The sequence below is a fragment of the Beta vulgaris genome, chromosome 2 (genome assembly GCF_026745355.1).
Source record: "Beta vulgaris subsp. vulgaris cultivar EL10 chromosome 2, EL10.2, whole genome shotgun sequence".
Taxonomy (NCBI): Eukaryota; Viridiplantae; Streptophyta; class Magnoliopsida; order Caryophyllales; family Amaranthaceae; genus Beta; species Beta vulgaris.
The window spans coordinates 5709466-5781228 of record NC_079203.1 but is presented as its reverse complement, the minus strand read 5'-3'; the positions used below and the strand labels follow the sequence as shown (position 1 = coordinate 5781228).

The following is a 71763-nucleotide window of genomic DNA, read 5'->3' as shown; positions in this document are numbered from 1 at the left end:
TCTATCTGTAGAGTTAATAAGTCTAACTGAAAACTAAATTACTCTAACTGAACACTTAATAAGTCTAACTGAATCAGTCTAACTGAAGAGTAAATAAGTCTAACGGAAGAGTAAATAAGTCTAACTGAAGCGTAAATTAGTCTAACTGAAGAGTTAATAAGTCCAACTGAAAACTAAATTACTCTAACTGAACACTTAATAAGTCTAACTGAAAACTAAATAAGTCTAACTAAAATCTAAATAAGTCTAACTGAAAACTAAATAAGCCTAACTGAAAACTAAATAAGTCTATCTGAAGCACTATATAGACTAGCTGACAAAGGGAGAAGTCTATCTGAAAAACAAACAAGTCTATCTGAAGCACTATATAGACTAGCTGAAAAACGAACAAGTCTATCTGAAGCACTTTATATACTAGCTGAAAAACGAACAAGTCTATCTGAAGCACTTTATATACTAGCTGAAAAACGAACAAGTCTATCTGAAGCACTATATTGACTAACTGATAAAAGAAACAAGTCTAACTGAAGTAATGTAAATTTGCAATGAAAATTTTAAGTGTAATTGGAATAGAATGAAATGAAAGAATAATTATACTAAATGAAATAATAAGGACTAGCTGATAAAGCAACAAGTTTAAGTGAAGCACAATAATGAAGTTACTTTGAATGACTGTAGAGACTAGCTGAGAAACAAACAAGTCTAACTGAAGCACTATATAGACTATCTGAAAAACAAACAAGTCTAACTGAAGCACTATATAGACTAGCTGAAAAATAAACAAGTCTAACTGAAGCACTATATAGACTATCCGAAAAACAAACAAGTCTAACTTAAGCACTATGTAGACTAGCTGAAAAATAAACAAGGCTACTTGAAGCACAACAAATACTAGCTGAAAAATAAAGAAGTTACTTTGAAGGACTGTAAAGACTAACTGAAAAATAAACTAGTCTAACTGAAGCACAATCTATATAAGCTGAAATGCAAACAAGTCTAACTGAAGCACTATATAGACTATCTGAAACACAAAGAAGTCTAACTGAAGCACTATATAGACTACCTTAAAAATAATCTAGGCTATTGTTTCAGTTGATGGTGCTGCTTTTAGTTGATGTTGGTATTCTTTCAGTTGATCTTTGTATTTTTCAGTTGATGCTGTTTTTTTTTTCAGTTAGTTTTATTGTTTGATTAAACTTTCTTTCTTTCAGATGTGATAAATCCTTGTCTAAGAAGAAAGGCAAATCTGATTTATCACCAATCAAGTTTTCATTTTCAAGATCTAATCCCGATCAACAAAAAGACACATTTGATAGATCGTATGTTTTTTTCATTATTCTCCTTTTATATTATATGATTGTGTTTTTTTTTTATGTTTTAAAGTTATTTTTGTTCACTTTTGTTAGGAATTTCACTGAGCAAGAAATAAAGTCAATTAATCTACAAGTATTGTCAGACTATTCCCATTTAAATGAAGTGGTTAGTAATTTGAGTGATGAGCAAAAAAGAGACATTAGGGATATTGGGTTTGGGAGTCTCTTAGATATTAGGATAAAGAAGTTTTGTCCTAATCTGAATTTGGAGGTGTTGTTAAATTACAATGCATCTGGAATGATGTTTTCAACAAAGAATGGTAAACTGATTTTTAATAAGTTTACCATTAGTGATGTTTTGGGGTTACCTGTGTCAGATAGAGCAGTAGAGGTTATAGATGATGACGCCTTTAGGAGGAAAGGTAGTCAGATAGAGGCTGGAAGTGCCAGGAAGGATTGGCATAGGTTTCTTGGTATTTCTGATCCCAAGAAGGTATATATTGGTAGAAAAAATTGGGATGATTTGTTTAAGAAATATGAATCCGGGGATGATTTCAAGAAGTTATTTGTTATCTTTTCGTTGTCCAAGCTTCTATGTCCTATAGCTGATTTAGGGCCTGTGCTGAAATGTGCCAAGAGTTTAGAAGATGCATCTGCAATTTCAAGTTATGACTGGTGTGGATATATATTGAGAAGTCTTTGTGCTGCTGTTTTGGACTGTCATCAGTCTATTATGATTAAGAAGATTGAGCTTGGACAGAAGAAAGTATCATTCAAGCTTCGGGATGCGTCAGCGCTTTGACTCTTGCTGTTATTCACAACTTCAAGTGTCGTAATCTGGATTATTCAAATGTCAGTAAGCCATTTATCAGTTATTGGCAGGATGAGAAGGATTTGACTGATGTTGTGAAGCAGTTTGAGATCAACATGGATTTTATTCTGCCGGTGAAGCGTGAAAAATAGAAGGTTGAGTTTAAAACTCCCAGTGTTAGTGTTGCTAGTAGGAAGTCTGGTTCTCCTATAATTAAGGTGGTTGAGGGTCCATCACCTTCAATTAGGCAGCTTATCATGGATCTTCCTCATAGTTGATGACTGATGAGGAAATAGATGCTCTTGATGTTCCTGTGAGTTTCATTTATCTTATGTTTTTTTTTTTTACTCTTGAACTCTAAGTGAAGACTGTTGACCTCTAACTGAAATAATGTCAGTTCTAGCTGAAGAGCAAATAAGTCTAACTTAAAAGTAAAGAAGTGTAACATAGAAATAAAGAAGTCTAACTGAAACTATGTAACTGAAGAGTTAATAAGTCTAACTGAAAATTATATTAGTCTAACTGAAAACTTAATAAGTCTAACTTAGAAGTAAATAAGTCTAGCTGAGAAGTAAATACGTCTAACTGAAAATTAAAGAAGTCTAACTGAAGAGTACATAAGTCTAACTGATAACTAAAAAAGAGGAAGGTGGAAGTAAGTTCTTCTTATTGTATTGTTTTAGTTTGCTTAAATGAAAAAGTTAAATAGCTAACTGAAAGAATAAAAAGACCAACTGAAAAGTCTGATATTCTAACTGAAATAATATTAATACTAGCTGAATATCATATAAATACCAAATGAAACTTTTGGTATCTGGTGGAAAAATAGTTTTAGTTTGTCAATGAATTTATTCATTTCTGATTTTGTGTTTTTCAGTTATTGTGTATTTATTTATTTTTTTATTGTTTTTGTTTTTGAATGAAGATAATGAGAAAGAACCGAAGGAAGATGATAATAAGAAGACTGGCAATGCTGATGATGATTGTGGTCTTCAAGGAGATAAAGAGGAAGGAGGAAATAAGGAGTTGGATGCTGGGGTTCATGCAGAAGGAGAGAAAGGAGGAAGTAAGTTTCTTTCATGTTATTCCTAATTGAAAGAATTCAAAGACCAACTGAAAAATGTGATGCTCTAAAGGAAATAATATCTTATAAATAGCAACTGAAATACTGTTTTAGTTTGTAACAATATGAAAACGAACTGAAAAATAAATAGGAAGTAAGCACTATAAAGATTACTTGAACAATAATTGATGAAGTATTATAAAGTGTAGCTGAAAATGATTGTAATAGTATCAAATAAAAGAATAATTATACTAAATGAAATAAATTAAGGACCAACTGAAAAGAAAATAAGTCTAACTGAAAACTAAATAAGTCTAACTGAAAAGTATATCAACTGAAAACTAAATTAGTCTAACTGAATCAGTCTAACTTAAGAGCAAATACGTCTAACTGAAGAGGTAATAAGTCTAACTGAAAACTAAATAAGTCTAACTGAAAACTAAGTTAGTCTAACTGAAGAGTAAATAAGTCTAACTGAAGAGAAAATAAGTCTAACTGAAGTGTAAATAAGCCTAACTGAAGAGTTAATAAGTCTAACTGAAAACTAAATTACTCTAACTGAACACTTAATAAGTCTCACTTAATCAGTGTAACTGAAGAGTAAATAAGTCTAACGGAAGAGTAAATAAGTCTAACTGAAGTTATAAAGACTAGCTGAAAAATAAACAAGTCTAACTGAAGGACTATAAAGACTACCTGAACAATAAACAAGTCAAACTGAAAGAATATTCAGACCAACTGAAAATTTTGATACTCTAACTGAAATAGTCTTAATACCAACTGAATATCATATAAATATCAAATGGAACTTTTATTTTTTATTTATTTTTTATTTTTTTTTGTTGAATTAAGATGTTGAGAAAGAACAACCAAAGGAAGCTGATAGGAAGAGGAGGAATGCTGATGATGATCAAGTCAAAGGGGCTAAGGATAAGGATAAGTGTAAAATTTCTACACACGTCCCTACTCGCACCGCTGCTGGTATTGATATTGTTGATCTTCGTACTCCAACTCCTCCTCCTCCTCCTCCTGTTGTTGAAGCTGTTGAGAATGTATATAGCAGAAAGTCTTGGAGAGTTGATTCTTCTGCTAAAAGGAAAAACATTGCTGATTTCGACGCCCCTTCATTCCAACTATTAACTCCTAGTCCTGTTTTGAGGATCTTCCATACAGTGCAGAGAGTGGTGAGGGTGTTGGAAGTTCAATTCCAATCATCACTCCAGTAAATGTAAAATATCCTCGAGTAAGTATAGTTTTAGTTTCTGTTTTAATTTGTTTATTTTTCTGTTTCAGTTAGTGTATGTTTCTTGTCATTTAGTATATCTTTTATTTCAGTTAGTGTATGTTTGTTTGTTGTCAGTTAGTATCAGTTTATGTTTGAGTTAGTGTAAGTTTCATGTCAGTTAGTGTTTGTTTTTTGTCAGTTAGTATTATGTTATGTTTCAGTTAGTGTATCTTTCTTGTCAGTTAGTAATTGTTTAATTTTCATTTGGTTTATGTTTCTTGTCATTTAGTATCTGTTTCTATTTTCAGTTAGTGTATGTTTATCTTTCAGTTAGTATATCTGTCATCCTTTTTTAATATTTTAATTGAATGCAGGGTGATGGCTCTTATTCTGATCAATCATCATACAAATCCTACAAACCTCAGAAACAATCAAAGTCAGAAATCCCTTCAACACCTGAATTATTGAAGGGGTGGGACTATGACCCTACTTCAGAGAAAGTTGGGAAAGTTGTGAGGGTTAAGGAACCGGGTGATGATTATGACGATGAAGGTTTGGAGGACCTCATTGATAGGATTGCTGATCAAGGAGTTGGTTCATCTTCTGACAAGGGTAAAAAAGAAGAGGATGAGAAGGAAGCTGGTGATGTTTCATCTTCTACCCCTGGATTGCATGTTGTTCCTGTCAACAACCATGGCATAATATTGTGTCGAAGTTTGCAACATTATAATAGATATTTGAGTGATCTGTCTCCTGACCAGAGGTTGCTGGTTGATTATCTATTTTACAATGAGTATGAAGATGTTGCATATATGTCATTGGATACAGATTCTGAGGAAGTGAAGATGAAAAATGACATTATGCAAAGTGAACTAACAAGTGATCTCATTGTGGATTTTGATAATCCTCATAGCAACTATGCGGTTCAGTTGTACAAGTTCGACTTAATTAGCATGCCTCGTCAAGGTTGGCTGACAAGTGGAGTTATTGACGGATGCGCCTTCATGTTCAATAGGCAAGAAGAGGAATCACCTTCTGCAACAAGGAGATTCTGGTTTAATATTATGCCTTTTGTAAGTGTTGTTATTGCTTAGTTTTATATGTTTGTTTTCATTTGGTCATATTATTTTGTCAGTTGGTCATCTTCTGTTTTTCAGTTTGTCATGTTATGTTTTTCAGTTGGTCATATTATGTTTTCAGTCTAATAAAAAGTAAATAAGTGTAACTGACAACTAAATAAGTGTAACTGAAAACTTAATAAGTCTAGCTGAATAATAAATAAGTGTAACTGAAAAATAAAGAAGTCTAACTGAAAACTAAATGAGTCTAACTGAAAAGTAAATTACTCTAACTGAGAAGTAAATAAGTCTAACTGAAAACTTAATGAGTCTAACTGAAAACTTAATGAGTCTAACTGAAAACTTAATGAGTCTAACTGAAAACTTAATGAGTCTTACTGAAAACTTAATAAGTCTAACTGAAAACTAAATGAGTCTAACTGAAAAGTAAATTTGTCTAACTGAGAAGTAAATAAGTCTCACTGAAAACTTAATGAGTCTCACTGAGAACTTAATGAGTCTAACTGAAAACTTAATGAGTCTAACTGAAAACTTAATGAGTCTAACTGAAAACTAAATAAGTCTAACTGAAAAGTAAATAAATCTAACTGACATTTTAAAAAGTCTAACTGAAAACTAAACTTAATGTTTCAGTTTGTCATTATATCTATTTTCTTTTGTTGTAGAACTATATCAATTGGTTGTGTGCTGAGAAGGTAAAAAAGGTTCAGTTTGAGAGTGAGATTGCTGAAAATGAGATTATTTTGAAGAACCTGGAGGGCACTAGTCAGTATGATCAGAAGTTTAAGGAATGGGAAGAAAACAAGAAAAAGCTTATTACAAAAGATGATGATTTATTCTACAAGAAATGTAAGGAAGCTATTTCTTCATGGGTGAAATCATTTCCACGGAATGATATTCGAGAAGCTGAACTGGTTAGTTGTATTATTGTTAACCATTTTTTTATTTGTTCAGTTAGTGTAATTTTCTCTTTCAGTTAGTGTATGTTACTTGTCAGTTAGTCCTAGTTTATGTTTTCAGTTAGTGTATGTTTTTAGTTCAGCTAGTGTTTTTAGTATTTCATTTTGTTTTTTGTTCTCTGTCAGGTAGACTTATTGCTTTTGCATCTTATGTTTATCTTCCAGATTTTTGTTCCTGTTCACAAGGATGATCATTATACTGTCTTGGTGCTGAACAAGAAAGCAAAAAGGATTGAAAATATTGACAATCGTACAGACATGAAGGACATTGATAGATATAAGCATGAGGAATTTAACGGTCTTACATACTTTGTACGTACCTTTTTATGAGCATTTGTATTTTTTTTTTTGTTCCATTTTATTACTTGTTTTTTAATTGTTGTTTTTTTTTTGATCTTCAAATGCAGTGTCGTGCTTTTGATTCTTTTATGAAGAGACTATGAGATGTCGTGATTTTGATCGTCTCCACCATTGGCAAACATCAACTCTTTACTTCCCTTGGAGAAGCAAGGACAACAATTTTGATTGTGGTGTCTATGCAATCAAAACCATGGAGCTGTATGACGGTCAAAATACTAACCATGCTGCACTTGTTGACCTTAAAAGGGTATGATTACTTTATTGTTTTTAGGGAGTATTTTGCTTGTTACATTTCTGTTTTTGAAAGTTTTTTAATAGAAAAAGGTATGATAGCCAGTTAGTGAAGGACTTGAAAGACTAGCTGAAAAACAAAGATGTCTAACTGAAGCACTATAAAGACTAGCTGAGAAATAATGAAGTCTAACTGAAGCACTGTAAAGACTAGCTTAGAAATAAACAAGTCTAACTGAAACATAATAAATACTAGGTGAAAAACAATCAAGTCTAACTGAAACACAATCATTACTAGCTGAAAGCATTATAAGGACTACCTGAAAAACAATGAAGGACTATAAAGACTAGTTGATGTTGTTGTTTATTTTCAGTTAGTTTTATTTTGTAATTGTTACATTTTTGAACCTTTTTTAATAGTTTTGATTTTTTTATTTTTTAGGCAGCCACCAAAAACCTTGAGCGGTGTAGGCTTGCTCTTCGTCTTGTGGACCATCCTTTAAACAAACTGAGAGAGAAAGTGAAGCATGACTGTTATGTTTGGTCTGCAAAGAAACCTGAACTGATGGCAAGACAGAAGATAAGGAAGGATAAAGAGGCTGTTCTAGATAAATTAGCATTTAATCGATCAAAGAAGACGAATAGAAAAGAAGCACACATTTTACGGCGAAGGAGGGATCATGAGGCGAAAGTAGAAGATGTGTTGAATAATAATTTTGGAGACAAAGTGAAAATAGAGCAACTGTTGAAATTTCATTATTCTTAGGTGCCAAACTTTTTTTTATTATTATTATAATGTACAGTAGAAATAGAAACCATTGAATTTTGCAATGTACAGTACAAATAGCACAGAACTCATTTTACATTTTATATCTGTGTTCTTTAATGAATTGTACATTTACACTTACTTTGAATGGAATACATTTGTGTAAAAATGAAGTTGTTTGAAAATTAATTGGAAAAATACAAATACCAACTGAAAAATGAAAAATCTAACTCATAATAATAAGTGTATGACATATATTTGTAAATATAAATTTTAAGTCTAACTTATACACTGTAAATAGTAGCTGAAAAACAAACAAGTCTAACTGAAAAATAAACAAGTCTAACTGAAGCTCTATAAACACTAGCTGAAAAATAAAGAAGTCTAGCTGAAGCACAATTAATACTAGCTGAAAAATAAATAAGTCTGACTGAAGGAAATTTAACACTAGCTGAAAACTACACAAGTCTAACTGAAGCGTAATTAATAGAGCTGAAAATCAAATAAGTCTAACTGAAGCAGAAATATACACAAGTCTAATTGAAGTACAATTAATACAAGCTGAAAAATAAATAGTCTAACTGAAGCATCATTAAGACTAGCTGAAAAAGACACAAGTCTAACTGAAGCAGTATAAAGATAAGCTGAGAAATAAATAAGTCTAACTGAAGCATCATTAAGACTAGCTGAAAAAGACACAAGTCTAACTGAAGCAGTATAAAGATAAGCTGAGAAATAAATTAGTCTAACTGAAGCAAATTAACACTAGCTGAAAAATATACAAGTCTAACTGAAACTGAATTAATATAAGCTTAAAAGTAAACACGTCTAAGTGAAGCACTAGAAACACTAGCTGAAAAATAAACAAGTCTAACTGAAGGACAATAAATACTAATATTACTGAATTTCGAGTAGCTTAGGAATAAACAAGTGTAAATTTCAATACAATTACTGAGTGGAATACAATTGAAAACTAATATTATTTGAACACTATTCAACTTGAGGTACATTTGGGGTTTTTGTTCCATATTCGTTCGGATGCCTTGTCTTCATTTTACGCTTCTCAAAATGTCCTTTTACTCTCTTGTTTCCCTTTGGTGGTCTTCCTTTTGTCTTTATCACCTCAGGATTTTCAACTGTTTGTCTTCGTAGTTCTTCATCTTCGATTTCTTGTTGTTTTTGTTGATCAGTCTTGAAAACTTCTTTCACTGATTTGTATAATTCCTTCAACGACTTGTCACATAATGTTCTTGCATCCTCATTTGATTGACATATTGACACTAGGTTGTAGAAATTCTTGGTTATTGCATGTCTCCATGGTGTCCACAACTGTGCATTTTGGCTTTGGTCCTTGTCTGCTTTAATAAATGTTTCTTAGTCAATTAGTTCATTTGACTAACTAAATTTTTCAGATAGCTTATAAATTCTTTCAGGTGGTGTGTTAATTGTTTCAGTTAGTTAAGTGTTAAACCCCACACCCCCCAAAACCCCCACCACTAATATCCCCCCTCCCACACACAAACAAAACCCCCAATTAATGTTCTGGTAGTAACATTAATTTATCAGTTAGTTATAGTAATGTTTCAGCTGGAGCCTTTTTTTTTCAGTTCACTAATTAAATCTTTCAGGTGATCAGTTAATTGTTTCAGTTGGAGTCTTCAGTTTTTCAGTTAGTTGCTTTCATTTGTCAGTTAGTCATATTGATTTATTTCACTAACCTTGAACATTCTCCCATACTGCTGACTTTGCAAGTCTTGTCCATCTCTTAAGGATATATTGTTGTGGTATTTGAAATATGCTGAACATGTGCATGACCCTTATTATGTGAAAGCAAAGCATCCCCGTCTCTGTGAAGCATTGACATGAGCACACTAATTCTGTTGTGCCTCATCGTATGCTACTGTATGTGAATTGCTGAAATCTTCTTCTGGTGAGACTTCAAACAACTTCAGCTGTGAGTTTTCTGTTGCAAATGCTCGTAAAAATGATGCCATTGCCCACTCATACTCTGTTTCAAAGTCATTATACAGTGCTAGTGTGTATACATCAGCTGCATGTTTCAGAAGCTTTGATTTGGATTTGACGGCTTTGGGACGTTCAGTTCTGTTCCGGAAGTTGTCACTAGTTTCATTGCTTCTCCATCTTTTCACTGTTTGCTCAAATATATGATAGAATTCAAACAGGTTTGTTGTTGCTTTTGCATTGAATGATATTGCCTTATTTGTGACTTCACTTCTTTGTGATGATAAGATTCCAGCTGAAAACATATCCCTGTTTAATGCGGTGCACCACTTGTGTCTCTGATCATATACTTGCTCGAACCATTCCTTTTTCTCGTGTCCATACAATTCCATCATTTTCGCCCACAATTCTTCAAAGCCTGATTCATTTTGACACCCCATCAAACAGTTCTTGAACATGTTCTTGAAGTCTTCATTGGTCTTGAGGGATCCGAAGTGGCTTACAAAGTTCTTCTCTATATGCCAAAGGCAAAGCCTATGTCTTGTATTTGGGAAAACCTGTTTTAAGATAGTACATATTATGCTAGAAATCACTTTCATTTGAATGCTTGTGAATCTAATTTAAAAGGTAAAGAAATAATATGAACAGGTTTTTCTTGTTGTGTGTCCTTTTCTTTTTGTTCTGTTATTTTGTTTGTTGATTTTGAGCCTCCTTCCTTTGAGCAAACCAAGTAGAATTCGTATATTGAATTATCAATTCTCCTCCTCCTTAGAGTTTGTTTCCTAATACTAAATCCTAATGCTCTTGAGTGTGCTTGATACAAGTTGTAACCATCTTGTGATCTGTAACATGTCTCCCTATTAAACTGCTACTGATATTTCGTCATTGATGTACTTGAGATATTCATGTTCAGCTGTTGAGTTCACGTCAAAAAATTAGGACACTAACTTAAAGAACAAAAGCATTAACTGAAAATAAACAAGTGTAGCTGAGAATGATTGTAATAGTATCAAATGAAAGAATAATAATACTAAATGAAATAAATTAAGGACCAACTGAAAAGAAAATTAGTCTAACTGAAAACTAAATAAGTCTAACTTAAAACTGAATCAGTCTAACTGAAAACTAAATTAGTCTAACTGAATCTGTCTAACTGAAGAGCAAATAAGTCTAACTGAAAACTAAATAAGTCTAACTGAAGAGTTAATAAGTCTAACTGAAAACTAAATAAGTCTAACTGAAAACTAAATTAGTCTAATGAATCAGTCTAACTGAAGAGTAAATAAGTCTAACTGAAGAGAAATAAGTCTAACTGAAGTGTAAATAAGTCTAACTGAAGAGTTAATAAGTCTAACTGAAAATAAATTACTCTAACTGAACACTTAATAAGTCTAACTGAATCAGTCTAACTGAAGAGTAAATAAGTCTAACTGAAAACTAAATTACTCTAACTGAACACTTAATAAGTCTATCTGAATCAGTCTAAATGAAGAGTAAATAAGTCTAACGGAAGAGTAAATAAGTCTAACTGAAGCGTAAATAAGTTTAACTGAAGAGGTAATAAGTCCAACTGAAAACTAATTAAGTCTAACTGAAAACTATATTAACTGAAAACTAAAGTATTCTAACTAAACACTTAATAAGTCTAACTGAAAACTAAATAAGTCTAACTGAAAAAGAAGTTAATGAGTGAAAAATAGAGTTTTGTTGCAATGTAAAAGGTAATTTTATGCATACTAACTGATACAATCAAAATTATAACTGAAAATGAGTAAATGCAATTGAAAATTAATTTTAGACATACACCTGTTACTTTGTCTTGTATTCCAGCTGATTCTTCATGTAATTTCTTTCTTTTTTTTCTGATGTGATATCTGTGTTACGGTTTTCATTGTTTAGTTCAATTTGTAATGTGAGATCTCTGTGAGTATTCTCATTGCTCAGATCAATTTGTAACGAACTTGCGATTTGTGAATTCGAATCTTCGGTTGACATTCTTGTTCAATTTGTAACGAACTAGATTTCAGTAGTGGAACTAGATTTGTAGTGAGAAAGTGGATGTGTTGGATATGTTTTTGTTCTTGAACAATGGCGGATGAAGCGGATGAAGGGGATGAAAGTGTTTTTTTTGTTTTTTATTTTTATTTTTTCGGTCTTTATTTTTTCGGTCTTTAATAAGAACTCCGGCAATTTTTCAGGCGACAATAACTCCGTCAACTTTTCCGACTAATTTTCCGGCCACATTATTGCATTATTGATATTAATGAAATTTTATAATTCTTTTAATACACAAAATCGAACTATTGACTTTAAAAAAAGTGTCCAGACACCTAAATTAGGTGCCCGGACCTGTGGTCAGGCGCCTAAATTAGGCGCCCAACCACAGGTACAAATCGGAGCAATGATTCTATATATTAACATAGTGACTAAGGGCCTGTTCTCTTCGGCATAAAACAGCTGAACTGAACTGAACTGAACTTATTGGAGCTGAACTGAACTGAACTGAACTTATCGGAGCTGAACTTATCGGAGTTGAGCTGAACTGAACTGAACTGAATTGAATTGAATTGAATTGAATTGAATTGAATTGAATTGAATTAAATTAAATTAAATTGAATTAAATTGAATTAAATTGAATGTATAAATAATATTTTAAACAATAATAATATGAATATTAAATAATAATTATAATGATAAGTAATAATAATGAATAATAATAATAATAATAATAGTATTTTGGATATTTTTAAATGATAGTTATAAATATAATATTAATAATCATAAATTAATAATAATAATAATTGATAATAATGATAATTAATAATAATTATTTTATATTATTTGTATTAATATATTAATACTTGATGATGATATATAATAACAATAATATCTAAGAAGTAAATTAATATTACTATTTTAATAATTAGATTTAATAATATAAAAATATTTAGTAATAAAATAATGATTGGGTTGGACCGCGAAAATTACATCATAAAACTTCTTGACGCGATTTGATTGGTTTATGCGCTAAAAAAAGTGGGTTTATTTGTGCTTTGACCTAAACCATGTTCATCAAAATAATAATAGAATAATAAGATAAAGCTATAATAAACAAAATATATATAGAAAACAACAATAATAATATACTTAATAGTAATGATATATATTTATATAATAATAATAATGATAATAATAATAATAATAATAATAATAATAATAAGAGTAATTAGTAAAATAAATTATACCAACATAATAATAATAATATTCAACAAAATGATTATAAAAGAATGGAGCTGAACTGAATTGAACTGAACTGAACTTATTGTGCTGAACTGAACTGAAAATAAGTTGGGGAGAACAGGCCCTAAGAGTGTGAAACGAAGCAATCCACAAAAAATAATCCAACTAGCAGAAAGTGCAAACTTCTTCAACTTGAAAGGAAAATAACCACCAACAAACACCTAAGCGAATTATGATTACATAGTGATTCATATATTAACTTTCTAAAAAACTAATAGAAATTCTAAGATGGAATATTGTTTTCATAAAAGATACTTCAAGGACTAAAAGAGTTATTTACAAATAGTACAAGTCGAACAAGAAGGCAATCTAGTTTAGTTCATTTACTAATAAGTTTAACCTTATGTTGACAATGAAGTTAGTCCATTTTAACTCAATTACTTAATAAGCTTTAAACTAATTGTTTGAGTCTATTCATTAACTCAACGAACGAGTTTTGATCGAACTTGTTCACAAGTAGTTCTCAAAAGTATATATTAGCTCTATTGCAGCCCTACGTTCTAATAGATTCTCAATCTCCTATTCTCGCCAACAAAACATATTGGATGGACCATATTTACAATAATTTATTGTGCATCCAAACTGGTTTTACCATACAAAAACTAACTATATTAAAAACAACAACAATATCATACGAAAACCGACTATATCATACGAAAACTGACTATAGCAGAAAATTAACTATATCATACAAAAACTGACGAGGTAAAAAGTGATTATATCACTAACTATATCAAATGAAAACCGTCAATATCATAATGTATAATTTTCATTATACAATAAATTATGGTGAATTCGATCCATTCAATTTTTTTTTAATAGGGCCAGTCACTCGCTAATCACTATACTATAAAGGCTATGTTTAGTTCACCTGAAATTTTCTGATCTGAACTTCTCTGATCTGAACATATTTCTTTTGATCTGATATGATCTTATCTACAAGATCTTATCTTTTAGATTTTTCTCAATATATAAGAAAAAATAAAGTCATGTGGAGTCTTGTTTGATTCGTCTCAATGAGTACTTTATTAATATTCAATTATTATAACTTTTTACTAATATGTAATGGATAATATTTAATAATAATAATAATATTTAAATATAAGCATGATTTGATCTGATCTGATTTGAAATATGCAAAAATAAGGTAAACTGAACATAGCCAAAGTCTATAACGTCATCCCAATCGGCAATATCTATTCCCAAACTCTGAATCCCATACAGGCATACAACATAAGAAACACCCGCGGTTGGATTAGATGAGAAGAGAGTATAAAATGAGTACTAACTAATAACTTAATTCAAATAATATGGTCCCCGCTTGCGGGGTTTTAAGCTTTAAAATGTAAACACTCAAATAATATCCTCTGAAAATTCAGCAAAAAAAAGCAAGCTTTGATAATCAAATTTAATGGAGGCAGTGGTAGTTGATGCTGGTTCCAGTCTTCTCAAAGCTGGCTTCGCTATTCCTGATCAATCCCCACCTCTCGTACTTTCTACTTCCTCTTCTATTTCTATTTTTCTCTTCATTTTTTTTTATTTTATTTTCTGAGAAATGCCAATTATATTCTTCTTTGTTTTTATTTTACTCCGTCTTTTATTTTCTTTTTCATGGATAAGATTCTATCTATTTGTCTGTTGATTTTTCTAGTTGCATGTTGAAATTGTGCTGTAAATTTATATTAGTTATGTTGATTTATGTTAATCTATACTGTACTTGTTTACCTTTAGTTTTTTTTTATTTTTATTTTTTATTTTTTTTTTATGGGGTTGTTGGTTACTCTGATAGATAATTCAACTTTGTCAACTTCATCCTTGTAAGAGTTTATGGTGTTTCAGTGAAGATGGATGAAATCTTCTGTTTTGTACATAGATTATTGAACTTGGGTCTGACTCTGCTATTCTATGAAAATTTTCAATGATTTTGGCCCAAAATGAAGTGTCCAAGTGTCCGGGTCCACCTCCGAGTGTCAAGGATTCGACATGGGTACTTGAGGTGAATTGAAGAGTCCGTGTAACTAAGTTTGCATGTAATAATGGTTTAGAAAGTCTCATATAAGACCACCTTACCATACCATAGTCTATGGTAAGAGGGGTCGGTAAGACGTAACCCCTTGTCTCAAAGTGATCGTATTAACTTGAAAGGTGACCTCTTTAACTTAAAAAGTGACTGTTTTAACTTGAAAGGTGATTCCTTTAACTTGAAAAGTGTCCCTTTTATGACAAAAAATGAGATGAAGTTACTCTAATTTCATTGTAAGACTGTCTTATAGCATACTATTATTGGTTTACTAATTAAAAAGGCTAAAAATCATAAGAAGATTATTAACTTGAACCTTCATGGTAAATTAGCTTGCTTTGATATTGATGTGGATATACTAATGATTCCAGGGTTGATATTGGCAAGAACTGGAAACTTTTTATATTTAATGCTTAGTAAGTACAGTATTTGGGGGTAAAGATACACTGCAAGTAACTTGAGACACTTTATTTTGGATGGAGGGAGTGTTTTTTCACCTATGATAATCATGAATGACTGTTCGAAGTAACAAGAGAAGGTCAAACTAGTATATTAGACAGGACTTATAAATACCTCCTCCCATTTTGAAATTCAGTGTAAGGGCCAAGAGGGAGGCACAAGAACTAAGGAGAGAGATGAATAGAATGAGGGATCCATGTGATGAAGGGAGAAATAGAGAGAACTGAAATGTTGCAATTAGTTTGAAACTTCCGAAAATAGCAAGTTTTGCATTTATGTTAAGATGGAGAAGTACTTCCTTTTTTTTCGACTGAATAGACTACGAAAGTAGCATGGTGATTTTCCATTTATGCAATGTCTATTAGTTTTCTTTACTCTGATTTCCATTTTAATGCCAACTAGCGTAACTGGTGTTATCGAATTCTATATTCAGGTAATTCCTACCCAGATGAAAAAAGTCTTGGAGGATGGTACAACTGTAAATGCTTCACCAGTTGTGGATGTAGCAGTTGATCCCATTGTGCGTGGCTTTATTAGAAATTGGGATGCCATGGAGGATTTATTGCATCATGTTCTATATACTGGCCTTGGATGGGAAATGGGAAACGAAGGGCAGATTTTATTTGCAGATCCACTTTTAACTCCAAAGGTCAAAGGATTTTAAACTCTCTTCTCTCTCTCACTTTTTGTTCTTAAAAAATGTTGTTTCTTATGGGAACTAATTGCTTCTGGGATATGCATCAATCTCAACTAAGGCAAGTAGTGAGCTACTGAGCTAGTTCCATGGATTTATAGCTAATTATGGTGTAAGGCACATCGACCCAAGTTCCCAAGGGCACGAATAGGCTGACATGAAACGAGTTCCCCGAACCGAGACTCGCATGGGCTCTCATCGAGACCCACTCACTTCTCTCTCCTTGACGTCTAATACCATTGCCCTGCCACTCTGCCTGTTTTCTTGTGGCCGAGTCCCTCCCCATGTGGTTAGATTAGTTATGGAGTAGTCTGCAGGGCAGCGGGAAGTTCGCTCTTGCAGCTTATCTTCTTAGCAGCCATTCCGGTAAGCACCCAGAACTTTTTGCAGACAGAGGCTACATCGATGCATTCCTTATGAGTGATGAAGTGAGAGAGATGAATGCTCCTGCCGATGATAAAGAAATTCTTAAGCCCTAAAAGCTTCTCTTTATCCCATGATATAAGAAATCCCTCAGAATTATCCCACTCAAGGATTCACTTAGTATATCGCATAAATTCTCTCATTCTTTTTATTTTTATTTTTTATGTTTGCAGCTCCACCCCTCACTCTCGTCAGCTGTACATACGTCACCTTCCATTGTCTTAGCGAAGATTTCAACATGCGACGAATTTGACTATTATATAAGCTAGCTGTGGTTTAATCACTTCATGACTTGATCCAATCATTTTGAAACGTCTCAATCGCGTTGGTAATCATGGTGTTGGTGGAAGGGAAATCTTGCAGGTGTTGTATTGCACTTGGCGTCGAACTGTCTGGCCCCATTTGAAGTGTCAAGAATACGATATAGATAATTGAGCTGAAATTAATAGTTTGATCATCAATAGATTTTGAGTTTCTTGCATGTGAATGTCAAGGGATTTTTGATTAATGGATTAGCAGCACCAATGAAATAACATAACGATTTATTTCAGATGTCATGATGTGATTTCAAAAACACATGTAACATGTCACATAATGGCTTTTTGCAAAACAGCTAGTTGAGCAGCTTTTGTCTCCCACAGTTTTCATGTGCAGTTGATAATTTTTTTCAAGAATAGTCACACTTCTCAGGTAAAATTTCAGAGGGCTCAACATCGTCAGCAATCAGCATATCATCAAAGATTCTAATGATAGTGTCTGTATGTTTAGCTCAAGGCCAGGAAAACTTGAATAAAGACATTATTTCCCTTGACATTTGAGATCTCAGACTTGATACCTTCAATCCAATGTAGCTCAAAGAGCAACAAGAAACCCATGCTCATACACTTTGATTAATGACTTGATGCGATATCAGTTTATATGTGTATGAAAGAGGAGTTGATGGAATGTGCTCCTGATACGTATTTGAACCTAGAAGCTCCCTCCTGAATGTTGCTAGTTTTGAAGCTGGCTTCGTTACTGTATATATATTTTGTATTTATGTAATATTGAGTATTAACCAGGGAATGAAAGCTAATATCTTGCAAGTCTAGTAAATCTGTAAATTTTCTCATTGACAAGCATGTTGCTCTATCAAAATTTGGACATATGGACAACCATTGCCCAAATCTTGAGTCAGATCATTGATCCCGTGTACTGATATATGCTTTGAACAATTGCAGGCCCTACGAGAGCAATTGGTCCAGTTACTGTTTGAAACTTTTAACGTCTCGGGATTTTATGCAGCAGAACAAGGAGTACTGTCACTATATGCTGTAGGGCGTATTTCTGGCTGCACAGTTGATGTTGGTCATGGGAAGATAGGTCTGTGAATGAGACAAGAGGAACTGATGCTTCAGTGTGTTTCTTTTTCCTTTTCGTTTTTGCTTAGGTTTTCTTGTGAAATATATTGTCGCCGTCCCTGCCCCACGGTTCAAACCGCTAAAATCTTCCTCAAACACCTCAGGATGGAGCCAAATGCATTTGAATGTCTTTGTGAATGCGTAGAACTACTTCTGGTCTGCTTTTAGCCGTCATTATAGATGCTTGTTCATGATTCAATTGATTTTGTTGCCTATCTGGAGCATCATCCTAGCTTAGTGACGGGTATAATGTACACCTGGGAAAAGATATTGGTTACATAGTGTCAAACTCTATTGTTTTTACTTTTCAAGCTATTTCTCTGGTGAAGATCCCTTCTATCTGATCTGCAAGAACAAACTTTGATCACATCATGCTTATTAAGTTATTATTGGCTTATTATTGGCTCATATCTCAGCCTTTCCCTAATCAGTTGACTCGGAATGAGAGGTTGTTTCCAAAAAATGCAGTAATAACTAATAACTTTAAGGTTTGGAAGTTAAACAGAAAACTTTTGGGTTGTTCAGATATACTAACAAACTATAGTTGTTCTGGTGCTAATCACATTTTCTTAAGAGTCCTAACAGAGTTGAAGCTGGATAAATTACTTATTTCAGAATTTTCCATTAATGGGTAACCAGTAACCACTATGTTCTGCCAATCTTTTGCTTATTTAGAATGCAGATTGAAAATGTTGGTCTGCCATTGGAATTTTCTGCCATTAAAGCATCTAAATCTTTTTTCATGGAGTGTTTTTATCGTGTATATTAAATGTTAAATTTATTATTCAAGGTGCGTTAATACTGATAAACTGTGTTACTTAACCCTTCTATCACTTGTAGATATTGCACCAGTCATTGAAGGTGCGGTTCATCATATTGCTTCTAGGAGATTTGAGGTAGGAGGTATTGATTTGACGGAATTCCTTGCTCAGGAACTTGGAAAATCAAATTCAGACGTAAATCTGAAATTGTCTGATGTTGAGAGATTAAAAGAGAAGTATTCCTGTTGTGCTGACGATGAACTTGCTTATGAGAAGCTATTACGCAACTGTCAGAAAGAACAACATACACTTCCTGATGGCCAGGTATTTTATTAATTGACCACCTGTAGTTTATATTCTATCTTTTGATTGAAGATCCATTCTCTGGGGATCTGCAACTTTTCAGCAGTGCAATATCTCCAGAGTGCTTACTGCTAGGCACCTAGGCATCACAATGTTAGCGAATATTATAATTTGTATTAAGGGATATACATATATATCAAAAACCCAAAAAATGAACAGAGAACTGCTAGAGTGAAAGATTTCATTTAGATTATAATAGCTGCACCCCGTGACTGTGTGCTTTTGGCATAATTTAGGGAGGTTCAGGTGCACCGTGCATGCAATGTTGCTCCTGTCAAATTTCTGTTTAAACTGTAGTTCAAGTACAACCTTTTCTCCTTTTCTAGTGAAGAAACTGAAATTTTACTAGATGAAGAGTCTTGACAAAGGTGAAAATTGTACCATCAGAGGACAAGCTGTCCTCCTGATAGGACCTCAAACAAACGTAAATTCTTGGGACCTGTGAGAATTCTTCTCCTACCAATTGCCTTGTAACAAAAATATCGGTTGCCAGCTCTAAGTTTTAGATAATATTCCTGTAGTAAGACTTCAGAGTTCAGACACCAGCCTTAATTCTTTCTGAGTTATGTTGCATAACTACAATTCCAGTCTGTCAAAATTTCAAAATGGTTGAAGATGATCATGTTGGTTTTTTCGTTCTCAATTCACCTTTACATGCTACTCCCTACGTCCCATAGTACAGTGATTGTTCCTCATCTTTCACAGGAATTAAGAAAAGTGAAAAATGTTATCATTTGTATTATTTGATGATGAACTTGTATCAGAAAGCTAATCGTCATTTTATTTTTTATAAAAAAAATTAGATCTATGGCTAAAAAAACCAAAACTATATTGAAAGCAACAATCAGCATGTAATGTTTACTAATATTCAACATAGGGAGGAACAACAGATTGTATCAATCTAAACAAACCAAAACTAACGAATAGGATTACATCAAACAACCAATAGAATTACAACCTTAAGATTTCACAGATTCCAGCCTAAACAGTTAAAAGTAGAAATATTTAAAACAAGAACAACTTTTGGGACACCCAAAAAGGAATACAATTATACAAGCTCTATATTATGGTTGGAGAGAGTATTAAATAACATTGTAGAGGTGGCTTATCTTCTTAAATAGCGGTTGACTTCATATCCAGGGAAGTCATATGATTATTTTCTTGCCTCGATAGAAGGTTCCAGATCAAGATCTTGGAAGAGTCTAGTGTCTTGCAAGCAGTGGCAAATTCAGGAATTTGCGAATGGTTGGTCACACCACCGTAAATCCATAATTTAACCAATGATCAATACATTAAATAAAACCTTCATGGTAGTTCCATTTTAAAAGCAATAAATATTCATATTACAAACATATAGTACTAAGAAAATATTACAGTTGTTCTCGGCAGGTTTTCATGTTTCGATATCGAGGTGGAGGAGGATTCAGAGTGGAGTTTCTCTTAGCAAAGAAACAAGTCAATTTTCAAATTATGATATTTGATAAACGATAACTATTAATCATTCAATCAGATTTCATATCGAATAACTTGCTAGTTGCTCTCTAAACCAAATTTCTGCAATTTTAATTCATTCATATCAATTTGCAACTTTTTTAAAAACCTCAATTTTCACATTGTATGTTTCATAAATGAAAAGTATACCAAAGTGTCAATTAATCCAACTAAAACTAACACCAAAGTGGCAGATGAGAACTTGAAAAATTTTCCCATTTGTTAATCCAATTGAAAAATGATAAATTCCCTAAACAGTAAATTAAACGAATGAACAACACAAATACACAATCAACTGCTCAAAAACAACCAATCAGCAAGAAAAAGTGACTTCTAATTTAAATTAGGTTACCTCAAAATCTGATTTGGAATTGAGGGTTGAGGGAGAGACTAGAGGGGAACTGAAGAAGTCTGGCCAGGCTGCTGGCCCTTCGGGAGTAGCGCGGTGGACCAGTGGTGACGTGTTGTGCCGTGTCTGAGGGTTCCGTTTGTTGGCGAGTACAAAGTTGGCAAGTGCCATTTGCGAAGCACAATGAGTATGCACAGTGACGGGAGATTCCGCTGGGATAGGCCGTGACCGGCTGGGCTGTGGCGAGGGAGAGAGAGAGAACCTGAGGCCTGAGGAATGAAGGAGTGAGGGTTTCAAACTTTGTATTGTCGGGAAGACTGAAGAGACACGTTAAAGCAGACATCGATTTTTTTTTTTTTATTATTGTTGGTCACACGACCAACCATGACCAAGCCTACCTCCACCACTGCTTGCAAGTTACTGATGAGAGGTTAGGGATAAGTGTAGTAAAAGGTGCATTTCAAAGTGTTGAGTTATGAGGCAAATGGCTTGTCTTATTCATGATTCTAGCATGGCAAATTGACCTGATCGCATTTGAGGCTCTGTTTAGCACTAGAGAGTAGTGACGTTGTAAGGGGATCCCATTGCTTAGAGCATCCTCATCCATGCTCTGTTTATTTGTTACTGTTTGCATGCCAAAGAGCTAAAGATATCACAAAGATTCTACTAGTTTTTGTCCTTTGCTCTCTGCTAAGTAATCTAATGGCTGGTAGAATTGACATCCTATCCCATGTCAGTGACCATACTTAGTTGCTAACTCTTGAACCTATGAAGCCTATGAAGTTTGAACAGAGAAGAAGAAAGAGATAGTAGGTCAATCTTGTGCACACATGTGCCTCCTGTGTGTTCTTTGTTGATCTTCATGCACAATTTAGGCTCTAAGCATGACTCCAATTTTCTACTTCAAATCTAGCCACCTCCTTGCAGAGTGCAGGCTTAGTTAGGTGCTGGTTATTGTCATTGTATCACAAGCTATGTTACTCGACCTCTTCATTTGACACGAGTATGGACACTTCGACACTTCATTTCAGGCTACAGTTATGGGAAGGTCGGGAACTTTTCATAAAGTAGCCAAGTCGAACAATTGGTTCACATACCTGTTTCCGACACAAGTACCTAACATGGATCGCAAGCACCAGTACTCATTGTCTTTTTCATTTTTCTTCCAGCTGTTCCCTTTTTATTGAGGAGTTGGTGAGGAGATGACTTTCTCTTGCTGCAACAACTTCAAGGTTCCCATTCCTCCCTGGAAGCATTGCTGACATTCTTCTTTGTTTTTGTGTGGTTCAACTTTGCTGGATGCTTTGGGGTCTTCTTAACAATGATATCTGAGAGTCTTTTGATCTATCCCTTTGAGTTCGACCTGATCTCATTTTAATCACATTTAAGGCCATTAAGAACCTCTTTTTCTCCCAAAGAAAATGGATGATGTAGTCATTGACAAAAATGGATGCTTTTTGCCTTTTCCTTGTTCCTGGACATTTGAGAAAATGTATCTTCAGTTTCCTTTAACCTTGTTTTACTTCATACCTAGGAATTTTGAGGTTGCATATCATGCTTATCTAGTTGATTGATTTCCTTATATTCTTTGAAGTGGATGGCACAACTAATATGTAATTCACCTAATCCACTTACTACATACTTGAATGATATGTTGCTAAAAGCATAATTAGACCTTATCTGTTTGTGATCAGGTCATTACAATAGGAAGAGAAAGATACCTTGTTGGGGAGGCATTATTTCAGCCTTCTATCTTGGGTTTGGAAGACCATGGAATTGTTGAGCAGCTGGTACATAGTATCTCCACTGTGTCATCTGAGAATCATCGTCAGCTTCTGGAAAACACAGTGCTTTGTGGTGGCACATCCTGCATGACTGGTGAGTACCAGTAATTTTCAGCTTCTGTATTTTCTGGAGTCTGGAATGCAAGGAATGCTTTTGACTTGTGAAATGTATAAGATGAGAAGCATACACAGATCTCTTCCCTAGTTTGACACTGGTGGTCCATTTTTTCTGCTGTGGTCACCGGTCAGTTCCAAACTTCTAATTGACTGTTGCAAGGTGCAACTGACCACCATCTTGATTAGCAACTAACCCATGGCTCCAACAAGTTTTGTGGTTATTGGTTCTTAATACTTCTAAAAAATTTATCACAAGTCAATGAATTTTCTTTTGCAACTTTGCACTTAAAAATATTATATTCCACACGTTCCGTAATTTTTAGCAAATTATAGTTCCCAAATGAGTGAAGAATTAAATGTCTATTTGATGTTATATGTGGGTTATGGTCAATGCCATAATGCAATGGCTCATAATTATATGTGCTTTTGGAATTGGATCAAGGGTTGAACAGAAACATCTTTGCTATTTTATGGGCAAGGCTCCAAGAACCTTTTTGCTATAATCCAATTGCATGGGTTAGATTCGTTATGTGACTCCCTCTTATTCCCTCTAGATTTGAGCCATATTAGAGGCATAGGGTAACGGCAGTAAGGCTGTGTACGCAACTCCCTCTTACCCGCCGTGAATTTCCCATGATCTAGCACCAAGGCACCCTATGATACAAAATTCAAATAAGCACACAAAAACTGTAACAGGATTTTGCAAGTGAAAAAATGCTGTATTTACCTTTCAGGCGTTTCTCTTTAATTTATTGATTGACTCTAGAACCCATTTTCCCTCTGTTTGTAAAATCAATTGTAGTATTTTCTAAGCTAGATAAATGTTGGGGCATTATAATCTTTAGATATCAAATTCTCATCCTAGGTTTAGTTGAAAAGTAATGGAACTTACCTCTTCATGCCTGAAGTACTTTCACCCTAAGGATATTACGAAGCTCAAAACTTACTTTTGAAGATATGCAGGGTTTTCACCCATAGATTAAATTTGGTTTCGTGAACTGAATACTACTTTTAACTCCAAATAATAATCTTATTTCTTAGATGAAGTAGCCGATTAATTTCTAAACTACCTCTGATTTTAAATACATGAAGCACTGGAAATTTTGCACTATTCAAGTACTAACTTTGACTCCATTTTAAAGCTAATATATAAATACAATTGCTATCATATAATATATTGTTGGATCAGATTAGTCTGAAGATGTATTTGCAAATTTTCAAGTTTTTTAGAAGTTTTACTAATCAATAATTAAACATTAATAGTCAGACTAATGTATTGACATATTTGAAAGTCAACATGTTGCATGTATTTAGAAATAGAGGAAGTATAAAGTTTGAAACTTTTGAGCAAAATCAGTATAATTACTAAATACAAATCTGATTTTAGAAAATAAAAGATCCTTTATTTCTTTTCGAGACTTTAATTAAATTTTGGTTGTGGTTATAATTTAGCGAGTCTCGTTCTTTCCCAGCTCAAATATATAGGAGAGTCTGTGTTAGAAATATTCTGTCATCATGGTTGGCCTTTGGGGATCTTTAACTTGTAATTCCAGAACCACTTACTGAAATTTTGACTTCTCCTTTTTCCTCTAGCTGACTGCATTTGGAAATCTAGTCTTCTTTAGTTTTTGTACTTCAGGAGTTTCTCAGAGTGGTCCTCATAGGATGGATGTTTGTAATTTCATGAATGAATATCATGGATGAGTTAGGTGACTTTAAATCCGTACCAAGTCATCTGAACCTTAACCAAACTAAGTGTATATATACTTGGTATGTACATTGTTACAAACTAGGTGGAATTGATGTATAGTGAGTGACTGCATAATTCTTCCAAGCACTTATTGGATACAAATTCCTAAAAGTTATCTCTTGACCCAATATGAACAATAAGGTTTTGAGATACGAAGAAGAAAACGATATGATCTTGGTTGTTGACTTGTTGTCAAAAGGAAATGCATCTTCTTTTACCAACGTCAATGTCCCGCACCCTCAAACTTGTCTAAATTCTGGAAGTTAGTGTTCATCTTCTTTAAGGAAGAAGCCATATCAAGGATAAATATCTTTTAGATTGTTGAGAGTAACTATTCTCTATGTTGAGAGTAATTATCAACCCAAGTCCTGAACCTCAATTGAGAAGTGTATTTCTATATAATCTGTGTATCCTGTGCATTGAGACTTGAGAGTGGTGAGACATTGTCCTTATTTCTTGCACTGGTGTGGTTGCACATGAAACACATTGGATTGCTTGCGTTTCTTTCAGGTTGGTCTCTTACATGCAAGTTAGGAGAAATAGAAGGAAATTGTTCCAGGTCTGAGCGACTAGACCTGCCAGCTCCTAACTGGCTGTTGGTTCAGAAGTGGGTACCCTCGTTAATTTGCTCAATCTTGTTTGGAAATATGAAGTTGACTTAGGAAAAAATAATTGCCACTCATTTTTGTTTTGTTTTTATGTGAATGAGATTGGGTTGTAATTGTAATTCTTTGTTGAATTTCTGGTGTGAGTTCTCAGATTCTTGTCTTTTCTTTATTGCTGCAGGTTTTGAAGAGAGATTCCAGAAAGAGTCAAGCTTGTGTAGCTCGGCCATTCGTCCTTCTTTGGTTAAGGTAACAACCATGTTTGACTTTGTTACTGATGCTTTGCAATGTGGATTGAATAACGCCTAATAATGGGTTAGGATATTTAGATAGTTTATGTCAGAGCTGGGAGGTTGAACGTCAGGTATATTGTACAAGTGTACATCCTTGCTTTTATACATAGAAGAAATTTCAAGAGGTTCTTAAGCCTACTCCACCCAGGACATCTGCTGAAAGCCAGTGTTCTTAGATAGTAGAGATGAATTAATAAATGCAATACAAGTATACAACTACCATCCTGTGTGGATTTGGTAGAAGCTTTAAGTTGGGGATCGTAAGGCACATGTATGCTTTATTCTCAAATATCCTCAGGCAAAGGTTACATTCAACATGATAATACTAACCTTAGAGAAGTTGGAAAAGAAAGAACGCAACCTTAGACCTAGGATACTACTCGACAAAACAAACTTTTACTGAGAACCACAACCCTGGTTGTCTACTCATTCCTCTTTTATGTTGTTCATACCATGGTGTCAAAATAAAGGCCACATCTTATCGCCGCGTGTATCGTAAAGGTTTTCAAATCTACCGAACCGAGACCACCCGAATTGCAAAGGTGTAAAAAAACCGTGTTTTAGGCGAGTTCAAGGTATATCTCATGGTCTAAGCCGAGATTTGGAGGTACGACAACTACATCATCCCTGTTCCAGCATCACCATCACCATCACCGTTACCGCTATCGTGACTGAAACCGCATTTTCGAACTATGATTCATACATATACTGAATTACATTAGGGGCTGTTCCTGCCTGCTCTCCCCTAGGCTCCACTCTATATCTAATGCCCTGCCAATGATATCAGGTGGTGACTGCAAGCTTGTGAAAGGGTTGAAATGATGGTCACCAGTGTCTTAAGTGTTGTGTGGTTCTCTTGCGCAGCTAACTTCATGCTGGCAAATAATCTTATGAAGGTCTCCTGACAAGAATATAGGTGTCATTGCACAAGAACTTTAAATCCTTTAAAGATTGCTTTCTCAAATCTCAGATTTTGCAAAAGCACCCTAAGATGATAAAGGCTTAGAGTAACTTGATATCTTTATGTGGAAAGTTATCTGAAATACCTTGTTGAACAAAGTCTTGCTTAATAATGTGTTCGTTGCATCATTTCTCTCTTACTGCACAGTTCTTTTCTTCCTTTAAAGCTCTGGAGACTCATGGTGCAGATTATATCATTTCTGCACCAGTTTGCGTGAGCCATATTGAATAAAATTTATTTTTATCGAACCTTCAAGGTATAATACGTTTACTATACTTTACACTAGACCTAAGTTGTGATGATCCTGAAAATGGGCCTTGGTTATGTTTCGAAGATGTAGGTTACAGAATCATTTTCAGCGATAATTTGATCAGCTATTGCCAGAAACCCTAAGTACTTCTCTTCCTCTCCTTTCTTTTGTTTTTCTTTTTTGCTGAGGTACTAGTTTTTATAGTTGTGGTATGCACGGGTCAAAAAATGAACAATACATATACGTCATACTCGTCATTGTTATAGCACTATAATACTATTCCTACTATAATTCCTGATTATTGTAATATTGTAGTCGTACTCTTGTTGTAATTTCTTCATTTAATCTGCTCCAATGCATGGTTAAAGTGAAGGATAGAATTATTTTATTGTATTTTTAAAATATATACTAACCTCAATTTCTAAATAAGTGCAATAATTTGACTTTCACGCTTGCCAATGCACAACTTTGACCATTTATATCTCTAATTATGTATTTGTAAAAGTGATAAATAGTTGATATTATGAAAATATTCAATAAAACAAATCCAACATGTTATATGATCATGTTTTTTTTTTTTTTTTTTTTTTTTTTTTTTTACATATTAGTAAGAAAAATACAGTCAAAGTGAGATGTGTGAATAATGCAAAAGTCAAAGTGTTGCACTTAAAAAGAAACATAGGAAATAGAAGTATATTTTAGCGGTTGTATGGTCATAGATAGGCAAATCCTAATTTAAAGCATATTTGAAGCAATGTTAGATGGTAAAAGATTATAATATAAAGAGTATTGTAGCAAAAGTTATAGTACTAAATATAATTATCTGCAACTTCACATAGCTAGTCCTAAAGTGGTTTACTGACATGTGAAGTAGCAGAAAAATGAGATGTGATTCAATGAAGATTTTCTGGGTGATCCGATTCAGAGGTATATGCACATATTCAAATTATAGTAGTATCACAGGGCTTGTTTAAACAAAAGTAATTTCTGTTGTGTCTTTGTGGTCTCTAGCACAAGAAGCTTTTTATAAGATACCTTTATCTTATATAAGCCTGGCTGGTACCCAGTAGTCTGACATGCTGCTATGTGATCTTGTGTTGCATAATGCTTCAACATTTCGTAGTTCACCAGAAGAGAGCTTACTCAAGGTTGTAGTACTTGACTCTAGATTACAGACCTTTATCTGCCTCAGGCTCTCACTCTTTTTTCACCTTCTAGGAAAGGTGCAGAGAGGAGAATGCTCCATGTGTAAGTCCGTAGCATTACAGAGTATCCTCTAGTTAATTCATCTAGCTCTCTAATCATCATTCATGAGTTACAGCTTCCGTAGGTTTATGATGTTGATTGTAAAAAAACATTGTTCCTTTTAACCCAAATTGAATTCACGACTTTTAGGCCTCTGTCCATCGTACTTTTGTATTTTCTTCCAAAACAAGACTCTTTCTTCAGTGTTTCTGTAGTAGCTAGCCTTTGATGCAAACACACCCATAAAAACTCATTACCATTAGATTCAATCGTATATAGTTTTAACGTTATATGTACTTATATAATGTTATTTTCTAATAATATTTATTAATGTAGATTAGGGTCCATTTTGCACCTCGAATATTGTACATGCTTTTATATAAGAAAGAAATGGAGTGTAAGCAAGGAACACTAGCATCATAGAAAGATTACATATTTGGCGGTTGTAAACTAATAGTAATAATAGTAATACTGGATGATGCTCAGATCAAATGTTCTAGGAAAGGTGCCGGGCATTCGTGTTCAGAGCTCAGATCAAATGTGTTGGGAGATATTATATATCTGGATGATTTGAGAGCTGTATGAGCCCCTTTAAGTGTCCAAATTAGCCTGCAATCAAGTTGGCTATGAGCCTGTGACCAATAGTAGTTTAATTTTTTCTGGGATTTTATTATTAATGATGTATGTGATTGATATCTTTTGGGGTTTGGTTCTCTAAGTTGAGTCCATTTCTGTTCTTTTGTAATTTCCTTTTGGAAAATCCAGTTGTTTCCTCCTGATGTATAACAATGACTAACTGTTGCCAGTTGCCGCCACTTTGCCGAAATATTATCTACTGAATTTCTTCCTTTTTTTTCTTCTTCTTGATGCCCTGCGCAACAGCCGCCAGAGTATATGCCTGAAAACTTAACCAAGTATTCGGCATGGATTGGAGGTGCAATTCTTGCCAAAGTAGTATTCCCTCAGAATCAGCATGTGACCAAGGCAGATTATGATGAAACAGGGCCTTCCATTGCTCACAGAAAATGCTTCTGAAAGTTGCAGTTTCCTCCATGCTTGGGTTTCACCTGTACACTTTGTAACATATTTGAGTAGGTAGTTGGTTTTGTAAAAATTCGATGCTGATCAATGTCAAATAAATGCATCTCTTTCTTAAAGTATGCTTGTGTGCAGATGTGCTCTTCAGAATTCAATAGTAGTGTAAAAATATGTACATCTTTAATCCACATTTTTGTAATACCAGTGTATTTTTGTTTGACTTTTGTACCTTTTGAAAAAAATAATATTTATAGTAGGTACATGTAGGTCTGATTCTGGATAGAAAGCCAAGGCCATGCACACACACACAACCCCCCCCCCCCCCAACCCCACCTTAATTCCCTCTCTCGTAGTCCGGTTGCTCCGGTAAGAATCGAACACTGGCCACAAAGGTGAATATTAGAGGCATTACCACCTCTATCTATGGTCAGTACATTTTTCAAGTTTTCTGTTAAAAGGTTAGGATTATCATTCAGAAAACTCATGGAAGAAAGTGATGGAAAAGAGAAAATAGAGAGTGGCTTAATAATGAACTATATTAGTGGAGCAGGCCTTGTTACCAAGATGGAATTTACCAACGTCTGACTGCTAAGCACGTCTTGGTTTAATTTGTGAAGTGACTTGCACATTGATGTGGAGTCTATATTACAATTTTTTTTTGTTTGACCTCTACCTTTAAAGAAATGCCCGGCATATTTGTATAGTAATAGTAATACTATTGTTATTTCTTTTCATATCAGCATATTTGTTTAGAAAAATGCAATAGAAGAATATTTGTCTGAGTTTCTTAACATAATTAATGTGTTTGTCTCTGAAATTTTTGAACATTCAAGAGCAGGCCAGCATGAACAGAATAATTAGACTCTCTCCTAAGATGCAGTGACTGCGAGGGAGTCTACTTGTAGAAATTGTCAGCATTGCGGAACCAAACGTGCAATCCACAACATTCAAAGCCAATTGCTTGGTATAAACACTATCTACATTGTCATAGATCCAATCATTTTTGTCTCCTTACTTTCCACCACCTAATATTTCTCCTGAAACCAACTAATTGTTTCTTGGTTTATTACAATCAACCACCATGCCCGGACCCCTTCGACAATCCCCTGCATCGCCACGACGATCTCCACCTCCTCATCCTCATCCTCATCCTCATCCTCCCTCTTCACCACCTCAAACTGGGGCCATAACCCCTATGAGCAATGGGTCTTCATCACCTCGTGCGCCAATATCCTTGCAAGCACCCTCCCAGAGGAAAAACCCGTCTAAATCAAATAAAATTTTGAGAAGGGTACGATCTGTCTTTAGGTCTTTCCCTATCGTAAGCCCTACTTGCCGGATACCAATGCCAAACAGGCTCAATGACGGGCATGTTCATGGTGGGACTAGGATCACCGGAACACTCTTTGGGTATCGAAAAGCAAGAGTAAACTTGGCAATCCAAGAAAATCCTAGGTGCCTCCCCATGTTATTGCTAGAGTTAGCCATCCCAACAGGAAAGCTGTTGCAAGACATGGGTTTAGGTCTAGTGAGGATTGCCTTGGAGTGTGAGAAGCACCCCTCGGATAAAACCAAGCTCATTGAAGAGCCCATTTGGACAATGTATTGTAATGGTAGGAAAACTGGTTATGGCATCAAAAGAGAACCAACTGATGATGACTTGAGTGTTATGCAAATGTTGCATGCTGTTTCAATGGGTGCTGGTGTTTTGCCTAGTGGTGATGGAAATGAGACACCAGATGGTGAGCTTACTTATATGCGTTCGTTTTTCGAGCGTGTCATTGGATCTAAAGATTCTGAGACATACTACATGATGAACCCAGATGGGAGTGGTGGCCCTGAACTTAGCATTTTCTTTGTTAGGATTTAGTTGCAAAACAAATATCATCAAGATTATATATTCATGTAACTAGGGAAGTCTAGGAGTTATTCTTCATTTACTTGATTTTTGTATCTCTTTGTCCAGGCATTAAGTGTTACAAACTTGGATGTTGAGCAACATAATTAGTATTCTACATAATTGTGAGATACAAAACTTCTGTATATATGGAATTTCTCTAATTGTAGATACTACCAGTAACTGTGCTGGGATTTTACAAGGTATGAATTATGGTGTTATTGTGGGATATGCAGATATAAGAGTTATCTAAAAGATATTGACTTTAATTTCTATATTTACATGTTGTTTAAAAGGTCTTCTGTGGATGATTTTTCTTGATGCCAAGACACTTCTATACACCCCAAATTTAATAATTCTCATCTTGTATTACAAAAATAAATCATCCCAAATTACTTGTAGGCAATTTTACTTTTTATGTGACCAGTGATGCATGACATGAATTTTGAAATGACTAAACCCGCTATGTATTGAGTATGAGCCTTACGTACGTAAAATTTCACTAATCCTACTTTTTTTTGGCTTCCCTTTCAAGAATCCATGGTAAGGAGAATTTCCTCTGGGTTGTCCTCGTATAGATACACTAACTTAGAGGAACAGGGAAACATTGCAAGTATTAAGAAACAAAAGAAGTATTGTCTATTACAATATACTAAAGCTGAAACTAAAGAGGATACATGTCATCATTTTCTTAAAAATTTTCCGACAAAATTAGGGGAAATGAATCTTTTATTTAAAACTGGCAATTAGCGAATAGATGTTAGCTAATTGCTAATAGCTGATTGTATTAGCTGGTTTGACTAGCTTATTGTATTAGTTTTTCGTACATAGGTGTTCAATAAGTAGCTAATAGGTGATTGTTATCTAATTGTAAAAAATAATCAATAAAGATATGGGCATAATTCATTTTGTACTTTTTATTGTTTACTCCCTCCGTTTCCTAAAGATCTTCCCTCTTTCCGTTTAAGGGTGTTTCCAAAATATCTTCCCTCTTTTGCTTTATTCCTTATTTGGCAAAACAAATTTCCCTATTTACCCTCTCATGTCACTATCATATGGTCTACCATTATATTATTAATTCAATTTTACTCCCTTTCTCTCTCCTACTTTAACCCCTTTTTATTTGTTTATTTATCTTAACCTCTTTCTCTCTCCTACTTTACCCACACCATGCCCCACACAACTTGATTTACCTTGGTATCTGTAGGAACAGTAAGTGGGAAGATCTTTAGGAAACGGAGGGAGTATAAAATATAATTTTCAAAAATCGTAAGATATATATGTAATTTACCCTACTCATTTCCAAACATTTAATGTCAAATGCTCCTCACCTAGCTTTTTTAAAAAAACTTTTTCAGTTTCAATCAGCTATTTTGAACCTTTATTTACTAAACACTCAAATTAAACGATTAACTAGTCACATTATCTAATATGAGTTAAAATCTCTAATTTTTTCCCCATACATCTCTTTCTCAAACAGGACACTATCTTCCTTAATGGAAAATTCTAGTTAATTTTGTTAAATTGATGGATAAATAATTTTGCTAAAATTTTAACACAATCAAGAAGATTTAAATCAAAATATTCAAATTCAATACAGAAAGAGATACTTTTTAATATTACAATACACATGAGGACCTAAGGGGACGTTTGGTATGATTAATGGAAACCGAATGGAAAGAATTTGGATAAGGAGGGAAAATGAAAATAATAATTGTTACCTTTAATAGTTATTTGGTATCCTAGTGGAATGGAAACAATTGAGAAGTTTATGATTGAGGAAGAAAACGTAATTTGTTTCCACTAGTTTGATAAGGGTAACAAATGGGAGATTGTGAATCCCTCCGGGAACGGTTTTTTTCGTTACTCAACACTCATACCAAACAATTAGAAATAAAAACGTTTATTTGAATCCGTTTCCTACATCAATTTTTTCTATACCAAACACCCTCTAAATTTGGACTAAAAACTAAGTGCAAGTATTGGGTCAGACCGTCTGACCAATACTTACTGTCAGACGGGCTGAGCCCAAAACTCAAACTCGAACGAGCAGTCAGAGGAAGAAGCGTCGGAAGTTGAAGGAATCACGAAAAACAAGAAGAACCATCTGCACATAGAATATATACCTTAATACTAGGAGTAGGTTCACGAAGCTCTTCCTCAGTTATAATGACAAGCCAAGCTTGACCACTGATAGGCTGTCGTACACCCGTCAAAAATAATTCCTGCAAAACCTTCTAACAATGTAGTAGGGTAAGTAGGGTCGAATCCACAGAGAGATGGTCGTTTTATCTAGTTTATAAGGTATTGAGAAACTAAACAAGATCACAGATATTTGAATTAAAGTTCTAAACTAATCAAACTACGAAAATCAAACTAAAAAGATCTAGGGCAATGGTTCACCATGTTTATAACTATAATATATCAAAATATCATCAATGGTTCAATGAATCAGATATCTAGAGCACAGGTTAATCCTTGGTCAGGCACTAACGCTCTCAAATCAACATATGCTAGTACGGTCGCTCAACATAATCAGATTTGCTAATTGTCGGTAAGCCTCTAAAGAGTACTATCTCTCGATCTATGACTCGATATTAGCAATATTTAATCAGACAATTGATTAGATTGCAAGATTAACAATAAAACACTAATCAATTAGAGAAATCAATAACTAATCAAACCATGAATAAATATCAATCAAATCATAGCATATAAACATGGATTCGCGAAACCCTAGAATAAAAACTACTCTATCATGAAATAAATAATGAAATTTAAAACTATAAAAGAAAACATAATCAAAGAAATCAATGAAAGAAACTAAAAGAAATCATGAATTAATGAAGGAGATGAAAACTAGGGTTTACAACTAAAAACTAGAGAGAAAGAGAGGAGAGAAAACTAAAACCTAAAACCTAGAAAAATAAGAAATAACGTGAGAAAGCGGAGGAGGAGAGAGAAAAAGAATGAAAAACTAATCTAAATAATATTCCCTAACCTAATATGACTAGGAAAGTAATTTACAAGATAAGAAAAGTCTTAATTAAATCATTAATAGGCGGATTAGTGATCCGCGCGTACGCGTGGCAGATTCCAGCAGAAACAGTGCAATCTTCCGAAAGGCATAACTCCTTGATTAGAAGTCTCCTCGGGACGTGCCACCTATCGTTGGAAAGCTCTTCAAGTCTAGTTTCCAAATCTGCTGGAATTACTCGATTTTAAGGAGCACATCAAAAGTTATGATCAGAAGAGTAGACGTGACTCTTTTTCCACATTTCTTCTAATGATTTTCCGCTTCGTTTTTGCTCAAACTCGTATTATGACATATCCATACGATCCTTATGCATTGTAACTTCCTTCCAAGTGCTCCTAATCCTCAAGTTTAGCTAATCATACTCCAAATACGTCCTCAATGCCTGAAATTCATCAAAAACAAGAAAACATACCAAATAGGAGTAGAAAAGTATAACTTAAGAATATAATGCAATAATGAACCTAAATATGAAACTAAATGCTCTAAAATGCAACCTAAATGCACCTAAAAACTATATATAAAAATGACTTATCAACCACCATCGCGAAACATCTGCTCAGTTTCAAGGTACTGACCTTTATCAAGTATAAGGGTACGAATGGATTGTGCAGAGGTTTTGGACGCATCAAATAGTACTTCGACGCCATTAACAAATTTCTGGAATCTCCGGCGCTGGCTGTTTTCTTGTTCCCAAGCTTGTTGATTCCGGGGAATTGTCTTTTAAGAAAGGTATTATGCTCTTTTTGACCATTTTTCAGTTAATGCTTATAATCTTTCAGTTAGTTCTTTTTTTCTTTCAGTTGGTTTTTTTTATTCTTTCAGTTAGTTCTTTTTTTCTTTCAGTTGGTTTTTTTATTCTTTTCAGTTAGTTCTTTTTTTCTTTCAGTTGGTTCTTTTGTTATTTCAGTTGGTATACCTTCCAACTGAAAAAAATTTGAAACCAACTGAACAAAAATTGAAACCAACTGAAAAGAAATTGAAACCAACTGAACAAAAATTGAAACCAACTGAAAAAAAATTGAAACCAACTGGAAAAAAATTGAAACCAACTAAACAAAAATTGAAACCAACTGAAAAAAAATTTGAAACCAACTGAAAAAAAATTAAAACCAACTGAAAGTCGTCCGAGCAAAGATTATGATCGGACGGTCTGACACAATACCTTTTCAAAAACTAATACTTCCTACTATACAAATTGTCAAATTACAATAGTAAACCACCAAGAACTCCCACATAATAAAAAAAATGTGGAGCATATATATATGTTCAATTAATAAGTTAACAATTTTATTTTATGAAGTTTTAATATGTTAGAAGACATTTAAACTCTACGCATGTGCGTTCTCTTCAACTTATTGGCCCTGAACTTATTGGACCTTATCTGAATTGAACTTATTGAACCTGAACCGAACTTATTGGAACTTATCGGACCTGATTGAACCTGATTCAACTTATCGGACCTGATTGAACCTGATTGGAACTTATTGGAACTTATTGACCTTATTGAAACTTATTAGACCTTATTGGCCCTGATTGAAACTTATTAGACCTTATTGGACCTGATTGAAACTTATTAGACCTTATTGGACCCGATTGGAACTTATTTGACCTTTTTTTTAGGGGAAAGAGAAGTGCATTAATCAAAGGGACAAAGTGTCCATAAGTACATAAGGTGTTACAGAACTAGGATAGTGATGCTCCCAACATTGTTCAACACCAAAAGGCACAACTCTAGCAAGGTTATGGGCATCAGTATTCCTATCCCTTTTAACATGAGAAAAAGAAACAGAGGAAAATGCATTACACATAGAAAGAATGTCCCCAAGTATTGCATCCAAATTTGAGAGGAAAATTGCTGCTTTCGTTAACCTCTTTGTTGCTACCAGAGAGTCGGATTCAAAAATCACATCCCCATACCCATGAGCTTTGGCCAAGCGGGTTGCCATGTAAATGGCCTTGCATTCAGCTACCTCGGGAGGCCAGTAGGCACGCACACGTCTAGTTGCAGCAAAGCACACCTTACCTTCCGAGTCGCGGACCCGATTGAAACTTATTTGACCTTATTAGACGAAAAAATTGACCATTAATAACATAAATATTACCCCTAACGTAAATACTACCACTCAAAATTTATTATGAAGTAATAATTATTAAAATTCGTCCGTTTGAAAAATAATTATTATTAATTATCTCTTATGATAATTAATTTAACAAAAAACTTTACTATTTATATATTTGTCTATACATAACTTTGACCACTAATATATCTAATACTCTTGTTTTGATTTTATAAAGTACTAGTGGAAAATCAAAAGTTGATTGAAATTTATTGCTAACAAGTCAAAATTGGCACATATGAAAAATTCTCACCCGACTTTCATTTATGTGAAGGTAGTAAAATGCATTAACTCCTTATCTCTCACTCTACATTTATATCTTTCATTGTTATTAGTAACGAAAACATGTTATCTCTAGTTATTTAAAGACGAATTGCAAAATATTGTAATTATAATGATAATTATTGTTAACCTTAATTATTTGACCATGATTATAATATTATTTAATAATAATATAATTACCTAATAGTAATATGAATAATCAAATAATAGACAATAATACAAGTATAATGCTATACATTGTGGTACTTTAATAAAAAATTCTAATAATAACATAATCAGCTAATAGTAATATGAATAATAAAATAATAGACAATAATTCAAATATTTAATAAAATAATCTTTATTATATAAGGTAACACATGGGGGACACCAAAAAATAGAAAAAGGAATAAAAAAAAAGGGGGGATAACTAACTGTTTAATTTGAATGAAAAAAAGGGGGAAGGTTGGACATTTAAACTGAACATCAATTTTTTGAGAAAACAAAATCTAAAGACAGTTTTTCTATCCAATTAAATTTATTTTCTACTTCATATGTTATCACACGTCATCGCACGCATTGCGTGCATGTAAGACTAGTAATCACTAATACAAGTATAATACTATATAATCATTGTGGTACTCTAATTAAAATTCTAATAATAACATAATGGACAATAATACAAATGTTTATTGAACATTGACTATTTGGATCTTATTAGACCTTATTGGAACTTATTGGACCTTATTGCACCTGATTGGAACTTATTGCACCTGATTGAAATTTATTGGACCTTATTAGACCTGATTTGAACTTATTGCCCTTGTTGGACCTTATTGCAACTTATCTGAACTTATCAGAATTTATTGGACCTGAAACTTAATTTTTTAAGTTGAGGAGAACGCACCTTTAATCTTCTCATGACATGAATAATAAATAATAAATAATAAATAATAAATAATAAATAATAGACGTTAATCTATGATACATAAGAAACTCCTTGCACATTTTTAACACCACCTTTCCCGTACCTCGCTGGATTAAGCTTCTTACTATATTCAGTAGACTACGGTTCGAAGCTTGGTGCATGCGGGTGCGGTACTGTGTTTGGTGATGATGATGATGACGACGACGATCGAGGTATTCAAAAATACCTCTTTTCTATTTACCAATAACCATATCTTTCCATTCTTTCTAAGAAAAATGCAGACTATACATACAAGTTTTACCACCTCTTTTTTATATAAATAAAACCTACATGTAACTTATTTAATACTAGTCCTACACCTACAATTTGGACATACTTTTTTCAAAATATTCAAAGTATTATTATAGCATTTTAGTACTCTAAAAGAGACTAAAAAACACCCAATAAGAACTAAGGCTAGCAATCTCTGACACAACCTAATAACACGACACAAACCCAACATGAAATTACTGAGAAAAGCATGAACTCGAAACGAACACAAATGACACAAAGTCAACACGATTATTTACATCTACCGTATTATGCAACTATTCGACTTTTTATATTATTTTTGATACATTTGGGGGGTCAACCCAAAATCGACACAAAACCAAACACGAACACGACCCACTAACACGAATTGCCAACCCTAATAAGAACAACAACGATATCAATATACTACAAGTGAAGTACTAAAAAAAAGTACTATTAAAACTTGGAATTACTCTTGTATAATTGACAGATAATAGATTTAATTTAACAAGATAAGTGAAACTTGAGATTATTCTTTTCAAAAGAAAATTACACTGATAATAAATAATCACAAAAATTCTTGAGTAATTCCCCACCCTTCAAATGAAGATCCTCTTACTTCACGCCAAACGGCATGAAAGTTAGAAAGGACTTCAAATGTATTGTTCCATCATCCATGCACCTCCGATCCTCCAACCAACCATTAACAATGTGGAAACTTTTAGTGTGACAAGTCTGCTAAAAAAGAAGGGATGAACACCAAAAATGGATCCAAATCAAACCAACAAATGGGAAAATCAAAAAAAGTAAACCAACCATAAATAGGATTAGTACTTGTATTTCCTCATATGAGCTTAACTTGAAAGATGCAAATCCTAAATCTACAAAAGCCTACAGAAAATCACCATGCTATTGCTACAACAGAATCAATCTGCAACGCCTCAAATCACCATGCTACTGCTACAACAAGATTGGCTTACTTGCAAAGATTATCTCGGATCAAAAAATCCAGGACCAGCCCTTGAGAGAAGCTCCTTTCCAGCATCTTTTCCCATTGATACCATATCGTCAAAAGCATATGAACCCCTTCGAGAAGTCTCGATTACTGTAAGATATGGTAAAGGATATATCATTCATATGGCAACTAAAAAGATACAGTAAGGTAGGAAACAAGTATAGTACCCCCAGTTTGAGGTTTAACTTCAACTACTAATACTTCCTCTTGAAGTATCGATAAAAAATTTGTAAAGATTCTAAAATCATATTCATCTTAAAAATTAGTTTCACAATAGAATATTATAATTTAAACGCTCAAAAGTGGATCTTGAAAGTTGTGGTGCCTTGTAAAATAGAACAGATAGAGTAAAAACTATGAGTTAGATCAATCTTTACCTTGCTTTCCGTCTGTAGAAGCCACAAGCCCCCTGAAAAAGCAGTCCCCATTTTCATCTCTACAAGCATATCCAGCAATAGGGGTACGACAAGACCCGTCCAAGGTCTCAAGAAAAGCCCTCTCACACGCAATTGCTAATCGAGTTTCCTCGTGATTTAGTGAGGCAAGATAGTTTACCTAAATAGTGGTAATAGAAAAGAAAAGAGCATTAGTTGGCAAAATAGTGAGATGCAGCAACGTTAGGTATAAATCCTCCTATCTTAGACAAGCAATAGAATCATGCATCTCCATCAAGCACACTAGCTTGCTCAGTAAAATCATGACAATAAATATTTCAAAAAGAATGGACCAAAAACTTTGATCCCAAGTACTCAGCTACTGACTCGTGAGCGTAAAAGAAACAATCATTAGCATCTTGTCCCATTCTTATAAAACCACTGTGAAAAGCAGCTATTTGGTGGCATCATGAAACTTACCATTTTGTCATCATTATTCAGACAAGCAATTCCAATGGCCCCTTGAGCAACAGCTGGAAGCATATCATCTATTGAAAGAACAGAAGTAACAGTTTCAGTCATATTTAAGCGCTTTAGTCCAGCTAATGCCAATAGTGTTGCTTGACACAAGCCTTCGTTAAGCTTTCTCAAACGTGTTTGTACATTGCCACGGAAGTTATCCAATACCTGCATAGAAATCAAAACCAAATCTTAATAAGAAGTCAACAATATTTATTCTAGTTTCAGAATAGTGCATATCTCCAGAAAGAAGGTGGAAAATGACAGCACAAAACATAACACAAGGCTCACAGTTACTTTTCAGAGTAAGTAAATAAAAATACATAAAATGCCAGTGAGCTTGGTCTGAAACAACCAATCAACATAATAAGGGATTTGCATCCATCGTCGCAAAAGCTTGTGCCAAGGTTTTATTCATCCTAAGATACCAAAATAAACGGCTATCATAACTCTCAAGTGTGTATTTTTTTTAAAGCTGGCAGTGATGCTTTAATCATGTCCAATACAGTAGTTGTGTTGTATGAATTGAGAAGCTGGCTCTTAGGCACAACTTCAAATTTTAACTTGTTAATTAAGCAAGAGATTTAATCCTGCAAAAAAGACAGTAAATTACAACTTCCCACAAAAGCAATTGGACGCAGAATGTAAGTTACTATACACAATTTGCACACTCTGCCTTGATTTCAATTAACTTCCACATTTAACCTGCAATATGCCTTTTCATTTGTGAATTCAGACACGAGAAGAACTTATTACTCCATTGTCAAAATTCAGAACTGATCCTACAACATATTATCTCCATTAGTGAACGCCCTTAAGATTAGAAAGAAACCTTGAATGGCTTTTGTCAAGACTGTCCTAACAAGTTCATAGAAGTATTATTGTTGCCCATGTACGTTAAGATATACTTCCTTCGTTTTTAAATAGTTACAATGTTTTGAATATTGCACTATTAATGCACTTACTTTGACCAGAAATTTGTGACTAATATTTCATACAAACTTTAGCATATAAGACATTGGATTTATCTCAATATAAATTTGCAAACTTTCAACTTTCTATAGTTTTCACAATACATAGTTAGATAAACTAATTTTGCATCGATAATCGTGATAGTTAAAACATTACAACTACTAAAAAATGGAGGATGTATGTGCTCGTAAGAGAAACAAAAAGCACTTTCTTTCTATATTAATATATTATAAAATATAACTCTACTACAGCATGCAGGAAAGCTGAATTTATGTTATTTTGCAAGTCAACTTTAAAAGTAAAGGAGAAAGAAAGGCAGTAATTAGACTAACACTGAGGGATGGATATCTATGTAGTAATTGAGATTTCCTTCTCAGTGACGCAGTACCAACAATACTACCAGCTGGAAGGTCAGCTACAGAAGCTGCAGTGGTGGAAATAAAAGCATCACGAACATCCTCACGCTCAAGGTTGCAAGGTAGAATTATCTTATCTGGTAGATATGTAGGAACATCCTTCATGGAGTGGACAGCAATATCAATATCATTATTCAAGAGGGCCTCATCAATTTCTTTTGTAAACAGGCCCTTCCCACCAATGTCTGCCAGCGGTTGAGTTAGTATCTTGTCACCAGTTGTTTTTATTATCACAATTTCAATGGCTCCCTCCTCAGCCAGCTCCTCGTGAGCTGCAATGAGCTTTGAACGCGTTTCATAAGCTTGAGCAAGTGCTAAGGGACTGTCCTACACATGTAAAGAATGTATATAACTCTTGTCGAAATATTTTTTGCAAAGAATACAACATCAAGCAAGAGAGAAGATTTTAACTGTCATGAGCATTTCGACAGGCGTCATACAATAAAAATAAACAAGGAGACAAAATACTGAATTACCAAAAGAATTGATTACCAAAAGGACCTTGCTGCATTAGTAATACTTCAGTGACGATTTAAGTGTTAGAGGAAATAATTTTTCTAAATCATCGATTACCTCAATGGTATAATTTAACCTATTCTAATCATTACATACAAGATGAGAAAAGAACAAGGTGATGATCTTCTTCAGTAGATGTGGATAATTGTGGAGATCGTACAAAGTGCAGCCGTCATGGGATTACTAGTTTTCCTGATAATAATATTTGCAATGTGATTGCCCACAAAGCACGAATGAGAAGTGAGATGGCCTATGTGTAGTACTACCTCCATCTCCTTCTTTCCCCCATTTTCCATTTTGAACTATCCCGAAAAGATGCCTTATACTATCAACGAACACAGGGAACCACCACTTTAATCTCACATTCACCAAACCTCAACAGGGAAAACAAATGAAGACGAAGCAAGTACTAAGTTAACATGACCAATGTTGTTAAAATCGGGATTCTAGTTTGAATCGAAAACGACCTTTAGAATCGAATCGTAGAATCAGTAAGATTCTACAAACACCTATAATCAAGATATTGCTACTAAGGACACCAAAATCAACCAATAGTGAGCAATTGAGTATTCATTCATCTATTAATAATTGTCAACTATTCCACATTGATCCCCTATTATTACCCAACTCCAACCATAATCATTCATGTAAAATTCATGATGTTAATAAATTAAAATACTCTAATCCCTGCACATAATTCAGACACTATGCAACATCCCTCAATTACATTATCAAAATATACACATTAGACTTCACTAAACTATGTTGCACGGAAACAAAAAACGGATACGAAAATAGAGTTATACACATCAAATTCTCTACACATTAAGTCAATAACCGAAAATCCAGCCAGATTAAAGAGCTGAATAAATCAAATTGCAACTACATTTTGACAAAAGTAAACAAAACCCAGATAATAAAAGTGGAAATTAAAGCGAAATAAAGTACCTTCCTCGAGTGCCAATTCGAACAAGGGCAACTTTGTTTTGTGGGGTTTTTTGCTCGACTGCAATGGAGGCTTTAGTGAGCATCAACCTTTGTTGCCTTCTGAAATGAAGATGATGATGATGATGTTGTTGTTTTATTGTTGGGGGTTTTATGCAGGGGAAACAAACTCTTGAACCTGTTAAAGCCTCCATTTTTGCAGTGCTTTAAGAATTGAAGTTGGGAGGAGAGAAGGAGAGACAAAAGGGGTGTTGGATTTGGTTTTGTATGTGTTGATATTTGAAGAGATAAGGACTTTGATCTTCAGAGATCAGATTCAACAGTTCGAGATTCGATGAGAGTGGGTTCAACATTCGGGTGGGGGTGTGGATGGTTGGATCTTGTGTGAAATTATCCTTGGACCAGCCCATCAAATATTCAAATATTTCATCTGTTTCGTTTTAAATGTAACAGTTTTCTTAAATGACAATTTCAAATTAAATGTGACATTTCGGTTCTTTCTATTCCTGGTAAAGTTTTTTCTTGCGAAATTACGAATATACCCTTAATGAAAACAATCAAACTTGATATTACGACCACTGATTTGGACTATACCAACGTATTAAAATCATAAGGTTCCTTTCATTAATCTAATGATTCCCACCAAAAAAATCAATACATCTCCCAACAATGTTATCCGGATCTGGATTCCATCCTACTTTGGATCATAGGGGTTGGTAGAATCGAATCGGTGAGATCAGATCGTAGGATCGTAACTCGTAAGATCATACAATTCGGTAAAATAGAGATAACTATGCTAATGATTCCCACCAAAAATCAATACATCTCCCAAGTGTTATCAGGATCGGGATCCTACTTTGGATCGTAGAGGTTGGTAGAATCCAATAGTAGGATCGTAAGATCCTACAATTCGGTTAAATAGAGATAATTATGCTAGAATATGGTGAGAAATTCATGTTAAAAATTTACACATATTAATAATAACTTATTTTAATTAGCAAATTGTGATAGTTTTTCAATTTTCAATACTATAAGATTGAGGTAGCATGCAACCAAAATCTAATTGGAGAAATATTATATGTGAATCACTTTATGATTTTTTACGGTAGGATCGGATCGTAAAGTCGTAGGATCGTAGAATCGTGTTAAGATCCTACCATGTGATTTTTTGTGGTTGGATAGGATTGAAAGATCCTACAAAATTAAGATCCTACATAGGATCGGGAACTGTGGGGTCATCAAGAATCGTAGGATTGTAAAATCCGGATCTGGATTTTAACAACAACTACCAACTACCCAAAACAGATCAAATTCAATTGATCATCATTTAGGCTCCGTTTGGTTGGATGTAAAACATTTTCAATGTAAAATGAGTTTTCATTTAAAACATTTTACATGAAAAATCCAATTGTGAAGCTAATTTTCTTTTGTTTGATTCAGTGTAAAAAAAGTTATGGAAAAGAGAAAAATAGAAGGGGAAGGGAGATGATGGATAAGAGGAGAGTAAAAGGTTGCTAAGGAAAAGGGAGGAAAATGTGTTTTCTCTTCTTTCTTAAAGGAAAATAATTTTCACCTAGAGCTCCTTTGATGGAAAACTTGTTTTACACCTCTTACCGTACCAAACAACAGAAAATGAGAGGAAAAGGATAACTCATTTTCATGGAAAATATTAAACACCTATCAAACGGAGCCTTATTGTTCATCAAAAACACCCTATTTCTACCCAGAACCCTAACCCTCGAAATTCATTCTTGCTCTTCAGTCGTCTCTCTTCATCTTCTTCTCTTTCTTCATCTTACTGGCATTGTCTTCGATGCTAAAATGAAGCAAGGAATGATGATTTGTCGAGATTTGACAAATTCAATTGCAAATGGAAGTCCATACAGTTGGAAATTGTACTGCACCGGTGAAGCAACACCTTTTTTGAGCGAGAAGTTGATGAAAGCATCAAAATTGGTGATAAAATGGATGAGAAATGGGAAGAAAGAAGAAGAGCGAGTAAGAAGTTGGTTTTCAAACTCCCCCCCCCCCTAACGAGTCCCCCAAATCAAACAGTAAATCTAAGGTTTATCTTCTTAGATTTAGCGCAAAGGGTGCGAAAAATGTGGATCCTGAGAGTGATGATGAAAGATAAATAGTTAGGGGTAAAAACATCACCTTAACACCAGTGGTTTGTGATTTGAGGGGGGTGGATGTTAAGCAAGAAAAGAAGGGAAACGGAAGTTTAGGCTTGCGAGTGAGAAGAAGAAAGAGAATGTAGATGAAGCAGTTGAGCCGAACATTAAGCTTGAGTCTGCATTGGAGGAAGAAGAGCCACTGCCTTGGGGGGGATTTCTGTGGTACATCCTAAGGAAGAGGGGATGAACATGGCATGTATTATGAAGATGATGGGAATATTAGAGCATGAGCAATGGGGTTGGTTTTGGTTGGTCTAGCAAAAAGTAAAGCTAGCTTTACTTAGCTTTACAATTGGAGCAATTGGCCCTTGGAGTTGGTTGGTCTAGAATTCTAGACCAACTATGCCTTGGATGGTGTGCATAACAACAAATGGGGTGTTGCCATATGTATCAATATTGCTTTATTGTTGCTGTTTTTTTTTTACAAGATTGTTTTTTTGTTTTAAAGTAAATAAAATCAGCTTATAATTTTTTTAAAAAAATTACATTACAACTATAAAAAAAATTATCTATAAATTGGGCCTAAATTTGATATATTTTATCATATTTTTTCACAACCTACTTTTCTTTCTAATAACATTCTCCTACCTAAAATTATTCAAAATGTATATAAATTAATTAATATATCACTAATTAAAATATGAATAAAAATTATCTTCTCTATATAAGAATAAAAACATTTTCAATAGGAAAGAGAGTATATGATGGAGTATACCAAAAGTAAGAGAGAGAATTAGAAAAGCCAAGTAGAACTAGTCTAGCCATAGTGAGAAAAAAAAGATGAGTTGGTGGGAAGTTAGTGGGATGTGAGGTGTAAGAAGGAGAAAAGGAGAGAGAATGGAAAAACTACAAAGACCAACAAAAATCCACCCACCCATTGTAGATGTTCTTAGGCTTTCTAAGGTTTACGAGGACTTTGATGAGGACTTGGAGCCTGGTCCTGAGATCCCCATGAGTCCTGATCATTTTTTATCACTACTTTTCTCTTTCAATTTATGTTGTGATATACTTGGTATTCTGTAATCATTTGTTGCTATTGATTGGTAATTTATGCTTTTAAGTCCGTGTGGAAATTATTTTCGTACGGTATGTGACGCTGTGATTATAATTCCGCACAAGTCCCCTGAAAAAATGGCTTCTAATTTTACTTTTGAGGCTCATGGAAAACCCCTCACATTGGATTATGGTCATTTTGTGGTTGTGGTTGATGGCTCTATTAAAATCAATGGTCGTTTGATTCTTAATTTGCATGAGTATGAATCAGCATGGACAATGTTGAAGGGGGCGAGGAAGGGAGCTTCTTGGTGCAATATGTTTATTGAATCATTTCATTATTTGCTTTTGACTTATAAAAAGATGTATTTCTATACCTCTTTTATTCCCTTGATGACATGATTTTTCATCTAATATGATTATCATTACGGCTAAAATTGAATTTATAGTATTGTCCATTCAAAAAATATTTTATCATAGAATCTTATTTCGCAAAATCTGTAAAATCTTATGATTTCACGATCCGATTCTGAGAGACTTTTTCGATTTAAAGTAGAATCACGATTTTGACAACCTTGATTAAACTTACGATACTTTAGCACAAGGCTGTTGGGAAACAAGCAACACTCACACAAGTAAAGAACAACCACGATTCCAATCTTAAGGATGAAATTCTACTATATTCACACTATTTTTTTGGAATATAGTGGGCAATCGTAGCTGATTAGAATAACTTCTAGCCTTCTAGGTGAGACAAAACGATACTAATATCTTACATTCGTATAACTGTAAGCTTGTTATATAAAAAGAGCCAATTAATAAACTAAAATAGTAGCTGGAGTTGTCGGACTGGACTAGACTAGCCATTGGCGACAATAGACATTTTCTTCTACTGTATGCCAAAAAAGTGAATGACTATGTGAAACAGGAAAAGTATGTGTCAAAAGCAGCTTTTGTGATAAATGTAGAAGAAAACACCATGAAAATTTGATTTATATACTTCGTGCTCAACGAGCATGTTGACAAAGTAGGACAGTTTTAGGAGTTACAAATGTTAGCATAATTTTCTAAGTAAAAATATTGATTGAAATCATTTCCTAATGCTCTTGTTGAATGTTGACAGAAAGTCTTCACACAATGCACAACCTCCAACTGCAATAGAAAGAAACCCATTTATCAGATTATAAATTATAATAGTTTTACTTCCAACTACAAAGAAACATATAAAGAATTGTGTAACACCCCCAAAATCCATACATGTCTACGACTACGTCGCATCGACTTTGGGAGTGTTACCGCCGCGATGAAACGCAAAGTTTATTAACAGGAATGTTAAATCAAATCATTGTCTCAAAACTGAAATGCAGCGGAAATAATGAAAACATTTAGAACAAGACATTAATTTTCTTCACTACTTTCTCTCTTTTCATTCATTCAACTGTGTTGATGTAAACAACTTACACTTAGTCTTTTATAGACTAGAGAAAACCCAGAAGTTTCCTAGGAAGGTGCTGAAATAACGGCACAATTGCCAAACACAAAATGACAAAAAAGACTAATGATTGGCACAGACGCCAGAGAGAAAAATCCTCCTTGGGATTGCAGCATACTAGGTAGTGCTCACTAACAGCTGAAGACTGCCAGTACTGATGTACTATGATACAGTAAAGTAGTAGTAGTGCCTACTTTAACACTCCCCCTCAAGCTGAGAGTGGAGAGGATTGTAGAACTCCCAGCTTGAATAGAAGGGTCTGATGTTGCTCAGTTGTTAAAATTTTAGTGAGTACATCAGCTAATTGCTGTGCACTAGGTACATATGTAGGAAGAACACCTCCTGAACCCACTTGATCTCTGATGAAGTGATAATCAATCCCTACATGCTTGGTCTTCTCATGGTGTACTGGGTTAGAAGCTATGGCTAATGCTGCCTGATTGTCACAAAAAATAGGTGTAGTGTTCAAATTTTTCAACCCAAGATCTTTAAGAAGCTGTTTGATCCAAATGACTTCACATACAGTCATGGCAAGAGCCCTACACTCTGCTTCTGCTGTAGACCTAGCCACCACAGATTGTTTCTTAGATTTCCATGTGAGAGGTGAGTTCCCAAGCATGATACAAAAGCCAGTTGTTGATCTTCTTGTATTAGGACAACCTCCCCAGTCACTATCACAGTAAGCTTGTAGTTTTGCTGCAGATTTACTGGCTAGAAGAATGCCTTGTTCTCTTGAACCAGCTAGGTATCTAAGTACCCTTTTTGCAGCTTGAAAGTGCACTGTAGTGGGAGCATGCATGAATTGACTTAAGACATGCACAGTGTATGCAATGTCTGGTCTTGTGATGGTCAGGTAGATAAGCTTTCCTATCAGCCTTTGATACAACTCAGGATTAGGTAGAATGTCTCCTGAGCTTGTAAGAAGCTTCACATGAGTGTCCATGGGCAATTTCAGGGGTTTGCAGTCCATTAGCCCATAATCTTCAAGAAGATCTGCAACATATTTTCTTTGAGATAAGAAAATACCTTGATCATTCCTATCAACTTCAATACCTAGGAAATATTTCAACTCACCTAGGTCTTTCATTTTGAATTCAGTGCTTAGAAACTGTTTTGCTTGAATAATACTGCTCATATTGTTTCCAGTGAGTATAAGGTCATCTACATAGGCTAAGATAGCTGTAAATGTAGATCCTTCTTGCTTCACAAACAGAGAGTAATCAGCATTAGATTGAGCAAATCCATTACTCTTCAATACAGTACTTAGCTTAGTAAACCACTGTCTGGGTGCTTGTTTAAGCCCATACAGTGATTTTAATAGCTTACATACCTTGAGCTTACTTTTCAGTGGTAGGCACAGCTTCTTCTGGCTTATCAACATTAAATCTGAACCCTTGCTTTGTGTAACCTGGTAGCAACTTCATATACACAGTTTCTTCAAGTTCTCCATGCAAAAAGGCATTTTTCACATCCATTTGATGTGTATGCCAGCCTTGAATAGCTGCAACAGCTAGTATTGACCTTACTGTAGTCAATTTTGCAACAGGTGCAAATGTTTCACCATAGTCCAGACCATATTGCTGTCTATTTCCCAGCACAACAAGTCTAGACTTGTACCTCAGGTCTTGCCTTTGTGGATCAATTTTGATTGTGTAGATCCATTTGCAACCAATGGCATGCTTCCCTGTGGGTAACTCTGTAATTTCCCATGTGTTGTTGCTTTCTAGAGCCTCCAATTCTTCATTCATAGCCTTCAACCACTGTAGAGGTGATCATGGGCCGGGCCGCGGCCAAAAAATTTTGCCCATTGGCCGGGCCGGGCCTAAATTCGGGCCGAATTTTTGTGTCCAAAGCCCGCTATTTCGGGCCGGGCTTAGCGGGTTTTGCGGGCCAAAAAATAGACTAAAAAGTCGTTTTTAGCTTGCCCAAAACCCGCCCAAAAAAAAAAAAAAAAATTGACCGGGCCCGGCCCGGCCCGGCCCGCGGGCCGAAAAATTCTGCCCAAAACCCGGCCCAAAAACGGGCCGGGCCGGGCCGGGCCAAAATGATCACCTCTAAACCACTGCTTGTGTTTCACTGCTTCTTTAAAGAACTTGGGATCAGGTGCTCTCTCTATTGTACTCAGGAGAGATGTGTATTGCTTAGTGACTTGAATGTTAGTCACTCTTTGAACAAGATTTGCTCTCACTTCATAGTCATTATGCCAAGTTGGAGCTCTGTGTTCTCTTCTGGATCTTCTTGGAGATACCTCCACATCAGTTTCTACATCCATTATCCCACCTATTTCTGCATCACCATCACCCCTCTCAGTGTTATCTTGTTGTGTTTCTTCATCATTCACCTCACTCCATACAATGTTTTGTTTAGGAGCCTCACAAATGTCCACCTTCTTATGAGATGTAGTATGAAAGATGTGATAGGGATATACATTTTCATGAAACTTTACATCCCTACTCACAAATGACACTCCACTAACAAGATTATGAAGCTTATACCCCTTCTGAGTAACTGAGTATCCAATAAAGATACAAGGTACACCTCTTGCACCAAACTTATCTTTCCTTCTATCAGGATTATATGCCATAGCTAAGCAACCAAAGCATTTCATCATGCTGTAATTTGGTTTCTTTCCATAGCATACTTCATTAGGGCTCTTTCCCTGATGAACTGAGCTGGGTAACCTGTTAGTAATATAGGTTGCTGTCATCACACAGTCACCCCAGAAATGAAGTGGAAGTCCACTCTGAAACCTTATGGCCCTTGCCATTTCAAGAACATTCCTGTGCCTCCTTTCTACTCTACCATTTTGCTGAGGCCTATCAGGACATGATGTTTGGTGAATTATCCCAAGTTTCTCAAAGTATGGTCTACACTTACTGTCATCAAATTCTAAAGCATTATCTGATCTTATGACCTTTATGCTCTTCCACAAACTGTGTCCTTGCCATATTGACAAAATTTTCAAAGCACCAAAGCATCAGACTTCAATTTCAGTAGATGCACCCATGTTAGTCTTGAGTAGTCATCTACCAAAGTGAGAAAATACCTATATTTTCCCTTATAGTTCACCTTATAAGGCCCCCAGGTATCCATGTGCACCATTTCTAACAACTCTCATGCCCTTGACTCACTCCTTTTAAAAGGTAACTTTGTGAATTTTGCTAAAGGACATGTAATACAAACATCCTGACATCCACCCTTCACATCAATAGAGTCTACCATAGCAATTTCTTCATTGGAGCATGCCCCAATCTATGATGCCACAGTGTTTCTTTGCTAACTTTGGTACATCACTAATCACACTAGGAAATTCAGTGTAATTTTGGCATTCATAGCCACCCTTTTCTTGTTTCTTTGAATTACACTACTGGTCTCTTCTTTAATTCTACAAAGAGTTTTCTCAACTGGCTCATTTATCAGATAGTAAAGACCATTAGCACTTTTTCCTACACCTTTTATTTCTTCATTCACACAGTCAATGATCAGACAATATTCATCAAGGAATGTTGCCTTACATTTTAGATCTTCACACAACTTGTTCACAGACAAGATTATGTTTAAAGATAGGAATGTACAGAACATTTCTTAACTTTATGTTACTCTCTAATATCACAGTACCAGTATGAGTGACTTTAGAAGTCTGACCAGTAGGTAAATTGATCAATGAGTTATCTTTGCATGACACAACATGTTTTAATATACCAAAATTCCCAGTCATATGATCTGAGGCACCAGAATCCAGAATCATGTATCCATGTTTACAGAATCAGCAAAGTAACATGACACCATACCTGAGTAATGTATGTCCATCTCATCTTCAGTATCCTCACCTTTAGATGGAGTAGGCAAGAGTCTGAGAAGCTGTTCAAGTTGTTGAGCAGTAATGGTGGTGTTGTTACTTGAAATTGACATGTTGTCACTCTGATTTTGAACATTTGCGCTACTTTCACACCAGATGGCTTCCCTTTACTCCATTTTTCTGACCATAATAATTTTTGCCTTCCCTTTGTTGTATGGAAGTCCCTGAGTTCTGGCTTTGTTCTTGGGAAACCCTACTACAAACCAGCAACTTTCCTTTGTGTGTCCAGTTTTACTACACACAGTGCATTGAGTAGTGGAAGGTGTGCTAGTAGAGGCTCCCCCTTCCCTTTACTGAACATAGCCAAGTTTCTGTTTCTTCTTTCACTTGACTCAACAGCTCTCTCTGAGCTTCTTCTTGTTCAAGAAAGCTACAAGCAGTTTCACTGTTGGAAGAGGAGACATCATGAGAATGTTGCTTCTCTGTGTTCCATAGACTTCATCAAGTCCATTCAAAACTGGAACAACTTATGTTCATCTTGCTGCTGAGTAAGAGCTTCAACGAAGCTTGTTATCTCTGCTGTTACAGAGGTAATAGGAGGTAGAGTATTTAGAGAGTCCAGTTCCTCACAGTGACACTTCATCATAGTGTAATACTCACTCACCTGTTTACCTTGCTGTTTTGCTTCATATAATTCTTTGTTCAGTTTATATTTTCTTGACCCATTTGTGAGAGAGAATCTTTTCTCTAATTGCATCCATATCTGGTGTGCATTGCTCACAAACATTACAGACTTCTTAATGGATTCATTTACAGAACCCAGAATCCAAGATATAATCATACTGTTACATGTATCCCAGGCTTCTCCTTTAACAGCATCTTTATCATCTCTTCTTACCACACCTGTCACAAACCCTAGTTTTCTTTTTGATGCAAGACCAATATCCATTAATCTCTTCCAAGATCTGTAGTTAGCAGACCCTTGTAGTTTTTCTATTACCAGGAAGTTATTTCCATCTGATGGATGGAGATAAAGAGGACTAGTTACCTCTATAGTGGTATTAGTCATGACAGATTTTTTCTTTCTAGCTATTTTGAGAGTAGGTTAGATGTGTTTAGGGAGGATTTTTAGCAGAAAAACATAAGAAATGTAGTGATTTTTCGAGCCTAAGCTCTGATACCATGAAAACATTTAGAACAAGACATTAATTTTCTTCACTACTTTCTCTCTTTTCATTCATTCAACTGTGTTGATGTAAACAGCTTACACTTAGTCTTTTATAGACTAGAGAAAACCCAGAAGTTTCCTAGGAAGGTGCTGAAATAACGGCACAATTGCCAGCAACACAAAATGACAAAAAAGACTAATGATTGGCACATACGCCAGAGAGAAAAATCCTCCTTGGGATTGCAGCATACTAGGTAGTGCTCACTAACAGCTGAAGACTGCCAGTACTGATGTACTATGGTACAGTAAAGTAGTAGTAGTGCCTACTTTAACAAATAAAAATGTAACTATAACTCGGGAATCATCAACGACCCCTTTTATTCAAACCACAAACTAATTAAGTAAATCATAGTAGTCTTATAATACTTAATTAAAACGCTTTAAAGTTCAAAGACTAAGGACTATCCCCCGTATGTTTGGTATCATGCAGCAGCACCAGTACACCTAGTCTGCTCCCCATTGTAGCATCAATGGTTCATCACAGGTCAACAAACACATAATAACACACAATCAGCTATGCTGAGTACATAGTAGACCATTGAATGTATACAAACATAAACAAAGCAATAATGAACAATCTTAGACATGATACTACAATAGCATTATATTATTTACTTTTCATTCAATTGGCAGCGAACGGGCACCGCCATCTTACTAGAATCATACGGGCTACTTAATCCTTAACAGACAACTTGTTCTATTAGATGAAATGCAAGTACAGTTTCGTTCCATCTCACATCCATCACCTTAATATGCATACCCCCAATATCGTACGTAACCTTCCGTCTACTTGAGTTATCAAAATTTATAAGGACACTATTGTCGTCACAGTAGGCCTACGTATGAGTGTAGAACAAGTCCCACCCTCCCCCCATTGTTCACCACTTGTAGGGAGTCCAACTACAAGTTTATTGCATTCTTAATACTGCCCATTCATACCACAATAACATAGAATCGTTTAACATGTTTTCTTAGATATAATACTCAAATCTTTTCTCTGGTAACACTCTTGTTACACCATGGATCAAATAATACGAATCCAATGCTCATGTTCATAATACGATAGAATTACGCATTACAATGCCACATATCGATTTCTAACATAAACATGTTACCAAACAAGCTCAGCTACAACATCGTTCCATATCATGATTCTAGGTTCCGATGGAATAAATCACAACCTAATCATGATACTAATACTTGCAACTAAACTAGCACGCATACGTACCTTGTAACGGAGAATTTTTGTTGTCTTAACCAAACGTTCTGCTTATGAAATTAGGACCTAAACGGTTAACGAAGTACTTCAGTGCTACGTCCTTGGTAATATTATCAACTAATACGTGACTAACTATATAGACTTAGTAATTCGAAGTACAAACAATAGCTAATCTCATTGTTTATTATCTTCCTTTTCTTTCCTACTCTATTGAGCTTTGCGTCTTTTAAGAGTCAATGTTAGTGGGACAAACCGATTTAGTTAGTTTAATAATCCAACACCTTTACCAAGTCCATTCAAGTCTTATGTCCAATACTTCTAAAATCAAGTTCGAATAGCAAAGGTCATTATAACTTTCCATCCAAAATCAATAAACTACTTTCTTTACTTCCCACCTTATTTAATTACAACACCTTAAATCAGATTTACAACTTAAATCAGATTAATAACTTAACTAATTATACAACTTAATTAATTACTAATTTACTCAAATTACAAATTAATTACTTACAACTTAAATTAATAGAAAAACAGAATAATACATATTAAAACTAATATAATATCGTATTATACATATTAGGTTTTATACCACTTAATCCTGTCGGCGTTAAACACCGACAACTGAATTCCGGCAGCCCTCGCTCGCCACGCAGCCACACACCCACAATCGGCCGCCTCGCTTCGCACGACGCACTCGAGCCACAGGTTGCGCTCGACTCGCGCGCACAACACCCTCGTTCGCCTCGACGGCTTGCCTAGTAGCTGCGACTATTCGTCGCTCGTCGCACACCCTCGGTTTCGCAGACCCTCGTCGTACGAACTGCTCGCACAAATCCTCGAGAGTCTCACCCACGTTCGTGCACAACGACGCACAGTACGAATCTCGCACACGCAACGCACCTGCCGCAGCTTCGCACCCTCGAACTGTCGCACCACTCCGCATACACTCGAACACGAACGAATCACAACCCTCTGCACTCGACACTCACACCCGCTCGCACAGATGAGCTCGTCGCAGCACTCGCACGCCTTTGACGAGGCTCAGATGAAAGAAACGGTGAAGGAGAGGGAAGGAGAGAGAGAATTTGAGAGAGAGAGTTTGAGAAAGGAGAGAGAAACCGCGAGGGAGGAGAGAGGAATTTAGGATTTCTCAAATTTTTTTTCTTATTCTTTCTATTTATAGTGTGGCAACATTAGGTCTAGTAGGACTCAGTTTAGTTTTTTATTTCGAAATTGAAAGAAACCGAACTATAATAGAATTACGTTTAAGTTATATGTGTACTCAAACTGTACTATTATTATTCTATTTTTTTTTGTAATTAATACTAAAATATCTTTCAGTTATATTCTTTATAATTTCTTATTTATAAAGAATTAACTCCAAAAATACGGAGTATTACAAATTGTAAAAATAAAAACCATTCCTTACCAGCTCTAGAATGATCAAAAACTTAAAATGATTTAATTAGGATGATTAGCAACAATTCGAGACCTATCATTACCTACACTAGATAAACAAAAAGAAAAATAGTAATTATTTAATTGGGCCAAATAAATAACTAGTATGAAAAAATTCAAAGCTTTAAAAAAAATTTAAAAAGAGCGTCTTTTAACTAAGTTTGTTGTTTATTAACTTCTTTTTCTTTCATAACTCTATTAAACTTAGCGTCGTATAAGAACCAATAACAGTGAGCAAAGCTGATTTTAGTTAGTTAACCTAATACCTTTACCAACTCCATTTAAATCCTTATGTCCAATACTACTAAAATCAGATTTGAATAACTAGGCCATTATAACCTTCTAACTATAACTAATAATCTGGTTTCCTAACTTTACACCTTACTTACTTACAAAACCCTAAATCAGATTTACAACTTAAATCAATTTTACAAACTTAATCAATTAATAATTTACTCTAATTACAAATTAATTATAAGAAAAAAGATTTTACAATACTAAGTACTAAAAGAAAATCATATTATATACTTCCTCCGTTCCATAATAAGTGAAACACTTCTCTCAAAAAGCTCTCACATAAAAGAGAGAAGTGTTTCACTTATTATGGAACGGAGGAAGTACATTTTTTTATACCCCTTAGTCTCGCCGGCGATAAACACCGGCAACCGAACTCCGGTGGCGACTAGCCACGCACCACCATACTCGCGCACCGCTCGCACGCACGACACACCACTCCCGTACGCACCACGAGCCTTGACATGCTCGCACGACTCGCACACCACACTCGCTCGCACGTCTCGCACAACCTCCCGCACTAGACCCTCGGACGCACTCAACTTCACACCCTTGCTCACATAACCCTCGTCGCATGAACCCTCGACCCTTGCGCTTGATCTATCGGTTAGCCTCGAACACCGCACGCACACACGACACACAACACACAACACACTCGAGCCACAAGCCTCGCTCGTCGCACAAATCTGAACCACTACACTCGCACTTGACAATCACACCCGCTTGCACAAACGACCTCGTCGCACCACTCGCACGTCTTCGACAAGGCTCAGATGAAAGAAACAACGAGGAAGAAGGAGAGAGAGAAAACGGCTGAGAGAGAGAAAACGGTTGAGAGAAAAGGAGAGGGATTAGGGTTTTCTGATTTTTTTTTCTTTTCTTTTTATTTCTCTCCTATTTATAGTGTGGCCATCCTAAGTCTAATAGGATCCTGGTTTATTTTATTTATTCCGAAATTAAAATAACCCAAACTATTGTTGTGAGAAATAGAGAGAGAAGTTATGCAAATATATCAGAGAGTATTGTATTGCATTGATGTGAAGAACCGATTTCTTACATCGGTATTTATAGGCAAAAGTATACTGTTTTTAACATTACATTTTCAACGATTTCTGCGCGACGAAAAACTTTCCTAACATGCAGTAAATGCATGGCATGACATTCACTATGCTTGAACAGTGAAATTTTCCAATTCACTGTTTCTCAACACTCCCCCTTGAATGTCCATTTATAATTCATAATAGACGTTATCTTATTAAGAATCTTTGTTAGGAAAAATCCTGTGGGAATAATCCTAACTAGGGAAAGAGTATAACTATTATGTATCTTATATGCTTAAAATCAACTGCCTCATTAAAAACCTTGTCAGGAAAAACCCGTGGGATAAAAACCTGATCGAAGGGAAAAAGAGTGCAGCGCATATAATACTCCCCCTGAATTAGCATACATCACGAAGATGAGCATTCCAATTTTTCGGACTAATTCTTCAAATTTCTTCGCCGGAAGGGATTTGGTGAATAAATCTGCAAGATTCTCACATGATTGGATTTGTCGAATGTTGATCGTCCCTTCCTTTTGGAGGTCATGAGTGAAGAAGAGCTTTGGTGATAAATGTTTAGTTCTGTCTCCTTTGATGTACCCTTCGCTTACTTGGGTGATGCATGCAGTATTGTCTTCGTAGATGATAGTTGGATTGTTGTTATTGTTTCCATCCCGCATTCTTCTTGGATATTCTTGATCATTGACCTTAGCCATACACATTCCCTTCCAGCTTCATAAAGAGCAATTAATTCGCATGATTTGATGATGTGGCCGTCAAAGTCTGCTTTGTAGATTTCCAAGATATTGCAGTACCTCCATAAGTGAATACATATCCGGATTGAGACTTAGCCTTTTGGGGGTCTGAGAGGTAGCCAGCATCTGCATATCCAATGAGTGACGCATTGGGTCTTGACTGATAGAATAATCCGAGATCTTGTGTTCCTCGAAGATAACGTAATAAGTGTCTGACTCCATTCCAATGTCTCTTGGTTGGTGCATTGCTGTATCTAGCTAACAAGTTTACTGAAAAAGCTATGTCAGGTCGAGTATTGTTAGCCAAGTACATTAAAGCCCAATTGCACTTAGATATGGTACTTCAGGACCAAGAATCTCCTCGTTCTCTTCTCGTGGTCTGAATGGATCATCTTTCTCATTCAGGGAACGCACTACCATTGGAGAACTTATTGGGTGGGCTTTGTCCATGAAAAAACGTTTCAGGATTTTTTCTGTATAGTTTGATTGATGGACAAAAATCCCATTTCTTAGATGTTCCATTTGCAGGCCAAGGCAAAATTTTGTCTTCCCGAGATCTTTCATCTCAAATTCTTTCATCAAGTATTTTGCAGTGCTTCAAGTTCTCTAGGAGTTCCGATAATGTTCAAATCATCGACATATACAGCAATGATCGCGAATCCTGATTTAGATCGCTTAATGAAAACACAGGGACTGATTTGATTATTTTTGAATCCTTCTTTCAATAGGTATTCACTAAGACGATTATACCACATTCTTCCAGATTGTTTTAACCCATAGAGTGATTTTCTCAATTTTATTGAGAACATCTCTTTGGGCATGCAATTTTCTGGTAGTTTTAGTCCATTAGGAACTTTCATATAAATATCTGTGTCAAGTGAGCCATACAAATATGCGGTCACTACATCCATCAATCTCATTTGCAATCCTTTCGAAACTGATAAACTTACCAGAAATCTTAGTGTAGTTGCATCGACTACTGGAGAATATGTCTCATCATAATCAATCCCTGGCATTTGCGAGAAGCCTTGGGCTACTAATCTTGCCTTATATCTAGTAACCTCATTTTTCTCATTTCGTTTTCTCACGAATACCCATTTGTACCCAACTGGTTTTACACCTTTTGGTATTTGGGTTATTTGACCGAATACTTCACGTTTTTCAAGTGATCTCAATTCTGCTTGAATTGCCTCTTTCCATTTTGGCCAATCTTTTCTACGGCGACATTCATCAACTGTATTTGGCTCTACATCATTTTCATCGTATGTCATTTCAACCGCTATCGAGTAAGCAAAAATTTCATTCAAGACAACATCTTTTCGATTCCATTGTCTCTTTGTAGAAACATAATTAATTGAAGTTTCATTGTTGTCTACGCTTTCATGTTCCTTTTCTTCTGGAACACGTTTCTCTTCATTTTTGTTTTCATCATGCTCTGTTGGGAGATTTATATTAATTTCGTTCGTTGTCTCCCCTTGCCTTTTCATTTTTCTCGGTTTTAAATCTTTAGAACCGGGTGGTCTGCCACGTTTTCGACGTGCTATTGACTCATTTTCAATTGCCTTATTGTCATTAGGAATTTCAATCCGTTCCGGAGCATTCGCAGCAGGTACATGTGACTTTGTCACTTTCTTAGAATCTGTGAATGCATCTGGCAATTGGTTTGCAATACTTTGCAAATGAACAATTTTCTTGACTTCTTGTTCACATGAATTTGTTCTCGGGTCCAGAAACGACATTTGCGATGCGTTCCATGTAATTTCCGATTTTATATTTTGTGGGTCCACTTTCTCTCCCCCTAAGGATGGGAATACCGACTCATTAAAATGACAGTCGGCAAATCGAGCCGTAAATAGATCACCAGTTGTTGGCTCTAAATATTTGATAATTGATGGAGATTCAAATCCAACATATATTCCCATCCTTCTTTGTGGACCCATTTTAGTACGTTGGGGCGGAGCAATAGGTACATGTACAGCGCACCCAAAAATTCTCAAATGTGAGATATTCGGTTCTCGACCAGATACTAATTGTAATGGTGAGAATTTGTGATAGGCTGTCGGCCTTAATCTTATCAATGTTGCCGCATGTAATATAGCATGACCCCAAGTAGTAGATGGCAATTTTGACCTCATTATTAATGGTCTTGCAATTAATTGTAGTCTTTTGATTAATGATTCAGCAAGACCATTTTGTGTATGTACATGAGGTACAGGGTGCTCAACAATAATCCCAATAGACATGCAATAGTCATTAAATGTTTGGGATGTAAATTCCCCAGCATTGTCTAATCTTATTTTCTTTATTGTATGATCTGGGAATTGAGTTCTTAATCGAATTATTTGAGCCAAAAGTTTTGCAAATGCAACATTTCTGCTTGACAGAAGGCTCACATGTGACCATCGAGTAGAGGCATCAATTAATACCATGAAATAACGAAATGGTCCACATGCAGGATGAATAGGCCCACAAATATCTCCTTGAATTCTTTCTAAAAACATTGGAGATTCAGTGGCAATCTTATTTATAGATGGTCTGATTATCAATTTGCCAAGTGAGCATGCAGAGCATGTTAATTCATTTGACCGAGGAATTTTGACATTCTTTATAGAGTGTCCAAGCAATTGAGTTTTCAATGATTCTATGCATCATTCCTGTGCCAGGATGGCCTAATCGGTCATGCCATAGAGTAAATGATTTTCTATTATCTAACTTCTGGTTAGATATCATATTAATTTCAATCGGACGTATATCTATGCGATATAGTCCCGAGGAAATTGCTGGCAATTTTTCATAGATGTATTTCTTGCCGTTTTTCTCTGCCGTTAGGCATATGAATTCCTCTTTGTTCACTGTCATTGTTTCCAAATGGTAACCATTCTGACGTACATCTTTGAAACTTATGAGGTTCCTTCGAGATTTACTCGAATATAATGCGTCATTAATTATCAATTTTGTCCCATTTGGAAATATAATGCAAGCTTTTCCAGAGCCTTCAATTAGCTTGGCTGTCCCAGAAATTGTACTAACATTTGCTTGGAATATTGTAAGTTTTGAAAAATACTCTTTATTTTTCAATATGGTGTGTGTTGTCCCACTGTCCAGGAGACATTGTTCTTTAGTTCCAACTTCTGATGAATTCATATCTTCATAAATAATAAATACGATGATTAGTATAAGAAAAATACGTATTTTTATTAATAATAAAGGAACAAATACATGAAAGTGGATATTGAAGCAGTTGAAATAAACTAAGCACATTAATCGATTGTGATCTAAACAAACTTATTTTCAACTTCAGCATCATCCATAAAAAAATCTGAAACATCAAGGCTGGGCATGGATGTAGTGGCTTCATTAACAAAGTTTGCTTCAGCATTTTTTCCTTTGTTTTTTATTGAAGCTTGATATAGATCTACCAAATGTTTGGCAGTACGACATGTGCGGCCCCAGTGCCCAGTCATGCCACATCTATGGCAAGTATCATTTCCTTTATAGGACGTCTGCCTCTGATTTCCAGATGATTGTCCCCAATTTTTATCAGAATGTTTAAAATTATTATTTCTTGGGGAAAATCGGCCTCTTCCACGTCCACGCCCTCGGCCACGGTAATTACCACGTCCTCTCCCACGACCGTTGTAATTACCGCGTCCACCACTATGTATAGCATTTGCTTCTGGTGGATTAGAGCTTTCTATTGCATTTATCTCATGAGTGGCTGAAGACCCCGTAGGTCTAAGATTATGATTTTTCAGCAAAAGATCATTATTTTGTTCAGCCACAAGTAGTACTGAGATTAGCTCAGAGTACTTTTTGAAAGCTCTGAACCTGTATTGTTCTGCCAATATGATATTAGAGGCGTGGAAAGTGGAGAGCGTTTTGTTTATCATTTGCTCTTCTGTGATGGGATGATCACAATATCTTAACAATGATACAATTCTAAACAATGTTGAATTGTAATCACTGACCGTTTTAAAATCCTGGAACCTCAGATTGGTCCAGTCATAATGTGCCTTTGGGAGAAGCACATTTTTGTGATGCCCATATCTTTCATTTAGGCTATCCCATAGTTCTTTTGGATCATCCACAAGTAGATATTCACTTTTTAAACTTTCATGTAAATGATGTCTTAGGAGGACTAAGGCTTTTGCCTTTTCTTGTACAGTCGCAATTTTAACTGATGCGGCTGTTGTAGTTGCATCCCCTTGTTGGGTTGTCACATCTTTAATTGTATGTTCCAGTCCTTGGGCCTTTAAATTCATTTGGGCGTCCACCGTCCATTCTAAAAACTTTTGCCCAGATAGATCTAGTATGTTAAATTGTCTTTTCACTAGATCTCCCATTCTTTTGACTACAAATAGGTAAATATTTGAAATTAGTAATGATGATAAATCACATATATATATTATCTCCCCCTGATTTATATCATTATTATTATAGATAAATAATACAAACAAAAAAAACTAAAAATAGCGTACAACAATAATGAAGCTAAGCAAAAAAAACAAGAAAATACCAAAAATAGAAACAAAATACAACAAGTGAATAAACAAAAAAAAACTTCCTAAAATGCACTTAAAGAAAAAAAAATTGATATTCATGTGCATTTTTCGCCATTCTTCCGGGGGAAATTTTTTTTTTGTCTCCTATTTATGTATTAGGAGATATATCATTAATGCCATGAGGAGGAAAAAGAAACCGGCTATAAGAAATAAGTAGAGTTTTATTTTCCTAAAATCCTCTTCAAAAGAGGAAGATGAGGGTGGAGGACGGTTGTCGTCGGCGTTAAACATGGTGGCCGGAAGGTTGAGGAAGAAGGAAAAAAAATTTGTGGGTTTAGAGAAAAAAAATCGGAAGAAGATAAGGGATATGTGGTGAAAATGGGGATGGTAATCCGCTTTTATAGAGGGTTATCCCTAACTGTGCAGTTCATATACAGTTAAAAAATATACAACGAATAAAATTCTAATATTGACAAATATATATTAGAGCATGCTAGTAAATTGGTAATATAATATATGTAACTATAAATGCAAAAAAAGTAGAAGATTAGAGACAATAATATATAATAATGTTCTGAATGCTTGTTCCCTGCATACATACGACATTATTGCACATATAAGACATAATAATGCTATCACTTCACTAGGCCGTCCATATAGGTGGCAATAAAAAAATTAACCTGTCCATATAGGCGGTTTAAGAGCAGATAAAATAAAATAACGTAAATAAAATGTCCTTGCCCTCCATGAAGGTGGCGTTAAAATTATTTGTTTTCTGCGTTAGTAGTATGGTGACGTTTACTACTAGTTTCTTCCTGTTCATCTCTATCTCTTTTATTACTGGGCGGAGGTTGATTTTCAGCTGGTTGTATAGGAGGGTTATTATTGGTGTTGGGAACAGGGGTTTGTGGGTTTTCTCTGGTATGAGTATTTGTACCGTTGTTACGGTTACTGGGTCGGGGCTGTATTACAGTTCCCCTCGCTGGGTTGGTAGTGAATGGCACATTGTTTCGCTCTATCCAAAAATAAATACCCGAGACAGAGACATTGTGTAAAACAATGTTAATCCCGTTACTTTGTTGGTCCATGTTCGGGTAGTAAAAGGGTTGGCTTGGAGAAAAAAAATTTAAACTTAAAAACAAAATGGATGTAAAAATTTTAAAGATACCTTAAAAAAATTTCCGGTAGAACACTCGTGCTGATAACGTGTTGTGAGAAATAGAGAGAGAAGTTATGCAAATATATCAGAGAGTATTGTATTGCATTGATGTGAAGAACGATTTCTTACATCGGTATTTATAGGCAAAAGTATACTGTTTTTAACATTACATTTTCAACGATTTCTGCGCGGACGAAAAACTTTCCTAACATGCAGTAAATGCATGGCATGACATTCACTATGCTTGAACAGTGAAATTTTCCAATTCACTGTTTCTCAACAACTATAATATAATTACGTTATAGTTGTAAGCGTACCCAAAATGTATTTTTTTGTAAATAATACTAAAATACCTTTCGATTCTATTATTTTCTTATTTATAAAGAATACCTCCAAAAATACGGAGTATTACACAAGTATTAGATGACTAAGCAAGATTTTCAAACTCATAATGTAATGGGATTTAAAAACCTTATGGGAAGGTGTATGGCATTATCAACCCCTTAGGGCTCAATATTTTTTTAAAAAAAAGTTAAAAGAAAGTTCATGCTATATTTGGATAGGAAGATTTCATTTCAAATTTTGGATTTGGATGAAATTCATTGTTTGATGGCATATAATATGAAATTATGGAATTTGTCGAAATTCTAAAGAAAAGACCAATGTAGCCTTTTTTATTGCCTACGTGGGATGGCACATACTTGTTTACCTCATTGTAAAGGTTTTATTGGAAAATATTTTGAAGTCGCCAACAAATTTTCAAAGGAAGACTCATAAACCTAATTGGACATTGGGAAACTTTATCGACAACTTAGGGACTTATGCAATGTAGATTTTCCAGTCATGACTCCATAGATTGTCAATGAACCAAAAATTGAGTTCGAGGGTAAGGGTACAAGTATGACCAGGAATCAAATCAGCCCTTGTTAGCCTCTATTTAATATCGATTTATGTTAAGATTGTGCAATTAAACAACTAAGTAATATGTTAATGCAATTTAAAAGACTAATTTTTAGTGAATGTTGTTTAAACAATCAAATTACAGAAACCTAATCCAATTATCCAAATTATCTGAATTTAACATTAGAAGATTTATTTAGGTCTCTAATTAACAAAAATAAACATGTGAGGTGATCCAAGCATTAAAGCATACATGCATGCATATGAATACTGTAATATAGAAAAAAGAAGAAGAGAAGATTAGAGATAAATAAACGGAATAGCGTGAACTTCTTTAAGATCTACAGTATGACAAATATATTGTTAGCAAAACAAGAATTAAATTGGAATTGACCCTCATGAAGCATATACCTTTGTCGCATGGGTTTTATGTAACGATCTGCAGGAGGAGCAATATTGAAGCTGCAATGGAAATTTTATACAATTTGGATACAAGTTTGATGTGTGTTTTTGTAGTATTAGTGTATGTTATTAAGTGTTGTAAAGTGTTGGAGTTATGCCAAAAAAAAAAGTGTTGGAGTCGTATTATGAAATGTTAAAGTTGTATTAAAAACATTCGTAGAAGCATAAGTATTTATAGGGAACATAGCCCGAAAACAACACAGAAGGACAAGAAAGAACAAGTGCACTGGGCACACGGCTCGTGAGCTTCGCGCATGGGCCTTGCTCCTAATGGGTGGCTCGTGCATTTAGCGCATTCGCGTTCTTGGTTTTTGTAAGCTGCTTCGACGTTGTGTTAAGGCACCAACGTGTACTTGACACAATGCTTATCTATGTGGTTTTTTTTATCATTGTTAAGATCCTTTATTTATATTTTTATCTTTGATAAAATATTTTCTTTTAAAAATCCGAAATCAACTATCTTTAGGAATAAAAATCTGATTTTTGAAATTCCTTTAGAATTGTAATTATCGAGAATAATTAATAAAAATATTAAAGATACACTTAATTATTAGGAATAATTCATCGCGTTTTATGACGATGGGTTTAGAAAATGTATATAATTATCACGAATAATATAATTGAGATTTTTTAAAATTAGGCTTGGATGTAATGAATAGATTTTATGTTTTGATTGCTCTTCCTTTCATCGGACCAATTAGGACAACAACATGGTTAATTATTGGGCACTCAATAGGGAGACACGATTTTGTCTCTACACCCATATTAGTAGAATTTGAAATTCAAACTAATACCTTATTTGATATTTTTCTCCTCATACCTATCCCAACTCCATTAATGAATTTATTATATCCCAATTTTACTCATTCTCTACCTTTTTTTCTTTCCTCAATCAAACCCTCTTTTTTTCTCTCCTCGATGAACCCTTTTTGTCTCTCTCCTCTATCAAATTCCCTTTACAATCACTTTCCAAACATATAGTGAATTCTAAATTTTGGATTTAGAATTCTTATCGTGAAAGTATTGGGGTCAGACGAGCCCAACCAAATACTAAAATTCATCCCTCCTCCTCCTCCTCCTCTCTCCACAATTCTCCAACTACACGAAGATGAGCCGTTTATCGGTAAAGCAACGAAAAAATTTGCATTGTAGTTCAAGACCAGTTACTCATGCTTTAATGCAGAAAGTGCCGAGATCAACTACAAGCCCTAGTTTCTAAGCTTCAAGTTATTGTTTTCGTCCCCTTCCTTTCTTTGATGGTTGTGCCTCTATGTGTTCTTTCATTTAGACAACTACGATTGGTATGCCGAGATCAACTATGATTGGTTTGGTTTCAAATACTGTGTCGCATGAATAATCAATCAAGCAGCACAACAATAGACACAAAGATACATGCAATCATAATTACAGGAATGGTGAGCCTTAAAAGATGAGGGGTAGAAAATATCTAATACCTTCAGGACCTCGAGCCATCAAAGCAAAGAATATATTATTAAGCCTTTTTTCAGAAATATTTAGAGGTAAGTTGCTTTCATTTAGAGGTAAGTTACTTTCATTTAGAGGTAACTTACCTTCATTTAGAGGTAACTTACTTTCATTTAAAGGTAAGTTACTTTCATTTAGAGGTAAATTACTTTCATTTAGAGGTAACTTACATCCAACTGAAAAAAATTTGAAACCAACTGAACAAAAATTGAAACCAACTGAATTTTTTTTGAAACCAATTGAAAAAACATTGAAACCAACTGAAAGTCGTCCGACCAAATATTATGGTCGGACGGTCTGACACAATACCTTCTCATTCTTATCAGTTTCCACACACTAGTTAGGAATTGAAATACAAACTTCGAATTCCAAAGTTCAATTCCATTATTTGAAATAAAATAAAAATTACCAAACAGTACCTTAGGGGGGTGAAATTCATCTAAACGTTAAAATATACGAACATACGAATAAACCAAACAGTAGGGAACGGAATCTGAGAAAAGTATTTTTTTTGCTTTCTCCAAATTAAGACATCGTTTTTAATGAATAGGCTGGAAAATTAGGAACCGAAGCACTTTTTTTGGTGGGGAGTAAAGGAAAATAATTTCCAACATGTTAGACAATTAAGAGGGTGATGACACACGGCTGGTACTCATTGAGTGAGAAAGAGAGAGAAAAAATAGTTTTTATGATATTTGCAACTATATTTCAAAAATTATATTTCAAGAAAAAAATGACAATATGAAATATTTTCTTCCTCTATAACAAATTGACATCAATTTTGATATATTTAGCAATAATAATATGAATATTATTATTAAGTTTCTACTTTATTATTTCGTATGGAGTCCAATTATCCTAACCCATTACAAAATCCACATTTAAAGTGCAAAAGTAAATGAAATCCTCAACACATGTTGTCCTAAAACTACCTAAATTTCACTAAACATCTTCCAAAATCCTCAAAATTTACCCCCAAAATCCACTAATTATTTCCCTAAAACCCTAAAATATCCCATAAAATTTTCTAAGTTCATGCAAATTAGAAGCCTCAAAATAATGATAATCCTCAAATTTCACCATAATATTATTTGTGGTCTTAACTCGCCGTAAAAACTTAAAGGTTCACTAGGAGGATTTAGGTTTTGAAAGCACTTTTGTTAGTACGATCATTAAAGGGAAAGTACGAATCAAAACGAATACAATAATGATCATATATTTTATAGGGGTCTAAATATGGACCCAAACCCAGATCGACCCGCCCAGTGATTGATCTTGTACCCTTTACCTTATTAGTAATCTTGAAAGCGTAATTGGCAAGGATGTCCCAAAAGAGGAAGAACCCAAATGTCTCCTTGGTTCAAAGTGAGCCTATAAATACTTCACTTTTTTTGGGCTCCCAGTGGAGTTGGTAAGAAGAAGGACCCTATGGGACCAGCACCTCGCTCAGGTCAGCCAACCCAACTACACATGTTAACGCTTGAGAGTAGGGGATATAAGGGATCGGATTCCCTACTCCCAACCGCAAGTGGGTAGTGGGGTTCGAACTTGTGACCTCCAAGTCACAAGGTGAGTTCCCCTCCACCTCCACCAAGCAAGTTTAGTTCAATAAATACTTCACTTGACACAAAGGTAATAGTCATTTACAGACTCCATCACTTCATTTACTATTTTCATTTGTTAGGAATTGAAGTTCCCTTTGTATTGTCAATCATTACGGTATATAAGACTATATATACATCCTAGGTTTAATAACACTATTGGGCCAAGCCCACACATTATACAAGAGCATGGATACAGTAGAATAAGTAACACAATAGACGCCATAGCAACATTGCACTTTGCTTATTGCTCACTCATTCGCCTTCAGCATTAGAGAGATTTCTTCTAAATAAACCCCTAGATTAGTCTTTTTGTCTTGCAGGTTTTAACAACCGATCAATACGGAGTCGAGTATTATCGTTACCAATGCGTATTCAAGGCTAACAACTATCCTCAATAATCAACACAAGCTCTTTCGACGCATTTTGTCTTCACTCATGCGTACCCTAAGAAACTTGCTAGAAGGTCACCCATCTCAAGACTACTCCCAGCCAAATACGTTAAACTGTAGAGTAATTAACGAATGAATCTCCATAAAAAAAAGATGCATATTATTAGAATGAGGAGCCTTCAATCTTTTTAAAGCAATTATAAAAGCATTACATATGATCTGCTATCAAGGAGACTCAAACCTCAAACATTTATTACACCACTTTGATCATCACAACTCACATGTTTTTATTAACAGAAACATATTATAAGATGTTAAACAGGATAATTTTCCATATAAACCAACTCATCCAACCTGTCCACATCTTATATCTCAAGTCTCAACAACCCCCCTCTTTAATTTAAGATGTTGAAGAGGATAATTTTCCATATAAGCCAACTTGTCCAACCTGCCTACATTATATCACAATTCACAACTACCCCTTTGAATTGTTAATTTGTTGTACGAGAGGTGCACGATGTGTAATCCGCAAGACCGCAACTCATTCTTCCCCAGGTTTTACGCATGGTATGCCATAGTCAAAGATCTACTTTTACAAATTGGACATGAAAACCAAAGCATTTTTAACCAAAAAAAAAAGGTAGTCACAACTTTCCGAATGAAGAAGAGACAATAAAAGAGGATAATGATGTCAACGGTATTACCAAAGATTGTAATTACTTCCTCCGTTTCATAATACTCGCTACACTTTTTATTGTGGGAAATTTTTACATTATTTGCTACACTTCCTTTTTTGGGCAATAAATTCTCTCTATGACTCTATCTCTCTTCTCTCACATGGATCCTTCTCTTTTTACTTTCTACCTTTCTCTCCTCCAAAAATTGTTTAGGAGTCCGTGAATTGAAAAATATAACGAGTAATATGAAACGGATGAAGCAATTACTAATTTTCCTTCCTGAAGTTAAAGGACGGAGAACTCAAATTCTTGATCTTTCTCAGCATTTTTGGGGTCAACCCAAGCCATAATCTCCACTCAAATCCACTTTGAAGCTCAAGATAGTGATGTGACATGGTATGTTAATCATGTGTGACTCTCTATACTCTTTATTTAAAATAATTGTGACTTGATAATTGATATTAGGTGACGCTCTCTTTTATACTCTTTATTTAAATAATTGTGACTTGATATCATTGATAATTAGGTGATGCTCTCTTTTATATAGATAATATAGTTAATTAGATAGATTAAATTCAGATTTAGATTAGATAAACAGCAATTCATCATTTATGATTAAAAAGAAGTCACTATAAAACTTCTGTGTCACTTTGCTTATGATCCTATGCATCCATGTTTTTACAATACAAAAAATATTAAACGAGACGGTTAATTTTAATATAATAGTAGACCTAGTTATTAAATGGATTAAACTAGTCACCGAAAGAAATTAAACTAGTCACTATTACGCTAATTCTCTTTTTAAATGTTGGGGCTTACCATTGTCTAATTTTAATTTAAAAGTGGTTTCTTACAAGACTAACTCCTCACAATATAAGTTTATTATCTTTACTACTAACATATTGCATGCATAAATTTGCGTTTTATTATACATGGAAAGAGTCAAAGAGGGTAGGTAATTCCAAACACGGCCTTTTCCAATTATTGGTCATGAGATCCTTTTGACTCAAGATATGAAATGAAAAATGAATGGATATAAATGGAGGAGGGGAATCGTAGCAAAAATATTTACTTTTATTGAGTTTGGTTCAAGCTAAGGAATGGTAATCATTACCGCCAAGTAATGAGTTTTTTTACTTGAGGGGAAGAGGAATTGGAAGGTAACAAATTCAGAGAACCCATTACCATCAAGTAATGGTAACGAATTACCAGGATTAATGAAGGGTTGAACCAAACAAAAAGAAAGAAAATTTGTCATTGAGTCCGTTTCTTAGAGCCTGATAAAAATGGTGAAACGTGCTTAGTGCTTGTTAACAACTCGTTAATTTTGCAATTGCTAGTTATTGTATGTAAGAGGGCCTACGCGGCAGGTGCATGATGTGTAGGCATAGCTCGTCACTCAAGCTTAACTTCCCCCACACACGTTATACGCATTGTATGCCATTGTCAAAGATCTACCTTTTATAAATTGGACATGAAAATCAAACCAGTTTAAACCAAAAAAATGGATACTCACAACTTTTCCAAAGAAGAAGAGACAATAAAAGAGGAGAATGAGTTCAATGGTATTACCAAAGAATGTAAGCAATTACTAATTTCCCTTCCTAAAGTTAAAGGATGGAGAACTCAAAATCTCTATCTATTTCAGAGTTTTTGGTGTCAACCAAAGGAAATTCAAGCCATCATTTCCAGCCAAACACACTTTGAAGCTCAAGATAGTGATGTGATAATAGCCACGGTTCCAAAATCCGGCACAACTTGGCTCAAAGCTCTTGTTTTTGCCATCATTAGTCGACATCGTTTCGATCTTAACTCTAAAGATCATCCTTTATTAAGGTCTAACCCACATGATCTTGTACCATTCTTAGAGTACAAAGTGTATGCAAATCAACAAATCCCAACTTTGTCAAATCTTGATTCTCCAAGGTTTTTTGCTTCTCATGTTCCTTACCATTCTTTGCCTAAAACTATGACCAAAAACAACTCAAATTGCAAGATTGTTTACATATGTAGGAACCCTTTTGACACTTTTGCTTCAATTTGGCATTTTATGAAGAAAATAAGGCCTAAATACCTTGGACCTTTCTCATTGGAAGAAGCCTTTGATATGTATTGTAAAGGTGAAATAGGGTATGGACCATATTGGGACCATATGTTAGGGTATTGGAAAGAAAGTTTGAAATCACCTGAAAAAGTTATGTTTTTGAAGTATGAAGACTTAAAAGGGGATGTTCTTGTTCAAGTGAGGAAAATAGGTGAGTTTTTTGGGCATCCATTTTCGCCTGAAGAGGAAGAAAATGGAGTTGTTGAGGAGATTGCTAAATTGTGTAGCTTCAAAAGTTTGAGTGATTTGGAAATTAACAACAATGGGAAATCTATACTAGACTTTGATAACAAAGGTTTGTTTAGGAAAGGTGAGGTGGGAGATTGGGTTAATCTTTTAAGTAAGGAGATGGTGGAAAGATTGGGTAAAATTATGGAAGAAAAGTTACATGGTTCTGGCTTGGAGTTCCCACATGTTTCAATCGATTGACGAAAATTATACGCTCAAGTCCCTTGATTTTATGGTTCAATTGATGAATCAATATAGTGAATACAAGGTTGTTTTTACTATTTGCCATATCTTTGCTAGGTGTTTATGGAACTATTATAGCAGGTTGGTCTAGTAATTATAGGGAGCGGTCGTTGGATCGCCTATGATATTAGGACCAATAGGTAAAAATAACCTTGTTCCATCAATGGTCCTCGGTCAACTCGCTCTCTCCCGTCTAGTGATTTAATGAAAGGAATTCATGGAGACTCATTTTCTAGGAAAAAATCTGAAAATAAGAAAGAGATTATTCCCTAAGAGTTTGTCTAGTACCAATGTACCATCTATATTGAATATAAGGTTTGTTTACTAAGCCATTATTTTTCTATATTTTTTTTATTTATTTTGCTTAATATCTCAAATAGTACAATGTAATCCTCGGTGATATCATTTTTATTATTGTATTTATATGTTATCGTTAATGGTTTATTTCTTTGAACTCGGAAGTATGATGCACATCATTCTCTTGAGTGTATGATCTTATGTGCAACCTTTTCCCCTCCTTAAGAGAAGAGGGTGAGATAAGAAAAGATGAGAACCATATTTTGGGCAAAGGAACGCCAACAAACATCACTCGCTACTCTTGCAGTTAGGCCTTTCGATTGGTAGCACAAACAATCTTTCCAAGTGTAAACACTCGTTTAGGATCTAGTGAATTTGCAAATTGATTAACAAAGAAGACAGAGTTCCTAAAATTATTTTTCATTAATAAAATCCATACAACATTTATAATAGATTTCTAATTACAATGAAAATCATGAACTAAGGAAAGTTAGTTTTAAGATCCAAGCGATGTCCTAAATAGTTATATTTTCATTCATTTTCACTTTAAAGTGATAACACTAACTATCACTTGGTTTGGTGATTTTTTTTTTTTTTTTTGACGGGACTTGATTTAGTGGTTATACTTTAGTATCTAAGCTTTAAGTCATGAGATTGAATCTTATACAATGCATTTTATAATCTTTTCGTCGTATTTAATCATATGGAGTAATAAGGAAGAGCACCACATGATGTCGTTCCTTGTTTAGGGTTGCCTTTTGATATATCAGTGTAGATACAGATAAATTGCATGAAATCCATTATACACTTTATAATTTTTCAAATTTAAATGCAGCATTAAAATAATTACGCATTCAGTAAATTTGGAGTCATAGTATACTAAAGCAACAAAAAAATCT

At 34.8% G+C, this 71763-nt stretch overlaps 7 protein-coding genes across 13 annotated transcripts; 4 read left to right on the top strand and 3 right to left on the bottom strand.

Moving 5' to 3' along the window:
* The first annotated feature begins 4349 nt into the window (after nucleotides 1-4349).
* On the top strand, nucleotides 4350-7976 carry LOC130590322 (uncharacterized). Its single transcript, XM_057392452.1, has 6 exons — nucleotides 4350-4430; nucleotides 4787-5485; nucleotides 6157-6405; nucleotides 6616-6762; nucleotides 6858-7057; nucleotides 7484-7976. Exons 2-5 carry the CDS (start codon nucleotides 5225-5227, stop codon nucleotides 6891-6893), a joined length of 693 nt encoding a protein of 230 aa, XP_057248435.1. The 5' UTR covers nucleotides 4350-4430; nucleotides 4787-5224; the 3' UTR covers nucleotides 6894-7057; nucleotides 7484-7976.
* A 700-nt stretch (nucleotides 7977-8676) lies between these two features.
* Nucleotides 8677-9684, bottom strand: LOC130590555 (protein FAR-RED IMPAIRED RESPONSE 1-like). Of its 2 annotated transcripts, none has more exons than XM_057393067.1 (2): nucleotides 9526-9684; nucleotides 8677-9165 (listed from the first exon to the last, which is right to left on the bottom strand). In XM_057393067.1, the coding sequence occupies exons 1-2, from the start codon at nucleotides 9644-9646 to the stop codon at nucleotides 8798-8800; spliced, it is 489 nt and encodes a 162-aa protein (XP_057249050.1). In that variant the 5' UTR covers nucleotides 9647-9684; the 3' UTR covers nucleotides 8677-8797. The 2 variants fall into 2 exon arrangements, with proteins under 2 accessions (XP_057249050.1, XP_057249051.1); XM_057393068.1 differs by having other exon boundaries at nucleotides 8686-9162.
* A 4625-nt stretch (nucleotides 9685-14309) lies between these two features.
* LOC104887572 (actin-related protein 7) lies at nucleotides 14310-29288 on the top strand. 6 transcript variants are annotated; one of them, XR_007270918.2, is made up of 9 exons: nucleotides 14311-14558; nucleotides 15982-16197; nucleotides 17886-18027; nucleotides 18906-19150; nucleotides 22703-22907; nucleotides 25191-25287; nucleotides 25467-25534; nucleotides 26874-26932; nucleotides 28917-29011. XR_007270918.2 is itself a non-coding variant. In XM_048638237.2 (7 exons), the coding sequence occupies exons 1-7, from the start codon at nucleotides 14481-14483 to the stop codon at nucleotides 29067-29069; spliced, it is 1107 nt and encodes a 368-aa protein (XP_048494194.1). In that variant the 5' UTR covers nucleotides 14316-14480; the 3' UTR covers nucleotides 29070-29288. The 6 variants fall into 6 exon arrangements, 3 of the variants coding, with proteins under 3 accessions (XP_048494196.1, XP_048494194.1, XP_010670533.1); XR_007270917.2 differs by lacking the exon at nucleotides 26874-26932; XR_007270919.2 differs by lacking the exon at nucleotides 25191-25287 and having other exon boundaries at nucleotides 14313-14558.
* Nucleotides 29289-29412: 124 nt separating this feature from the next.
* On the top strand, nucleotides 29413-31192 carry LOC104887573 (protein MIZU-KUSSEI 1). The gene has a single exon (XM_010672233.4). The coding sequence runs from the start codon at nucleotides 30154-30156 to the stop codon at nucleotides 30940-30942; it is 789 nt and encodes a 262-aa protein (XP_010670535.2). The 5' UTR covers nucleotides 29413-30153; the 3' UTR covers nucleotides 30943-31192.
* Nucleotides 31193-38054: 6862 nt separating this feature from the next.
* On the bottom strand, nucleotides 38055-42698 carry LOC104887574 (porphobilinogen deaminase, chloroplastic). The gene is made up of 5 exons (XM_010672235.4): nucleotides 42364-42698; nucleotides 40816-41221; nucleotides 39473-39679; nucleotides 38996-39173; nucleotides 38055-38708 (listed from the first exon to the last, which is right to left on the bottom strand). The coding sequence occupies exons 1-5, from the start codon at nucleotides 42552-42554 to the stop codon at nucleotides 38593-38595; spliced, it is 1098 nt and encodes a 365-aa protein (XP_010670537.2). The 5' UTR covers nucleotides 42555-42698; the 3' UTR covers nucleotides 38055-38592.
* An 8634-nt stretch (nucleotides 42699-51332) lies between these two features.
* LOC130590428 (uncharacterized) lies at nucleotides 51333-51890 on the bottom strand. The gene has a single exon (XM_057392861.1). It carries the CDS (start codon nucleotides 51888-51890, stop codon nucleotides 51333-51335), a length of 558 nt encoding a protein of 185 aa, XP_057248844.1.
* Nucleotides 51891-69433: 17543 nt separating this feature from the next.
* On the top strand, nucleotides 69434-71004 carry LOC104887575 (cytosolic sulfotransferase 15). Its single transcript, XM_010672236.4, has one exon. It carries the CDS (start codon nucleotides 69497-69499, stop codon nucleotides 70523-70525), a length of 1029 nt encoding a protein of 342 aa, XP_010670538.2. The 5' UTR covers nucleotides 69434-69496; the 3' UTR covers nucleotides 70526-71004.
* The last annotated feature ends 759 nt before the right edge of the window (nucleotides 71005-71763 follow it).

Coding starts and splice junctions, on each gene's coding strand:
- LOC130590428 (XM_057392861.1), bottom strand. CDS start 51,890: ATGACTAATACCACTATAGAGGTAACTAGTCCTCTTTATCTCCATCCA.
- LOC104887575 (XM_010672236.4), top strand. CDS start 69,497: ATGGATACTCACAACTTTTCCAAAGAAGAAGAGACAATAAAAGAGGAG.
- LOC104887572 (XM_048638237.2), top strand. CDS start 14,481: ATGGAGGCAGTGGTAGTTGATGCTGGTTCCAGTCTTCTCAAAGCTGGC. Junction 18,028..18,905: donor TGTTGGTCATGGGAAGATAG/GTCTGTGAATGA, acceptor TATCACTTGTAG/ATATTGCACCAGTCATTGAA. Junction 22,908..25,466: donor TGGCACATCCTGCATGACTG/GTGAGTACCAGT, acceptor TTATTGCTGCAG/GTTTTGAAGAGAGATTCCAG.
- LOC104887574 (XM_010672235.4), bottom strand. CDS start 42,554: ATGGAGGCTTTAACAGGTTCAAGAGTTTGTTTCCCCTGCATAAAACCC. Junction 39,680..40,815: donor ATAGATATCCATCCCTCAGT/GTTAGTCTAATT, acceptor ATTTCTATGCAG/GTATTGGATAACTTCCGTGG. Junction 38,709..38,995: donor TTCTACAGACGGAAAGCAAG/GTAAAGATTGAT, acceptor CATATCTTACAG/TAATCGAGACTTCTCGAAGG.
- LOC104887573 (XM_010672233.4), top strand. CDS start 30,154: ATGCCCGGACCCCTTCGACAATCCCCTGCATCGCCACGACGATCTCCA.
- LOC130590555 (XM_057393067.1), bottom strand. CDS start 9,646: ATGCTTTGCTTTCACATAATAAGGGTCATGCACATGTTCAGCATATTT. Junction 9,166..9,525: donor AGTATGGGAGAATGTTCAAG/GTTAGTGAAATA, acceptor CATTTATTAAAG/CAGACAAGGACCAAAGCCAA.
- LOC130590322 (XM_057392452.1), top strand. CDS start 5,225: ATGTCATTGGATACAGATTCTGAGGAAGTGAAGATGAAAAATGACATT. Junction 6,406..6,615: donor ATATTCGAGAAGCTGAACTG/GTTAGTTGTATT, acceptor TTTATCTTCCAG/ATTTTTGTTCCTGTTCACAA. Junction 6,763..6,857: donor TTAACGGTCTTACATACTTT/GTACGTACCTTT, acceptor CTTCAAATGCAG/TGTCGTGCTTTTGATTCTTT.